At 39.1% G+C, this 72,089-nt stretch overlaps 1 protein-coding gene across 1 annotated transcript; it reads right to left on the bottom strand.

Moving 5' to 3' along the window:
- Positions 1-38,174: 38,174 nt before the first annotated feature.
- LOC137260427 (uncharacterized) lies at positions 38,175-71,299 on the bottom strand. The gene is made up of 3 exons (XM_067798086.1): positions 71,214-71,299; positions 39,679-40,473; positions 38,175-39,152 (listed from the first exon to the last, which is right to left on the bottom strand). The coding sequence occupies exons 2-3, from the start codon at positions 40,158-40,160 to the stop codon at positions 38,279-38,281; spliced, it is 1,356 nt and encodes a 451-aa protein (XP_067654187.1). The 5' UTR covers positions 40,161-40,473; positions 71,214-71,299; the 3' UTR covers positions 38,175-38,278.
- Between the last annotated feature and the right edge of the window lie 790 nt (positions 71,300-72,089).

Here is a 72,089-nt window from a genome sequence, read left to right as displayed (position 1 = left end):
ACACACAGAAGTATACATATTGTGTATTTTCGGTTTGCTGCTATTGAATCAGATATTCGTATTCTGATGCAAAAATACCACAACCCAACAATTCAGATCATACATTCATGCGTCATTAATTATCTGATACAAGTGAAAGGACTGTTTAATACACACTTTTCCACATATTTAGCAATTACAGTTATTTACACAGAATGATATTCTTCTGGATAGTTTTACTATGTGTAAAACATCTTGGGCATCACAATGTGAGAAATCTTCTGTTTTGTCATGGGTATGGTCTGGTATGAATAAGCCAGGGTGTTGGGGATGTGTTTGTGTTTTTGAAAGAATTTCGTGATCGATCCATAAATATGTTTTATCAGGAGTACCCATTTCACTTCAGAAAGTAGCTCTCGTTATGAATTATATAGAACATTTAAAACTCTAATACAAACTGAATTGTATTTATCTAAACTAACTTTTAACTGTAATAGAAACATATTTGCCAAATACAGGACAGGCTTGTCAAAGTTTCCGTTGTTGAATACATTCTGTCGTGGGTAAAACCTTACTCTTAGAAAGTGTACCTACCCAGCAGCTTTAAGTGTACCTACAAAGTATAGCATGTTTCGTTTTCATTGTGTGGGATCCATTTTAGTAAGTCTCATTTGCCCGTTCCAGCTTTTCTTCGACCGAGGTATTATTGGGTATTTTCCTATTTGTCAAACCAGAAATAAAACAGGGATAGGTCACTCGCTTTTTTTCTTTACTTTTTGTACTAATTTACATGCGCCTCGTCATGCTCCAACGCACAAACTGACTTGGTTCGTTTCAGTTTACTGTATCAGTCGAAATCTTACTATAAACGAATTAATTATCATAAGAATTAAGAGCAAGATGTATCTGTGACTGAATGAAAGAAATAATAAAAGAAAGAAGTACATATGTGAATGAATGAAAGAATAAAACATGCACCACGACCATCCCTTCCAAAACATGCTAAGAATGCAAAACTATCGTTAGATCACATGTATTAACATCAGCTTGTTTGAGTCTCCCTGGTCAGACATAACAATTGTCAGACAGCTTAAAACAACAAACTCTCTCCTTGACTGCACAGTTGCCTGTTCATGTAGTATACCCACATCACCTAATTTTCCTGCGTAACCTTCATCTACACCACCATCCTTAATATAATAAGCGGAGAACACACAAGGTCGTATATCTGTAACCACTGAACCGTGGCGTCTCACTGATGCAGGCTAAGTTCCCAGGTCGGGGTGTCCTTCTCTACCTCCATTAATCTTTAAAACATCTAACAAGCTCAAAGCATGCAACCTTTAACTAAAATGTGTTTTTAGGTATTATTCAGTTGATAAATTATCATTTTCTGATGTAGATGATACAAAAAAAACTCAAACTTTCCAGAAACTGCTGGTGGATCATCCATTCTAGTCAAACAAAACGTTATTCAAAGCCCTGTTCACTTATTACTAATATGCAGGCTGTTGCAGTGAGAATGACTTTACATGTAGCGTTTACGCTATGCTCTCTTTATATTTCGCCGTCTTCGACGTTCAAGCTCTATATGACCAACTCCCGAAGCCCTGTATTATAATGGGAGATTTAAATGGCCACAACCCACTCTGGGGTAGTGTAAATACAAAAACTAGAGGTAAATTGTTGGAGGACTTTTGTTCTGACAATGACTTTTGTATTTATAATGATGGTTCCAACACATATTTACACCCTGGTACAGGGACGTATTCTGCTCTCGACTTGTCATTGACAAATTCCGAACTATTAAATGAATTCGAATGGTCAGTCCACGATGACCTGTGTGGAAGTGACCATTTTCCTACTATATTAAAAGCTGTAACCCCATCTGATGTTCCTCCATCATCAAGGCGGAATTTTAAAAAGGCTAACTGGGCTTTATATGAAACACTGTGTGCTGAAAAACTTAAACCCGAATGTTTTATTGACGTTTCAGATGCTATTAAATCTTTTTCTGATGAACTGAATTCCATAGCTGATGAGTGTATACCAAAGTCCTCTGCAGTTCCACACATAAGAAAACCATGGTTCAACGATGAGTGCAAACAAGCTAGGAAGGCAAGGAAAAAAGCAGAACATTATTTCCGTCGCCATCCTATGGTGCATAATTTCAATACATTTAAGATTTTAAATGCTAAAGCACGGCGTACTTTTAAACAGAACAAACGCCAATCTTGGCAAAATTATGTATCCAAAATAAATTCTCGGACACCCATGTCCAATGTATGGAACATGGTCCAGAAAATAAAAGGTAAAGGTACTATATCTACTGTCCATCATCTTAAACATGGAGATCAATTGCTTACTGATAAATCAGATATTGCAAATAAACTGGGTGAAACCCTTGCTGAACACTCTTCCTCTTCAAATTATGTACCTAAATTTCAGCAATATCAAAAACAACAAGAAAAGAAAACTATTAATTTCAATTCTGATAATGGGGAAGATTATAATGAAACGTTTTCTATTCATGAACTCTATACTGCTCTTGATCAAGCTCATGACACTGCTACAGGAGCTGATAACATACATTATCAACTCTTGAAGCACTTACCAGAATCCTGCCTAGAAACGCTTCTCAATATTTTTGATGATATTTGGACATCGGGTAACTTTCCTCCGTCATGGCGTGACGCCATAGTAGTTCCAGTACCTAAACCTGGACGTGATCATACGGATCCGTCCAATTATCGACCGATTTCACTAACTAGCTGTGTTTGCAAGACGATGGAACGCATGATAAATAATCGACTTGTTTGGTACTTGGAAACAAATAATCTTATCACAGATATACAGTGTGGTTTCCGTAAAAACAGAAGTACTGTCGATCACTTAGTGCGACTGGAGTCATTTGTTAAAAACGCACTAATTAATAAACAACATGCTGTGTCTATCTTTTTTGATCTTGAAAAAGCATATGACACAACCTGGAAACATGGTATTTTGAGGGATTTACATGACTTTGGTTTGCGAGGTCGTTTGCCTTAATTTATTGCCAACTTTCTAAATGACAGACAATTCCAGGTCTGTGTGGGTTCTACCCTGTCTGATCATTACAATCAGGATCAGGGTGTTCCACAAGGCAGTATTTTATCTGTTACTCTTTTTAGCATCAAGATCAACAGTTTATCAAAAGTTTTAAACGATTCAATTGATGGATCGCTTTTCGTGGATGATTTTAATATTTCTTGCCGAGGTAAAAATATGCATACTATTGAACGGCAACTGCAGTTGTGTTTAAACAAAATAAATAAATGGTGTCTTGAAAACGGCTTCAAATTTTGGAAGTCCAAAACTAATTGTATACATTTTTGCAGAACATATAAGCCACATAAGGACCCTGAACTATCTCTAGATGGCACTCCCATCAAAGTTGTAAAGGAGGCCAAGTTCTTGGGATTAATAGTTGACTCGCATTTAACGTTTCTATCCCTCAAAACTAAATGCCTGAAGGCACTTGACTTGTTGAAAGTCGTTTCAAATTCTAAATGGGGAGGGGACCAAGCTACCCTCCTGCAACTTTATCGATCACTGATCCGGTCAAAACTTGATTATGGCTCCATTGTATACAGTGGAGCCTGTAAAAGCAACCTGAAACTTTTAGATTCTGTTCACCATCGAGGTCTAAGACTTTGTCTTGACTCCTTTCGAACTTCACCTGTTGACAGCATGTACGTTGAGGCCGATGAGCCATCTCTTGAGCAGCAACGTATCAAATTAGCTTTACAGTATGTAACAAAATTATATTCCAGTGAGTCAAACCCTGCATATAACTGTGTTTTCAGTCCTCTGTGTGAGGACTTATACAATATGAAATCTTCGCTTGTACCGCCTCTTGGTTTAAGAATTAAACCATTTCTTGCTGCTGCCGGCATTGAGCTGGAAAATATAGCTCCTTCCCGTCTTCTTTCTTCTCCTCCTTGGCAATTGGTTAGGCCCCAAGTGGACCTAACATTGACCACATTTAAAAAATCAGAAACTAATGAATTACAATATAAACAAGAATATAATCAATTGAAACATAAATATAGCAGTTATAAATCCTTATTTACAGATGGGTCCAAGGACGGTGGCGCAGTAGCTTGTGCCACTGTCATTGGATCCAGAACAATATCTTCTAGATTACCAGACAACAGTTCTATTTTTACCGCTGAGGCTAACGCCATATTAACAGCTCTTAAATATATTGAAAGACGCCATAAACACAAACAATATATGATCTATTCCGACTCTCTTTCTTGCCTTCAGGCGATTAAAAATATTTCTTGTAAACATCCACTTTTAATAGAAATTATTGAATTATATAATGATCTTGCAACTGGCCAGTACGACATCGTCTTCTGTTGGTTACCCAGCCATGTGGGCATTTCCGGTAACGCAATGGCCGATCTTGCTGCTAAGGCAGCACTCAACAAATCTGTGACACCACTTCTTATTCCTTATTCTGACTACAAAGCTGGCATTAGAGCTTACACTCGTGATCTGATGCAGAAGAAGTGGGACACCCAAGTAGGTATAAATAAATTACATGAAATAAAACCCTACATTGGTTATACATACTTGGGTTGTCAGCCCAGATTTGAAGAAGTCATTTTGCGACGATGTCGCATTGGCCATACAAGATACACTCTCGCATACCTTTTAAAAGGTGAGGATCCTCCGTTTTGTATCCCTTGTGATGAGAGAGTCACGGTCAAGCATATCCTGCTTGACTGTGTTGAATTCTCCATCATAAGGGATAAGTATTTTTCTGTAAAAACTTTTAAGGATCTTTTTAACACAGTCAGCGCTCATTTAATTATTGTTTTTTTAAAGGAAATTGATTTCGTGGTTGAATTTTGAGTTATATGTTCTATATATAAATGTTTTTAATGATTGGTAGTTTAGGTTAGTAACTAGAATTGTTAGTGGCTGTACCCTCAAAGGGGGTTGAAGTATTGTAAAATTATTGTCCTCCTGAGAGGGTACGTAAGTCCACAAACATTCCATGTAAATTTAAATCTACCAGGCTTTTAATCGTAGTATTCTTGTTGTTTTAATTTTGGCTAGCATATTGTACACTCGCCAGCAGCTGGGGGATGGTGTAAATCCAACTAGGGTCCATGCAGGTAGCAAAGGTACTGTAAGCCCCCATGGTCCCTAGTTTGGTGATCTACCTTCAGTTGTTGGCGATCTATAGCCTGATTTTATAGTGTATTGTCCTAATGGTGATGTTGTTTTTAACTTTCCATGCTAGTTTTAATTCCATTTGTGATATTCTAGTTCTTTTACTGTCCTTCTTTGACAGGTTTTATAGTAGACATATAATTAATTTTGATATTAGATGTTCTTGTCACGATATGGCTGAGATATTGCCGATGTGACGTTAAATTTTAACTCACTCACTAAATGCCTGAATTCTCTTGACTTGTTGAAAGTTGTTTCCAACTCAAAGTGGGGAGGGGATCCAGCAACCCTCTTACACCTGTAGCCTGCAAAAACAACCTTAAACTTCTTGATTCTGTCCACCATCAAGGCTTAAGACTTTGTCTTGGGTCTTTCAGAACTTCACCTATTGATAGTCTCTACGTTGAGGCCGATGAACCATCTCACGTCGTATAAAATTGTCTTTACAATACATTACTAAATTATATTCTAATGAATCTAACCCTGCCTATAACTGTGTGTTCAAATCCCCTTTATGAGGATTTGTATAACAAAAAGTCTTCTCTTGTTCCACCTCTTGGGCACAGAATTAAACCATTTATTTCTTCTGCCTGTACTGAACTGGAAAGTATATCGCCTTTCCGTCTTCTTTCTTCTCCTCCTTGGCAATTGGTTAGGCAACAAGTTGACCTAACATTAACATCATTTGTAAAATCAGAAACAAATGACTTACAATATAAACAAGAATATCATCAATTAAAACATAAATACAGCAATTACAAACCCTTATTTACAGATGGGTCCAAGGACGGTGGCGCAGTGGCTTGTGCTACTGTCATTGGATCCAGAACAATATCTTCTAGATTACCAGATAATAGTTCAATTTTTACAGCTGAAGCTAACGCCATATTAACAGCTCTTAAATATATTCAAAGACACCCTAAACGTAAACAGTATATAATATATTCCGACTCTCTTTCTTGCCTTCAGGCTATTAAAAATATTTCTTGCAAACATCCACTTTTAATTGAAATTATTGAATTGTAAAATGATCTTGCCAATACGACATCGTCTTTTGTTGGTTACCCAGCCATGTGGGCATTTCCGGTAACACATTGGCTAACCTTGCTGCTAAAGCAGCACTCAACAAATCTGTGACACCACTTCTTATTCCTTATAGTGATTACAAAGCCACCATTAGGTCTTATATCCGTGATCTGATGCAAAAGAAGTGGGACACCCAAGTGGGTATCAATAAATTACATGAGATAAAACCTTACATTGGTTATACCCACTTGGGTTTTCAGTCCAGAATTGAAGAGGTTATTTTACGACGATGTCCTATTAGCCACACTAGATATACTCATGCGTACCTGCTAAAAGGTGAGGACCCTCAATTTTGTATCCCTTGTGATGAGAGAGTCACGGTCAATCATATTCTGCTTGACTGTGTTGAATTCTCCATCACAAGGGATAAGTATTTTACACTTAAAACAATCAAGGATCTTTTTACCAGCGTTAATTCACATTTAATTATAGGTTTTCTAAAAGAAATTGATTTTTTTGGTTGAATTTTGAATAATATGTTTCTGTAAATAGATGTATTTTAATGACTGGTTCTTGGAATTAGTAACTTGAATTGATGGTGGCTGTACCCTGAAAGGGGGTTGAAGTATTGTAAAATTATTTATTATTATACCAAGTTAATCTGTTATTCAGCATATGTTCCATGGTTTTACGGACACAGCTAGTTAGAGATATCGGTCTGTAGTTTGACGGGTCTGTATGATCCCGGTTAGGCTTTGTTTTTGGGATTACATTGGCAGTTTACGCCATGAAGGAGGAAACTTCATAGACGTTCATATTTTATCAAATATATCTAAAAGTGTCACCAGACATAATTCAGGTAAGTGTTTCAGAAGCTGGTAATGAATATTATCATCACCAGTTGCAGTATCACGAGCTTGCTCAAGAGCAGTATATAGCTCATGTAATGAAAACACTTCATTGTAATCCTCACCGTTATTTGATTCGATATGTTTTGTCTTTTCCTGTTGTTTCTGATATCCTTCGATATTTTATTTGACAGTTTCGTTGATTTTATTTGCAATTTTAGACTTATCAGTAACTAAATTATCACCATCTTTGAGATGATGTACGGCAGATTTGGAACCTTTGCCTTTAATTATTTGACCCATGTTCTATACCTTGGACATTGGACATTGGCGTGCGTGAATTAAGTTTGGAGACATAATTTCTCCAAGATTGTTGTTTGTTTTGTTTGCCTTTGCATTAAGTATTTAAATTTATTTAAGTTATGGACAGTTGGATGACGGCGGAAATAATGTTCTGCCTTTCTCTTTGCTTTTCTGGCCTGTCTACAATCTGCACTGAACTATGATTTTTCGTACATGAGCAGTCGTAGAGGACTTTAGTATACACTCATCAGCTATTTTATTTAAGAGGTCAGCAAAAGTTTGATTGGAATCAGTTATAACACTGAAACATTCAGGTTGCAATTTGGATTCATACACAGATTGATACAAAGATCATTTAGCCTTCCATCTTGTAAACGATGGAGAGTCAGATAGAGTAATTTCTGAGAGGATAGTTGGGAAGTGGTCACTTCAACAAAGGTCATTATGAACAGACCAATCAAATTCATCGAGGAGGTTAGAATCTGCAAGAGACGAATCAAGAGAAGGATAAGTGCCAGTGCCAGTTGCAGGGTGCAGATAGGTGCTTGAATCATCATTAAATATGCACAGATCATTATTTGAAATGAAATGTATTTTGCCATTAGTATTAGTGTTAGTACTGCCCCACAGTGGGGTCACCGTTTAGGTCACCCATAATAACACATGGCTTCGGGAGTTGGTCATAGAGTGATTGAAAATCAGTCTGTTGTAGTTTTGAAGAAGGCGGAATATACAGAGAGCATAGTGTAAATGCTACTCCCAGAGTCAGTCACACAGCAACAGCTGGCTGTAAGTGTAGCAGGGCTGTGAATAATATCCCGTCGTTTAAGGATTGTAGGTCCTGCAGTGGCCCTATCACTTGGAGGGGAAAATAATGATACGCTTCAAACTGACGTAAACTAAAATTATCTGTCTGTTTCAGATATGACTCTTGTAGACAGATCGCTGATGATGCTAAATCCTGGATTAAGAACTGTATTTCATTACAATTTGTTCGTAGTCCTCTACCTATCTTTTAGGTGGATTAATAGGGGATCTAGCCCGTACCTTTTTGGAGGGCGATGAGCTATGTGCCCCAGAATGGACGTTTTCGGACACGTCCATGTCCTCAAGTGATCTGTTAAATAATTTGATCTTATCATCTGAGTCATTTGGTGCTCTGACACTTCATTTTTGCAAAGAATCTGGTTTCAGCTTGGCTTTGCTTTGACAACTGGTTGAACGTTTCTGTTAGTCTGAGTCATTTGAGATGCCTGAGAAGGGTTTGGGGCGTGCCAGGAAGTGGTTTGTGTAGATATTACAGGCGGTAACATCGTAGGAGACTAGGTTTTAAGCCAAGTCAGGTTCGCTTGACAGCTTACAGATGACGTAGTTACTGTAGGGATTGTATCAAATGTTGTCTTTGCAATGGAAGCATACGTTTCCTTGATCTCAGAACCAAAGACAAGCTTTTCTGCAACAGAGAAACTAATGTTTTGAGTAAATTTCATCTTGTTGATCTCCATATGCTGTTTCCAGATCGGACAATCTTTGGAAAAAGATGAGTGAGTCCCCGAGCAGTTGGTACATTTCTTAAAAGTACTCTCGCAATGTTCTGTGTATGTGTCTTCTCACCATAGTGAGCACATACAACAGACAATGTACAAGTACTAATATCATGACCAACTTTCTTGCATTTAAAACACCTCAGAGGATTTGGTATGTAGGTGTCAACAGTCATGTTACAATATGCTGCCTTTATTGATCTGGGAGCATTGGGAGAAGAAACTAAGAACAGGTAGGTGTTCGTCTGAATGGGTCCTGGTTTTTGCGTGTTGTAAAACGCTTGACGTAAACGACTCCTTGATCTTTCATTTCCGAAACAATATAAAGTTTGGACATGTCAGCGAACACGTTCTCTAACGACTCCTTTCCTCTGATATGTGAGGAGAGATTGATGCCCACAAACGTTTCAGTAGGCATCAAGTTAGTTGCTTGTTGCCTTTTGCTGTACTGACTGAGCAATGACCCTGAATGCAAAATTTTAATGTTTTTCACATCACAAGTCATGTCTTGTATGCCTTTTTGCTCTGCGAAAGGATTCAACTTCAGTCGTGTGTTAGTCTCCATTACTAAAACACGTGGCCAGAAGTCAATTGATTTTGATTGTCTTTGATCATCATGATCAGGGTGAGGGTCGAGAGGGCGTTTTGCTTGTTTAGGGGAGTTTCATAAGCCATGGTTAGAGTTTAAAGATTCATCACCCGAGATCCCCACTCACCACGGAGCATCTTCAAGACAATGCAAAAAACAAGTGGGTCTCCAGCTTGCAGCACCAAGGATACCTAGATGCTATACTCCAGCAGAAAAAATAAAAGATTAATAGTTCAACTAGACACGGATGCAACCCATGGCAAACAGGTTGCTTAAGTCGGTCGCTCCTTGCGACCGGCAGTGGGGTGCTATGGAACCAGTTGACCCGGGGCACATGGGAAGCTGGCGAGCTCTTATCGTTACCCAGCACCTACCGATGCCAGTAGTAGTAGAAGTGGTAGTAGTAGGAGTAGCAGCAATGGTAGTATTAGTAGTGGTAGTAGCAGTGTTGAATATCTACCTTTGTGACAGTTTTCCAACGATGATTACACTTGTCAAATGCTCAGTTGGAGGAGGAAGGTGCACCTGTGAATAGATGTTAACATTGTGTCCAGTCCTTGACTGCTGCTGTCCTGTCCATGACCTGTCTTTGACCGCTGTTGTCCTGTCTGTAACCTGTTCTTGATTGCTGCTGTCATGTCTGTGTCCAACCCTTAACAGCTGTTGTCCTGTCTGTGACCTGTCTTTGACCGCTGCTGTCCTGTCTGTGACCTGTTCTTGACCGCTGCTGTCCTGTCTGTGTCCAGTCCTTGACTGCTGCTGTCCTGTCCATGACCTGTCTTTGACTGCTGCTGTCCTGTCTGTGACCTGTTCTTGGCTGCTGCTGCGATGTCTGTGTCCAGTCCTTAACTGCTGCTGTCCTGTCCATGACCTGTCTTTGACCTTTGCTGTCCTGTCCATGGTGTGTCTGTGACCTGTCTTTGACCGCTGCTGTCACTGACCAGGTCGTCTGCTGATGCTGACTTTGTTACGTTTATTACATCTATTAATGAAATAATTGTAAAAGAGTCAAGAACATTGTGCATCAATGATAACATTACTGGGATATTTGTTACGTAAGTCGAATACAGATACAGGGACGACATTTTCTCCAGTATATCACAAAACATCACTCTTTGAATACAAACAGAAAGATTCAGAGTGTTTGTACGCGTCTCCTTTACTGACATGGTCATTGTATCAATCACATAGTTCATATTTTGATGATTGCTACCCTAACCACAACGGCATGCGTCGAGCACCACATTGTTATGCAATTTGGTCATCCGTGGAGCTATTATCATCAACTGACCTCAGAAGATCAATGTATAACCTTTCTGGATAAATAGAGTGTAAATCTAATTATAGCACACTGAGTGAGTGAGTGAGTAAGTTTGGTTTTACGCCGCACTTAGCAATATTCCAGCAATGTGGCGGCGGTCTGTAAATAATCGAGTCTGGACCAGACAATCCAGTGATCGACAACATAAGCATCCATCGGCGCAATTAGGAACCGATGACATGTGTCAACCAAGTCAGCGAGCCTGACCACCCGATCCCGTTAGTCGCCTTTTACGACAAGCATTGTCTCCTTTTATGGCAAGCATGGGTTTGGTGAAGGCCTATTCTGCCCCGGAAATTGAGGAAAGATTAACGAAAATGTATACGAAAGAACATGTTCAGACTAGCGACCAAATGGCATACGTTTTTGTATGGAACATGTGTTCCTCTGTGACCTGTGAGGGTGTCTTCAGCTTTAGTGTTTACTGACCTTTGAGGGACTCTACCTTTCATCATCAATGACCCGCTAAGAGCTCAAGCTTCAGTAAGGAGCACTAGAATCTATCCTCGTTGACCTGTGTGGGTTTTAGATTTGTTCTGAGTGACCTGTGAGGGCCTCTAGCTTCAATCATCCGAGGGCTCAAGCTTTAGTACTCATCGACCTGCGAGATGCACCTGCATCAATCGCCATTGACCGGGGCTCTGTCTTTAGTACTTCCTGGCCTGTGGATTGGGTCCAATCGAAATTTACGTTTCAGGTGTACCAGTATCAGTCCTCATTGACTAGTGAGGTGCTCTGCTTTCAGTCCTTGTTTGCCTGTGAGGTGCTCTAGTTTGAATCCTCAATGGGTCACTAGTAATCATCTTCCTTTACCATTGAGGTGCACTGGCATCAGCACTCATTGACTAATGGCATGCTTTAGATGTAGTCCTTGTTTACATGTGACGGACTCTGGCCTCAGTCATAACTCACCTGTTAAGAGCTCTAGCCTCAGTGCTCGTTGACATGCAGGGGGTCTAACTTCAATACCCACTGGCCTGTATGGAGCCCAAGCTTCAGACCTGCGAGGTGCACTAGTATTGCTGACCTGACCTGCCATTATTGACCTGTGAGAACCACCAGCATCAGTTGTCATTGACCAGTTGGAGGCTCTCGCTTAAGTCGTCATTTACCTGTAACTGGCTCTAGCTTCGGTTCTTGTTGACATGTGATGCGCAATAGAATCTTCACTGACCTGTGAGAATAACTGATATCCATTGTCACTGACCCGTGAGAATCGCTAAAATCAAGCCTCATTGACCTGTGAGAGACGAATGCATTGTTATCCTGTGATCACTTACATTTGAGTGAGTGAGTTTAGTTTTACGCCGACCTAAGCAATAACGTACATGTGATTTTGAGTTCAGTTTATATCATTTAAGAAAAAGCATACAGTCCACCAAACATGTGAAGTGTATAACATTCGGAACATGGAATTCTGACAACTGGTAGGTATGACCACGTACATAAACTAAGCATATCACACCTTCCATCTTCCACCACCTCACGATATGACTGAGACATTGCCGAAGTGACGTTAAATATTAACTCACTCACTCCACCAAAAGATTCAATACGCATGATACCAAATGTAATACACATCAAACATCGTCACTAAATTCACACACACACACACACACATATATACACACGCGCACACACACACACACACACACACATACACACACACAGGTGAAACTCCATGCATCCCTCTTTGCTGCAGTGCAGCCACAGGGATTGCTGACCATCAGTCGGTGAAGGAAACTGTGAACACAGGAAGATGCTGGCCAGCTGTTGCAGCAGCATGCCTGGAGAAACTTCAGCTTGACTGATCACCAACACAGATGTACCTTCTCACACTAATGTCTTCTCAAAATTCATTGTAAACAAAGGAAAGCGACTCAAACAAAAACCAAAGATCTGAAAACTGGAGTTATTAACCCGCCTCTGACTGGGGTCTGCATGACTGTCAACTCAGACATACCACACACACGCTACATTGATACAAATACAGAATTCATTACACGTAAGATAACAAGAGCTAAACCGAAACCGAAACGGAACTATTCCCAGAGTCATGGAATGGTCTTACTTTGATATATGGCATTATTTTAATAAGCAGAATGACTTTTATGCTTAATATTTAAACATACCTAAGCGAAAACAGGAGCCACCTTTGATTTCTGGTTCGTTAAAGCAAACTGAAATTGACTTACATTCATGTTTAAGACAACCATTGTCCAAGGAAATATAGGAACATTTAAGATATCGAGTTTTTAGTTTACGGAAGATGTAATTTCAGAAATAGATATTTCATTGTTCTTGGACCACATAACGAAGAATGCCCATTACATATGCTATTTTCATTGACTAGAATCCTGAAAGGTGTTTAAGACTTCAGTGTTTATTGACCTGCAGGTGGGTCTCTAGCTCCAGTCGTCAATGACCTGTGATGTTCACTAGTAGGAATACTCATTGGCAAGTAAGTCACTGACCTGTAAGGAGTGAGTGAGTTAATATTTAACGTCACATCGGCAATATCTCAGCCATATCGTGACGAGAACATATAATACTGAAATGAAGTATATATATCTATTATAAAACCTGTCAACGAAGGAGAGTAAAACAACTAGAATTTCACAGATGAGAATATAAAACTAGTAACTATACCTAAAACAATTTATCTATAGAGGACAATACAAGATAAAAATGGGCTATAGATTGCTAACAACTGAAAGTAGATCACCATACTAGGGACCATGGGGACTTACAGTACCTTTGCTACCTGCATGGACCCTAGCTGGATTTACATCATCCCCTCAGCCATCAGCAATACGGGAAAACTAGCCATGCAAATAAAACGACACTTATGCTACGATTAAAAACGTGAAAGTTTGAATTTACTTTGAATGTTTGTGGACTTACGTAGCCTCTCAGGGGGACAATAGTTTTACAGTACTTCAACCCCCTTTGAGGATACAGCCACTAACAAGCACAGTTACCAATTTAAACTTCCAGTAATAAAATATTTATCTATTTACAATTCTGTCAATAAATCTAATTCTTTTAAAAATGCAATGATTAAATGAGAGCTTGTGTTATTAAAAAGATCCTTCTTGTGATGGAATACTCAACACAGTCAAGCAGGATATGCTTGACTGTGATTCTTCCATCACAAGGGATACAAAACGGAGGATCCTCACCTTTAAGCAAATATTTATGTGTATATCTTGTGTGGCCAATACGACATCGTCGCATGATGACCTCCTCAAATCTGGACTGACAACCCAAGTAGGTGTAGCCAATATACGGTTTTATTTCATGTAATTTATTGATACCTACTTGAGTGTCCCACTTCTTCTGCATCAGATCACGGATATACGTTCTAATGCAAGCTTTGTAATCTGAATATGGAAGAAGAAGTGGTGTCAGAGATTTGTTGAGTGCTGCCTTGGCAGCAAGATCAGCCATCACATTCCAAGAAATACCTACGTGACTGAGTAACCAACAAAAGACGATGTCGTATTGGCCAGTAGCAAGAGCATTATACAGTTCAATAATTTCTGTTAAAAGTGGATGTTTACAAGAAACTTTTTAGTAGCCTGAAGGCAAGAAAGAGAGTCGGAATATATTATATACTGTTTACTTTTCGGGTGTCTTTCAATATATTTGAGAGCTGTTAATATGGCGTTAGCTTCTGCTGTAAAAATAGAACTATTGTCTGGTAATCTAGAAGATATTGTTCTGGATCCAATGACAGTAGCGTAAGCAACTGCACCACCATCCTTGGACCCATCTGTAAATAAGGATTTGTAATTGTTATATATATGTTTCAATTGATTATATTCTTGTTTATACTGTAATTCATTCGTTTCTGATTTTTTGAATGTAGTTAATGTTAGGTCAACATGTGGTCTAACCAACTGTCAAGGGGGAGAGGAAAGAAGACGGGAAGGAGCTACATTGTCCAGCTCAATACCAGCAGCAGCAAGAAACGGCTTTATTCTGAGCCCAAGAGGTGGAACAATAGCAGACTTTTGGCTATACAAATCCTCATAAAGAGGATTGAAGACACAGTTATATGCAGGGTTGGATTCGTTAGAGTACAGTTTTGTGATATATTGTAAAGATAATTTAATACGGCGTTGTGCAAGAGATGGTTCATCGGCCTCAACGTAAAGACTGTCAATAGGTGAAGTTCTGAAGGAGCCAAGACAAAGTCTTAGACCTTGGTGAGGGACAGGATCAAGAAGTTTAAGATTGCTTTTGCAGGTTCCACCATAGACGATGGAGCCATAATCAAGTTTAGAACGAACGCGTGATCGATATAGATGGAGAAGGGTACCTTGATCTCCTCCCCATTTTGAATTTGAAACCACTTTCAACAAGTGGGCGTCCCATCTAGAGACAGTTCAGGGTCTTTATGGGGTTTGTATTTACGACAAAAATGTATGCAGTTAATTTTTGATTTGGAAAATTTAAAGCCGTTTTCAAGACACCATTTATTTATTTTGTTTAAACACAACTGCAATTGCCGTTCAATGGTATGCATATTTTTACCACGACAAGAAATATTAAAATCATCCACAAATAACGATCCATCAATTGAATCGTTTAAAACTTTTGATAAACTGTTGATCTTGATGCTAAAAAGAGGGACAGATAAAATACTGCCTTGTGGAACACCCTGATCCTGAACACGTACCTGGAATTGTCTGTCGTTTAAAAAGTTGGCAATAAATTGAGGCAAACGACCTGGCAAACCAAAGTCATGTAAATCCCTCAAAATACCATGTTTCCAGGTTGTGTCATATGCTTTTTCAAGATCAAAAAAGATAGACACAGCGTGTTGTTTATTAATTAGTGCGTTTTTCACAAATGATTCCACTCGCACTAAGTGATCGACAGTACTTCTGTTTTTACGGAAACCACACTGTATATCTGTGATAAGATTATTTGTTTCCAAGTACCAAACAAGTCGATTATTTACCAGGCGTTCCATGGTCTTGCAAACACAGCTAGTTAGTGAAATAGGGCGATAATTTGACGGATCCGTATGATCACGTCCAGGTTTAGGTACTGGTACTACTATGGCGTCACGCCATGATGGAGGAACGTTACCCAATGTCCAAATATCATCAAAAATATTGAGATTATTAGCAATATCTGATTTATCAGTAAGCAATTGATCTCCATGTTTAAGATGATGGACAGTAGATTTAGTACCTTTACCTTTAAATTTTCTGGACCATGTTCCATACCTTGGACATGGGTGTACGAGAATTTATTTTGGACACATAATTTTGCCAAGATTGGCGTTTGTTTTGTTTAAAAGTACGCCGTGCTTTAGCATTTAAAATTTTAAATTTATTTAAATTATGCACCATAGGATGGCGACGGAAATAATGTTCTGCTTTCTTCCTTGCCTTCCTAGCTTGTTTGCACTCATCGTTGAACCATGGTTTTCTTATGTGTGGAACTACAGAGGAATTTGGTATACACTCATCAGCTATGGAATTCAGTTCATCAGAAAAAGATTTAATAGCATCGGGAACGTCAATAAAACGTTCGGGTTTAAGTTTTTCAGCACACAGTGTTTCATATAAAGCCCAGTTAGCCCTTTTAAAATTTCGCCTTGATGATGGAGAAACATCAGATGGAGTTACAGCTTTTAATATAGTAGGAAAATGGTCACTTCCACAGAGGTCATCGTGGACTGACCATTCGAATTCATTTAATAGTTCGGAATTTGTCAATGACAAGTCGAGCGCAGAATACATCCCTGTACCAGGGTGTAAATATGTGTTGGAACTATCATTATAAATACATAAGTCATTGCTGGTAAACAACTTACCTTTAGTGTTTGTAGTTACACTACCCCAGAGTGGGTTGTGGCCATTTAAATCTCCCATTATAATACAGGGCTTCGGGAGCTGATCATATAGAGCTTGGAGATCGGTTTTAGCAAACGTCGAAGACGGCGAAATATACAGAGAGCATAGCGTAAACGCTACATGTAAAGTAACTCTCACTGCAACAGCCTGCATATTAGTATTAAGTGAACAGGGCTTTGAATAACGTTTTGTTTGACTAGAATGGATGATCCGCCAGTGGCCCTATCACCCGAAGGTGAAAAACAATGATATGCATTAAAATGACGAAGGTCAAATGTATCTGTTTGCTTTAAATATGTCTCTTGGAGACATAACGCTGAAGGTGTGAAATCTTGGACTAATAGCTGTAATTCATGTAAATTAGTCCTCAATCATTTGCAGTTCCACTGTACAATATTATTGGAATAAACTATCTTTTGGGGGGATTTATTGGGGATCTACCCGCACTCTTTTGGAGGGCGACAAGCTATGTGCCCTAGAATGGACGTTTTCAGAAACGTCCATATCTTCAAGAGACCCATATTTATTGTACAATTGAATTTTATTGTGTGACCCCTTAGGAGCTCTGCTACTGTGTTGTTTTAAAGCATCAGGCTTTGGCTTCGGTTTACTTTTCACCGTTTGTTGAGTATCAGATGTTGATTGAGACCTTGAATGTGACTGATATGATGATGATTTGTGATCAGAAGACGACTTTGAGTTACTAGGGAGTGGTTCCTCAGTCTGTGATGATATAGCAGGGTACAAAAGCTGTGGAGAATCGCAATTTACGCAAGTCAAGGTAGTTTGGCAGCCTGTGGATGATTTTGTTATTTTAGAGCGTGACTCCAATGTTGTTTTTGCTACTGCAGCATAACTTTCTGGAAGATCAGATCTTTTTACTATATTTTTGGCCTCAGAAAAAGAGATATTTTGAGTGAATTTGATTCTATTTATTTCCATTTGTTCTTTCCAAACAGGACATTGTTTAGAAAATGAGGAATGGTCGCCTGAGCAGTTGGTGCATTTTTTAAAATCACTGGTACAATCTTCCGTTGTGTGTCTCTTCTCACCACAGTGGGCACACACAACGGACAATGTACAAGTATTTACACCATGGCCGTACTTCTGACATTTAAAACACCTGAGCGGGTTCGGAATGTACACGTCAACCTTGATGTTGCAGTAACCAGCCTTCAATGATTTTGGAGCTGTGGGAGTTGAAAAGGTGAACAGTTTTGGTTGGAACACTTTCATTGTTTTTACGGACTGAAAAGCGTTTGACGTCGAGCACACCTTGATCTTTCATTTCAGTCATGATGTCAAATTCTGTCATGTCAGAAAGCAACCGATCACGGTCTCTGATGATTCCTTTGCTCGTGTTTAACGTCTTATGAGCAGATACAGTAACCGGAATTCCAACAAACGATTCTATGCTCATCAAATTGACTGACTGCTGCCGTTTCCCACACTCAACCTGCAGTGCACCTGAACGTAGCCGTTAAATGTTCTTAACTCCCCCGGCAATACCTTGAATACCTTTGGCAACTGCGAACGGGTTCAATTTTAGATTGATCTGGACGGTCGAAGGTCATTATCATCAACATCATTTTCAAGAGGACGTTTGGTTTTTTTGTGGGGATTTCATAAGCCATATTTAGGGTTGAGATTTCATCATCCGAGCTCCCCACCCACCACGGAGTATCACAAGGACAATGCTAAAACAAGCGGATCTCCAGTTTGCAGCACCAAGGATACCCGGATGTTATACTCCAGCAGAAAAATGAAAAGATTAATAGTTCCACCAGATTGGCCCATGAACCACCGCCTTCTGGCATAAGACTCTAGGCAAAAGTGCATAACATCATAGTTTAAACTGTAAACATCTTATGAGAACAATTTTGTCAAGACCAAAGGTTAACATTTTCAAATCAAATTTGTGTGATGATAAATAAATAAAAGTCCACACACAGGGCTTGGCGTGACCAGCCGATTGATAGAATCGGGCCGCCCGTCTAGGTGAAGTAAGGGCCAAAGTGGTGTGTTGAGCAATAGGGGCAAAATGGCTCAGCCTGCTACTGCCCTCAACCACCAGGCTATCGTCCTCCACCGACACGGGACGCAACCCACGGCAAACAGGTTGCCCAATTTGGTCGCCTCTTACGACCAGCAATGGGGTGCTGTGGACACATTCTGTCCCGGGTCCACACGGGAGAAGAGCACTTAGCATTACCCAGCACCCACCACGAGGAGGTGGCTCCATACTCATGAATTCTCCAGTATTGCTGGCACCAAATTTTGAGAATGCATTTAAGTTGCAAACTGATGCAAGTGATGTTGGTGCAGGTGCTGTCATTATTCAAGAGGATGATTCAGGACCAAGTTCTTGGGTCTAATGTTTGATTCCCATTTAACATTCATGCCACATATTAAATCTCTCAAAGCTAAATGCCTGAAGGCACTCGATTTGTTGAAAGTTGTTTCCAACTCAAGCGACCCTCTTACACCTATATCGATCACTGATCCGTAAAAATCGTGATTATGGTTCCATCGTATATGGTGGAGATTGCAACAGCAACATTACACATCTTGATTCTGTCCACCACCAAGGTTTAAGACTTTGACTTGGGTCTTTAAGAACTTCACCTATTGACAGTCTCAAGGTTGAGGCCGATGAACCATCTTTTACACAATGCTGTTTAAAATTGTCTTTACAATACATTACTAAATCATATTCTAATGAATCCATGTCTGCCTTTAACCGTGTTTTCAATCCCCTTTATGAAGATTTATACAACAATAAATCGTGTCTTTTTCCGCCTCTAGGGGACAGAATTAATCCATTTCTTTCTTCGGACGGCATTGAGCTGGAAAATATAGCTCCTTCTCGTCTCCTTTCTCCTCCTCCTTTGCAACTGGTAAGGCCACAAGTTGACCTAACATTAACTACATTTAAAAATCAGAAACTAATGACTTATAAACAAGAATACAATCAATTAAAAAGTATGTAATTTATTCAGACCCTCTTTCGTCAGGCTATTAAAACCTATTATGTAAACAACCACTTTTAATAGAAATTATTGAATTGTATAATGGTCTGGCTACTGGCCAATACGTTGGTTACCCAGCCGTGTTGGTGTTTCTGTTTACACAATGGTCGATCGTGCTACCACGGCAGCACTCAACGAATCTGTGACACCACTTCTTATTCCATACTCTGATTACAAAGCTATCATTAGAACATATATCCATGATCTGATGCAGAAGAAGTGGGACACTGAAGCAGGTATCAATAAATTACCTGCAATAAAACCCTACATCTGTTTTACCTATTTTTGTTGTCAGTCCCGATTTGATGAGATCATCGGGCGACGATGTCGCATTGGCCACACAAGATACACGCACGAATATATACTAAAAGGTGAGGATCCTCCGTTTTTTATCCCCAGTGATGAAAGAATCATGGTCAAGCATATCTTACATGACTGTGTCGAGTATTCCACTACAAAAAGCAACAAATTTAAACAACGCACAATGAGGGATCTTTTTAACAATATCAGCTCTCATTTAATTATTGCATTTTTGAAATAATTAGGTCTGTTAACTGAATCGTAAATAGTTAAATACTTTATAACTGGAAGTTTAAATTAGTAACTTAATTTGTTACTGGTTGTACCCTCAAAGGGGGTTAAAGTACTGTAAAAGTATTGTCCTCCTGATAGGTTACGTAAGTCCAAAAGTATTTGATGTAAATTTAAGTTTTCCAGGTTTTCAATCGTAGTATTTTTGTAATTTTAATGTATGGCTAATTCTCTACTTAAAAGCCAATGGGTGAGGGGATGGTGTAACTCCAGCTAGGGTCTATGCAGGTAATGAACGTATTGTAAGTCCCCATGGTCCCTAGTATGATGATCTACGTTCAGCTGTTTGTCATCTATGGCACATTTTATACTGTACACTCCTCTATAGTTAAACAGTTACTGTTTTAGATCTAATCACTAGTTTTACATTCTTCTCTGTGGCATTCTAGTTAGTTTTACTGTCCTTGGACGTTTTCTTTTTACAATGTGCCGTTAATTAATATGTATGCACCTGGGAAGTAATTAAGCAGCCCCCGATTTTTGGGATGATGAATAAAACTTACTGTAACTATCTCACTATTCCGAAGATGGTGGAACCTTAGCGATTGTGAAACATACAATCTACTGGCAAATGAAAAAAAACGAAAATGATTCCAATTCGTATTATTTTAATTGTGTAACCAATGTGATTTGGTCACTATTGATGTTTGGTGAAAATAGTCACTGAACAAGTGTGGTCGTAGCATTGTCAATGGCTGACTATTGCAAGAAATTATGCACAAGGAATGTCACATGTTAACGTCTGATGTGTCTGGCATCAGTATCGGGTGTGTCCCCCACGTGCTTGGATGACAGCTTGAATCCTCCTCACCATGCTACTATTAAACCTTCTGATAAGATCAAGTGGCAATTGCCGCCATTCTACATGCAAAGCAGCTTCCAGCTGTGCAAGCTTCTGAAGAGGGAGTTCCCTCAATCTCACACGGCGTCCAAGAAAGCCCCATACATGTTTAACGCTTGTTAACAGTTGTATGAAATATATCAAGGGGTGCTTAATTAAATTTCAAGTGTACATTTTTGTAATTCAGCGTTGTCGTCACGATATGGTTGAAGTATTGCCGATGTGAGGATAAATTTTAACTCACTCACTCACTCTCTAGAAAGTATTTTTAATACGACGTCCCCTCACCATCCACGGTTATGTCGATATCCCCTAGCTGTTGGATGGTTCATTGGAATACACTCTACTCTCTTTAACTTATTTGGCAACCTGGCCAGAGTAAAATCTGGACATTGTCTATGGAGCGGCTCTAACATGGGCATTTTTGGAAATATTAATTTTTCGTGTTGATTTTAGAAAAACTGTGGCACCCGTGGCGAGCCACCACCTCGTGGTGGGTGCTGGGTCACGCTAAGAGCTCGCCGACACCCCCGTAGTGGACCCGGGGGGATATTTGGTCCACCAACCCGTTTGCCGTGGGTTGCGGCCTGTGTCGGCGGAGGAAGGGATCCTGGTGGTTGAGGGCAATAGGGCCTGCAATCGTGTTCCTGTTGCTCAATACACCACTTGGGCCCTGACTTCGCCTAGACGGGTGGTCGAATAGGCCCGGTTCGACCAATCGGCTGGTCACGCCAAGCCCTGTGCTACATTTCTTTACTGTTGTGAGAAAATTACGAAATTATAACATGTCTAAAGACTTGGCGAATGTTTTGAACTTAATGTTGTTTGTTTTTGCCTAGAGTCCTATGCCAGAAGGCGGTGGTTCATGGGCCAATCTGGTGGAACTATTAATCTTTTCATTTTTCTGCTGGAGTATATCATCCGGGTATCCTTGGTGCTGCAAACTGGAGATCCGCTTGTTTTTAGCATTGTCCTTGTGATACTCCGTGGTGGGTGGGGAGCTCGGATGATGAAATCTCAACCTTAAATATGGCTTATGAAATCCCCACAAAAAAACCAAACGTCCTCTTGAAAATGATGTTGATGATAATGACCTTCGACCGTCCAGATCAATTGAGTTTTGGCCACGCTTTCTTGTGATCGAATCTGCTGATAAAACGCCTCTAAAATTGAACCCGTTCGCAGTTGCCAAAGGTATTCAAGGTATTGCCGGGGAAGTTAAGAACATTAAACGGCTACGTTCAGGTGCACTGCAGGTTGAGTGTGGGAAACGGCAGCAGTCAGTCAATTTGATGAGCATAGAATCGTTTGTTGGAATTCCGGTTACTGTATCTGCTCATAAGACGTTAAACACGAGCAAAGGAATCATCAGAGACCGTGATCGGTTGTTTTCTGACATGACAGAATTTGACATCATGACTGAAATGAAAGATCAAGGTGTGCTCGATGTCAAACGCTTTTCAGTCCGCAAAAACAATGAAAGTGTTCCAACCAATACTTATCTGTTCTCCTTTTCATCTCCGACAGCTCCAAAATCACTGAAGGCTGGTTACTGCAACATCAAGGTTGACGTGTACATTCCGAACCCGCTCAGATGTCAGAAGTACGGCCATGGTGTAAATACTTGTACATTGTCCGTTGTGTGTGCCCACTGTGGTGAGAAGACACACACAACAGAAGATGGCACCCGTGGCGAGCCACCTCCTCGTGGTGGGTGCTGGGTAACGCTAAGAGCTCGCCGACACCCCCGTAGTGGACCCGGGGGGATATTTGGTCCACCAACCCGTTTGCCGTGGGTTGCGGCCCTGTGTCGGTGGAGGAGGGGATCCTGGTGGTTGAGGGCATGGGAGCAGGACAAGTGTTCCTAATGCTCAATACACCACTTCGGCCCTGACTTCACCTAGACGGGTGGTAGAATTGGCCCGATTCTATCAATCGGCTGGTCACGCCATGCCCTGTGCATGGACAACATTTTTTTATGCAGTTATTGTACATGTTTGTACATTTTTGACACTGAATGTTTGTGTTTGAAATTCTATCGTATATGTCTGCCTAGAGTCCTATGCCAGAAGGCGGTGGCTCATGGGCCAATCTGGAGATGATGACCTCCAAATAATGCATGTCTTTAATTTCTTGGCTTGGGCCGAACCAGTCGGTCATGAAATTTGTAGGCAAATGCAGCTGTTTGTGTCGTTTTCTCTGGAGTATAACATCCCTGTATCCCTAGTGTTGGCATCTTGGATATCCGGTGCTATTTGACACTGTTCTTGTTGACACTCCGTGGTGGGTGGGGAGCAGGGGTGCTGAATATTGTTCCTTTCATCATGGCACTTACACCTTCTGGTTCTTCTAGAAACGAAAAAAGAGACGCTTGGAGGATTTAGATCTCTCTACTGGAAATGTATGTTCTAACAGTGATTCATGGGCTAGATTTGTTGTTATTGAGTCTTCAGACTTCCTTCCAATTAAACTTAATCCCTTTGCAATCTCGAAGGCCATCTCAGGAATTTGTGGAGAAGTTAAAAATGTTACTCGTCTTCGCAGTGGCTCACTCCTTGTCGAGTGTGCACGGAGACAGCAATCTCTAAATCTTTTATCAATCAAGACATTTGCAAATATAGAGGTTGTTGTATCTGTGCATAGAACCCTTAATTCTTGTCGTGGCATTATCCGTGACAGAGCACGCTGTCTCGCTGATATGTCAGAGGAGGAAATTGCTTCAGAGTTGGCAGATCAAGGTATATCTTCAGTGAAACGTTTTACGATCAAGAAAGAAGGACTGATCGTGAAAACAAACACCTATTTACTGACTTTTGACCGTTCATCTCTTCCAAAGTCTATCAAAGCTGGTTATTTTAACATCGGAGTGGATGTGTATGTCCCCAGTCCTCTCCGTTGTTATAACTGTCAACATTTCGGGCATGGATCGCAATCATGTCGAAACCAATCAGTATGCCACCGCTGTGGTGATCGACATGAGGGTTCCGACTGTGAGCGAGAATATAAGTGTGCAAACTGTAATGGTCCCCATTCTGCTTCATCAAGGTCCTGCCCCATGTATCAGCGGGAATCTCAGATAATGAAAATCAAATGCCTAAACAATATTTCATACCTCGAGGCCAAGAAATTGTTGACTCCATCAACTCAAACTCCGTCAAACCTGAACTACTCGGCTGCAGTCTCTCGCTCTGTAGCAACTTCCTCCGTTTCATGTCAGACTGACGTGACATGGGTAACATCCAATAAACCCATTCCTTCAACTTCAGCCCTTCAGAGTACTCCGCAAGTCACACATTCTACGTCTGCTTCTCAAACAGAAAATCACCATGAGCAACAATCTGAAACGTCTGTTTCTAAACCAGTCAATGACAGTTCAAAACAGAAGAAAGGAAAGAGATTAAACAGAGACAAACAATCTACTGTCCCTTCCTCTCATAACGTTTTAACACAGAATACATTTGCACCTCTAGATATGGAGGTTACTCTGTCCTCACAGGACACACGGAGGAATAATCCCTCCTCACATTCACGTGGCCTGACTCCAATTAAGCCACCATGAATCACTTGACAAATCTAATTCAGTGGAATTGCAGAGGACTGAGGAGTAACTTAAGTGAAATACAATTACTCATACACGATCTTAAACCGTCAGCATTGTGTCTACAAGAGACATATCTAAAAAACACCGATAACTTTAACTTAAGGCGGTATAGTGATTATCACTCTTTTGCCCCTCCAGGTGATAAGGCTACTGGGGGTGCTTCTATTTTGGTACATCAGAGTGTCATCCATAGCCCTGTTACTCTAACTACGGATCTTCAAGCTGTTGCTGTTCGTCTGACCTTGCACATTGCATTGACATTGTGCAGCTTGTATTTACCTCCTTCTTCTAATATTCAACGATCGGATCTTCAAAATCTGTATGATCAACTTCCGAAGCCTTGTGTCATCATGGGCGATCTTAACGGACACAACCCGCTTTGGGGTAGTCCTCACACAAATACTAAAGGAAAACTACTTGAAGAATTCATTTCAGATAACAATTTGTGCATTTTCAATGACGACTCTACCACTTACCTACATCCAGCTACGGGATCATATTCTTCCCTGGATTTATCACTAACCGATTCCAACTTATATAATGAATTTGAATGGCATGTCCATGATGATCTATGTGGGAGTGATCACTTCCCTACCATTCTCAAAACAATCGACCCTGGTGATGATCCACCTTTATCTAGAAGGAATTTTGCCAAGGCTGATTGGTCATTATATACAACATTATGTACTGATCTTTTAAAACATGATGTTTTTGCGAACAGCGATGATCCAATACAATTATTTTCTGATTTGTTGAATGATATTGCTGACCGAACTATACCCCAGGCCTCTGCAGTTCCACATATTCGTAAGCAATGGTTCAATAACGAATGTAAACAGGCCAGAAAGTGTAGGAAAAAAGCAGAAAAGTATTTTCGCCGACACCCTACCGTACATAATCTAGACAGAGTTAAAATTTCCAATGCCAAAGCTAGACGCACTTTTAAGCAAACTAAGCGGCAGTCTTGGCGAAATTATGTTGCTAAAATCAATTCACGCACGCCTGTCTCAAAGGTATGGAACATGATTCAAAGAATAAAGGGCAAAGGTTCTAAATCAACAGTTCACCATCTAAAGGATGGTGAAATTGTCTTAACTAATAAAACTGACATTGCAAATAAACTTGGTGAAACTCTTGCAAAACATTCATCCTCATCCAATTACCTCCCTGAGTTTCAAAAATACCAGAGGCAACAGGAGAAGAAGAGATTAAATTTTACCTCGGACAATGGTGAAGATTACAACGAATTATTTTCGTTACATGAGCTCCAAACTGCCCTTGAGCAAGCTCATGATACAGCAACAGGAGCTGATGATATGCACTATCAGCTCCTGAAGCATTTGCCCGAATCGTGTTTGGAAACACTGCTAATATATTTGATATGATATGGACTACAGGGAGTTTCCCACCTTCGTGGCGTAATGCCATTGTAGTCCCTATACCAAAATCTGGCCGGGATCATACTGATCCGTCTAACTACAGACCAATCTCTTTAACGAGTTGTGTCTGTAAAACCATGGAACGTATGGTGAATAATAGATTAGTTTGGTATCTTGAAACCAATAACCTAATAACAAATATTCAATGTGGTTTCAGGAAAAATCGCAGTACCATTGATCATTTGGTACGTTTGGAATCCTTCGTTAAAAATGCTATAGTCAATAAACAACATGCTATATCAATTTTCTTTGATCTTGAGAAAGCTTATGATACGACCTGGAAGCATGGCATTTTAAAGGATTTACATGAGTTTGGTTTGAGAGGCCGTTTGCCTCTTTTTTTATCAGAGTTTTTAAAAGACAGGCAATTTCAAGTCCGTGTGGGATCAACCCTGTCTGACCATTATAATCAGGATCAGGGTGTTCCACAACCAGTATTTTGTCTGTAACACTCTTTAGTATCAAGATAAACAGTTTATCCAAGGTTTTAAATGATTCAATCGATGGATCACTTTTCGTGGATGATTTTAATATTTCTTGTCGTGGAAAAAATATGCATACTATTGAACGGCAACTGCAGTTGTGTTTAAACAAAATTAACAAATGGTGTCTAGAAAACGGCTTTAAATTTTCTAAAACGAAAACCAATTGTATACATTTCTGTAGGAAATACAAACCGCATAAAGATCCAGAATTGTTTCTAAATAGTACTCCCATCAAAGTTGTTAAGGAGGCAAGGTTCTTGGGTCTGATTTTCGACTCACATTTAACGTTTCTCCCCCATATCAAGTCCCTAAAAAATAAATGCCTGAAGGCGCTGGATTTATTAAAGGTCGTTTCTAATTCAAAGTGGGGAAGTGCTCAAGCTACCCTCCTTCACTTATATAGATCATTGATACGGTCTAAACTTGATTATGGCTCCATCGTTTATGGTGGAGCCTGTAAAAGCAACCTAAAACTTTTAGATTCTGTCCACCACCAAGGTCTAAGACTTTGTCTTGGATCTTTCAGAACTTCACCTGTTGACAGCCTTTATGTCGAGGCTGATGAGCCATCTCTTGAGCAGCGACGTATAAAATTATCTTTACAGTATATCAGAAAACTATGTTCCCATGAGTCAAACTCTGCGTATGACTGTGTCTTCAATCCTCTCTGTGAGGATTTATACAATAAGAAATCTTCCCTTGTTCCGCCTCTTGGTTTAAGAATAAAATCATTTATTTCTGCTGCCGGCATTGAGCTGGATCATATAGCTCCTTCCCGTCTTCTTTCTTCTCCTCCTTGGCAATTGGTTAGGCCACAGGTCGACCTAACATTAACTACATTTAAAAAATCAGAAAGAAATGAATTACAGTATAAACAAGAATATAATAAATTGAAACATAGATATAGCAATTATAAATCCGTATTTACAGATGGGTCCAAGGATGGTGGCGCAGTGGCCTGTGCCACTGTCATTGGATCCAGAACAATATCTTCTAGATTACCAGATAATAGTTCTATTTTTACAGCAGAAGCTAACGCCATATTGACAGCTCTTAAATATATTCAAAGACACCCTAAACATAAACAGTATATAATCTATTCCGACTCTCTTTCTTGTCTTCAGGCTATTAAAAATATTTCTTGTCAACATCCACTTTTAATTGATATTATTGAATTGTATAATAATCTTGCTACTGGCCAATACAACATCGTCTTTTGTTGGTTACCCAGCCACGTAGGCATTTCTGGTAACACAATGGCAGACCTTGCTGCTGAAGCAGCACTCAACAAATCTGTGACACCACTTCTTATTCCATACACTGACTATAAAACTATCATTAGGTCTTACATCCGTGATCTGATGCAGAAGAGGTGGGACACTCAAGTAGGTATCAACAAATTACGTGAAATAAAACCCTACATTGGTTACACCTACTTGAGTTGTCAGTCCAGATTTGAGGAGGTCATCATGCGACGATGTCGTATTGGCCACACACGATATACTCATGAATATTTGCTTAAAGGTGAAGATCCTCCGTTTTGTATCCCTTGTGATGAAAGAATCACAGTCAAGCATGTCTTGCTTGACTGTGTTGAATATTCCATCACAAGGGATAACTTTTTTAAATCAAGAACTATGAAGGATCTTTTTAGTAATGTTAGTTATCGTTTAATCATTGCGTTTTAAAGGAATTAGACCTGTTACATGACTTGTAAATAGATAAATGTTTTATGATTGGAAGTTAAATTAGCAACTAAGATTATTAGTGGCTGTATCCTCGAAGGGGGTTGAAGTACCGTAAAATTATTGTCCTCCTGAGAGGGTACGTAAGTCCAGAAAAACAGTTGAAGTCAGATTTAATCTTCCACTTTTTAGTCGTAGAATATGTGTAATTTTAAATTGTGGCTAATCTTGCATACAGTCGCCAGCAGCTGAGGGGATGGTGTAAATCCAGCTAGGGACCATGCAGGTAGCTGAGGTACTGTAAGTCCCCATGGTCCCTAGTATGGTGATTTACCTTCGGTTGTTGGCGATCTATGGCCTGTTTTTATAATGTACTGTCCAAATAGTGATAATATTAGCTTTTAAGTTTCTACGCTAGTTTTAAATACTAACTGTGATAGTCTAGTGGTTTTACTGTCCTTCGTCGACAGGTTCTTCATAATATGCCTATATATTCCTTTTTATGTCACGTCTATTCTCGTCACAATATGGCTGCAATATTGCCGACGTGACGTTAAATGATAACTCACTCACTCACTCACAACAGAAGATTGTACCAGTGATTTTAAAAAATGCACCAACTGCTCAGGCGACTATTCCTCATTTTCTAAACAATGTCCTGTTTGGAAAGAACAAATGGAAATAAATAGAATCACTCAAAATATCTCTTTTTCCGAGGCCAAAAATATAGTAAAAAGATCTGATCTTCCAGAAAGCTATGCTGCAGTAGCAAAAACAACATTGGAGTCACGCTCTAAAATAACAAAATCATCCACAGGCTGCCAAACTACCTTGACTTGCGTAAATTGCGATTCTCCACAGCTTTTGTACCCTGCTATATCATCACAGTCGTCTTCTGATCACAAATCATCATCATATCAGTCACATTCAAGGTCTCAATCAACATCTGATAGTCAGCAAACGGTGAAAAGTAAACCAAAGCCAAAGCCTGATGCTTTAAAACAACACAGTAGCAGAGCTCCTAAGGGGTCACAAAATAAAATTCAATTGTACAATAAATATGGGTCTCTTGAAGATAGCTTGTCGCCCTCCAAAAGAGTGCGGGGTAGATCCCCAATAAATCCCCCCAAAAGATAGTTTATTCCAATAATATTGTACAGTGGAACTGCAGAGGATTGAGGACTAATTTACATGAATTACAGCTATTAGTCCAAGATTTTATACCTTCAGCGATATGTCTCCAAGAGACATATTTAAAACAAACAGATACATTTAATATTCGTCAGTTTAATGCATATCATTTAATGCATACCTCCGTGTGATCGGGCCACTGGCGGATCATCCATTCTAGTCAAACAAAACGTTATTCAAAGCCCTGTATCACTTAATACTAATATGCAGGCTGTTGCAGTGAGAATTACTTTACATGTAGCATTTACGCTATGCTCTCTTTATATTTCACCATCTTCGACGTTTGCCAAAACCGATCTTCAAGCTCCATATGATCAGCTCCCGAAGCCCTGTATTATAATGGGAGATTTAAATGGGCACAAGCCACTCTGGCGTAGTGTAACTACAAACACTAAAGGGAAATTCTTGGAGGACTTTTGTTCTGACAATGATTTATGTATTTATAATGATGGTTCCAACACATATTTACACCCTGGTACAGGGACGTATTCTGCTCTTGACTTGTCACTGACAAATTCAGAACTACTTAATGAATTCGAATGGTCAGTCCACGATGACCTCTGTGGAAGTGACCATTTTCCTACTATGTTAAAAGCTGTAACTCCATCCGATGTTCCTCCATCATCAAGACGAAATTTTAAAAAGGCTAACTGGGCTTTATATGAAACACTGTGTGCTGAAAAACGTAAACCTGAACGTTTCATTGACGTTCCCGATGCTATTAAATCTTTTTCTGATGAATTGAATTCCATAGCTGATGAGTGTATACCAAATTCCTCTGTAGTTCCACACATAAGAAAACCATGGTTCAACGATGAGTGCAAACAAGCTAGGAAGGCAAGGAAGAAAGCTGAACATTATTTCCGTCGGCATCCTATGGTGCATAATTTAAATAAATTTAAAATTTTAAATGCTAAAGCACGGCGTACTTTTAAACAAAACAAACGCCAATCTTGGCAAAATTATGTGTCCAAAATAAATTCTCGGACACCTATGTCCAAGGTATGGAACATGGTCCAGAAAATCAAAGGTAAAGGTACTAAATCTACTGTCCATCATCTTAAACATGGAGATCAATTGCTTACTGATAAATCAGATATTGCTGATAAACTAGGTGAAACCCTTGCTAAACACTCTTCCTCTTCAAATTATGTACCAAAATTCCAGCAATATGAAAAACAAGAAGAAAAGAAAACTATTAATTTCAATTCTGATAATGGGGAAGATTATAATGAAACGTTTTCTATTTATGAACTCCATACTGCTCTTGATCAAGCTCATGACACTGCTGCAGGAGCTGATAACATACATTATCAACTCCTGAAGCACTTACCGGAATCCTGCCTAGAAACTCTTCTCAATATTTTTGACGATATTTGGACATCGGGTAACTTTCCTCCGTCATGGCTTGACGCCATAGTAGTACCAATACCTAAACCTGGACGTGATCATACGGATCCGTCCAATTATCGACCTATTTCACTAACTAGCTGTGTTTGCAAGACCATGGAACGCATGATAAATAATCGACTTGTTTGGTACTTGGAAACAAATAATCTTAACACATATATACAGTGTGGTTTCCGTAAAAACAGAAGTACTGTCGATCACTTAGTGCGACTGGAATCATTTGTTAAAAACGCACTAATTAATAAACAACACGCTGTGTCTATCTTTTTTGATCTTGAAAAAGCATATGACACAACCTGGAAACATGGTATTTTGAGGGATTTACATGACTTTGGTTTGCGAGGTCGTTTGCCTTAATTTATTGCCAACTTTTTAAATGACAGACAATTCCAGGTCTGTGTGGGTTCTACCCTGTCTGATCATTACAATCAGGATCAGGGTGTTCCACAAGGCAGTATTTTATCTGTTACTCTTTTTAGCATCAAGATCAACAGTTTATCAAAAGTTTTAAACGATTCAATTGATGGATCGCTTTTCGTGGATGATTTTAATATTTCTTGCCGAGGTAAAAATATGCATACTATTGAACGGCAACTGCAGTTGTGTTTAAACAAAATAAATAAATGGTGTCTTGAAAACGGCTTCAAATTTTCGAAGTCCAAAACTAATTGTATACATTTTTGCAGAACATATAAGCCACATAAGGACCCTGAACTATCTCTAGATGGCACTCCCATCAACGTTGTAAAGGAGGCCAAGTTCTTGGGATTAATTTTTGACTCACATTTAACGTTTCTACCACATATCAAATCCCTCAAAACTAAATGCCTGTAGGCACTTGACTTGTTGAAAGTCGTTTCAAATTCTAAATGGGGAGGGGACCAAACTACCCTCCTGCAACTTTATCGATCACTGATCCGGTCAAAACTTGATTATGGCTCCATTGTATACAGTGGAGCCTGTAAAAGCAACCTGAAACTTTTAGATTCTGTTCACCATCAAGGTCTAAGACTTTGTCTTGGCTCCTTTCGGACTTCACCTGTTGACAGCCTGTACGTTGAGGCCGATGAGCCATCTCTTGAGCAGCGACGTATAAAATTAGCTTTACAATATGTAACAAAATTATATTCCAGTGAGTCAAACCCTGCATATAACTGTGTTTTCAGTCCTCTGTATGAGGACTTATACAATATGAAATCTTCGCTTGTACCGCCTCTTGGTTTAAGAATTAAACCATTTCTTGCTGCTGCCGGCATTGAGCTGGAAAATATAGCTCCTTCCCGTCTTCTTTCTTCTCCTCCTTGGCAGTTGGTTAGGCCCCAAGTGGACCTAACACTCACCACATTTAAAAAATCAGAAACTAATGAATTACAGTATAAACAAGAATATAATGAATTGAAACATAAATATAGCAGTTATAAATCCTTATTTACAGATGGGTCCAAGGACGGTGGCGCAGTAGCTTGTGCCACTGTCATTGGATCCAGAACAATATCTTCTAGATTACCACACAACAGTTCTATTTTTACAGCAGATTAACAGCTCTTAAATATATTCAAAGACGCCATAAACATAAAGAATATATAATCTATTCCGACTCTCTTTCTTGCCTTCAGGCTATTAAAAATCTTTCTTGTAAACATCCACTTTTAATTGAAATTATTGAATTATATAATGATCTTGCTACTGGCCAATACGACATCGTCTTCTGTTGGTTACCCAGCCACGTTGGCATTTCCGGTAACGCAATGGCCGATCTTGCTGCTAAGGCAGCACTCAACAAATCTGTGACACCACTTCTTATTCCATACTCAGATTATAAAGCTACAATAAGATCTTATATCCGTGATCTGATGCAGAAGAAGTGGGACACCCAAGTAGGTATAAATAAATTACATGAAATAAAACCTTATATCGGTTATACTTACTAGGGTTGTCATTATGCGACGATGTCGCATTGGCCATACGAGGTATACTCACGAGTATCTATCAAAAGGTGAAGATCCTCCGTTTTGTATCCCTTGTGATGAAAGAATCACAGTCAAGCATGTCCTGCTTGACTGTGTTGAATATTCCATCACAAGGGATAAATATTTTAATTCACGAACTTTCAAGGATCTATTTAATTCTGTTAGCTTTCATTTAATTATTGCATTTTTAAAAGAATTAGATTTGCTAAATGAATTGTAAATAGATAAATATTTTATGCTTGGGAGTTTGAATTAGTAACTTAGAGTGTTAGTGGCTGTATCCTCGAGGGGGGTTAAAGCACTGTAAAATTATTGTCCTCCTGAGAGGGTACGTAAGACCCAAAATATTTGAAGTCAAATTTGATCTTCCATTTTGTCTTAGCCGTAGAATATGTGTCATTTTAATTTGTGGCTAATCTTGCATACAATCACCAGCAGCTGAGGGGATGATGTAAATCCAGCTAGGGACCATGCAGGTAGCTGAGGTACTGTAAGTCCCCATGGCCCCTAGTATGGTGATCTACCTTCAGTTGTTGGTGATCTATATAGCCTGTTTTTATATTGTATTGTCTGAATAGGAATATTAGTTTTAACTTTTCACGCTAGTTTTATTTCTTATTGTGATATTCTAGTTGTTTTACTGTCCTTCGTCGACAGGTTTTATCATATACATAGATTCTTTTTTTAGGAATGCTCTCGTCACGATATGGCTGCAATACTGCCGATGTGACGTTAAATGTTAACTCACTCACTCACTTAGAAAAACTGTTGTGAGGGGGTGTCTGGTAATATGGTAGTAAAGTTAAATGATCATGGGAAGCTGACCAAGTTTCAGTAAGCTTGATTATGTCTAGAAGGGTGTATCCTGCTATTGTACGAAGTTGTCGTACATCATTGTCGCACACTACAGTAAACTTCAACTTGTCGATAGTCCCTACAGCACATTGATATTCTGCTCGTGGGAAGGTAGCACATGGTTAGAGTCACAATATGTCTTTACCGTTCCTTCATTCTTTGTGAGTAAGGCGATGACACAGAGGCGGCTAGGATTTTACAGTCACTGGCTATGAGTTTTGCGCATGTCCTTCTTTCTCATTCCTGTAGAAGTTAATACTCCTTGTGTTTGGCAGTAGTAGTTTGGCAGTCCACCACCCATCTAGAGTCCTCCGACCTGCTCAACAACATCTCTTCTTCTCTGCTCCAACCCCACTCTGAAACGATTTGGTCAGAGATCCTTTCCTTACAATGCCACCACTCTCTGGGACAAAATCCCATCTTATAGAAGTCCCAACACTCCAAATGTCTAAAGACAGTCTCAAAACATTTCTCTTCACCCTTCACCCAGTTCTATAGCTTTTAATCATTCTGGCTGCAATCTTTAACCTGGTGATGTCTGTATCTCTCGTTCAGCATTATGAGCATACACATTTTGTTTCTGGATTTGACGCATTATAACTTATTGTTATGCTGTTTTACAGATTAAGATTGAAATACAACAGAGAGGGTTCGGTGATCCTAGCACAGTCAGGATGGTAAAGCTCAACATCAACCACTTTCCTTCGTCGACAGGTTTTATAATATACATAATATAAATTCAATGTATATTCCATTTAAGTATTAAATGTTCTCTTCGCCATATGGCTAAATATTGCCTCTGTGCCGTTAGATATTACCTCACTCACTTTAGAGTTGAAGGGATGACTAGGAAATGCAAGGAGTTGTTGTTTATTTTTTTCAGCAAAGCTGCTGCTGATGACTCCGTGAAAAAAGTTGTCAAAGAAACAAGAAGCCTGTAAATTGACCATGGGGCGAGTGGGTGAGTAAATACATAACGTCATATCGGCAACATTTCAGAAAACCTTTGACATAATGACCAAGGATGATCCGCAGGAACATTTCAGGGAACTATTAACTTAACTTAGTGACTTTTACACACAATAGTTTTTAAGGATGTCAGCGTCTTTATTATGTGAAAACCCGTTCCATTGTACGCACTGACACCGCACACTGCATTCACTTAAAAAAACGTTGAATTGTTCTTGTCTTGTTTCATTCATTTCTAAATCCAACTCAAAGACTTCATGGTGTATCCATATTTTATTCAATGCAGAACCGGGAACAACAGAACCCTCCCCTACCCCCCACACCCCCCACCACACACACACACACACACACATACACAATGACTTATATACATTTCCATATCAAATAATGAAAAATACATGACACACATTGCTACATGAAACACATTGTAACATGACACGCATTGTAACATGACACACATTGTTACATGACACGCATTGTACCATGAAACACATTGTAACATGAAACATATTGTTACATAAAACACATTGTTACATAAAACACATTGTAACATGAAACACATTGTTACATGACACACATTGTTATAATAAAATAATAACATCTCATGTAAAATGTTGATCTTCCTCATCACAAGGGTGTCACTGTAACACATTGTAACATGAAACACGTTATTACATGATAAAACACATTGTAACATGACGCACATTGTACATGACACACGTTGTTACATGAAACACATTGTAATCTGCAACATAAAACATACCGTAACATGAAACACATTGTAACGTGAAACACATTGTAACATGAAACACATTGTTACATAAAACACATTGTAACATGAAACACATTGCTACATAAAACACATTGTAACATGAAACACATTGCTACATAAAACACATTGTAACATGAAACACATTGCTACATAAAACACATTGTAACATGAAACACATTGTTACATAAAACACATTGTAACATAAAACACATAGTAACATGAAGCACATTGTGACATGACACGCATTGTAGCATGACACGCATTGTTACACGAAACACATTGTAACATGACACGCATTGTTACACGAAACACGTTGTAATATGAAACACATTGTTTTGTAGACCAGGCCTCATGATCTGAAGAACCTAGATCACACAGAATAACAGCAAAAAACAACAAAATAACTAAATCCGTAAGAATATCTATATAAATAATAACATCTCACGTAAGATGGATCTTCCTCATCACAAGGGCTGAAGCCAGATACTTATTTCCAGTCTGTTCAGTTAACACAATATGTGAACATCTGAATGGCTCAGGAAAGCAAATAGTATGTGTCTTCAAATTTGAATAATATTTTCTTTGTCAAGGGAGAACTGCTATCCAACGTTTAAGACTATACTTACATTTTGCTTATATGTTTTTAGAAACAAAATTCGGAAGTTTGCTTCTAAAAAGATCTGTGTGGATTGTTATCGAAATTCATGAACATGTGTGCTTCTTTTTAGTCACAATCCATCTTTCCTGATATCCACTGACAAACATTAAAAAGATGCCTAACTCCAAGATTTAGAAGATATACTGGGAACCTTGTAAGAATCATCATAACTTCATAATCCACACTCTTTCCATTGACCCACGTGCACATGTGGTGATCTACCTTGTGCTGCTGGCAATCTACGTCACGTTTTTATATTGTATTGTCCCGTATCGTTAAACTGTTTTAGATTTAATTTCTGGTCTTAAATGGATATCTGTGATATAATGTGTTTACTGCTCTTCGTCAACAGGCTTTTACTTTCTAATTTTCTTGATCTTCAATGTAATTATTACCTCTTCTCGTCACGATATGGCTGCAGTATTACCGATGTGACAATAAATATTAACTCACTCACTCACCCATAATCCATGTGACCTCTACCGGGTGAATATATACAAACAATACTGTGACGGATTGAATGCTGAATTACATGGGCAATTTGATGAAACCAATCATTAATATCATGCAATCGCCATGGCCAACATCAAGACGAAGATGGGATATCCAACCTAGGTAACAGAGACATCTCCACCCGGGGATACCCCTACATGTACTAACTAACCAACTCAGTTAATACCAGGAATGTATTATGATTTTTATTTGATTTAAATGCTAATTCATATTTATGTTGAGAAAATAATACAGTGAATCGTATTATATGTTGTGTCGTTCTTTCTGTAAACGTCATAATTGAAACACATTCCGTATGTTGTTTTCAATGAGCTTATAATATGGATAAATAAGAATGTTGAAAATTGTTTCTATGAAACGTATATGAAAGCCCGTGTACCTGAAACTGCAACTGGTGACTGAAACTATGTGGAAAGTATGTTGGATTGCTGGTAACTGAAACGCAGTAGAAATATGCCTACCGGATACCCTACGGAAACCCTTAGAAAGTGGGTACTTGTAAGTTTCTGTTACTGGAGAAACGCAGCGTAAAATGACTTGATTTTAGGTGGAAAATTAAGTTTCAGTTCACCAAGTTTACCTTTGCTGATACATCAAATGTTTCGTGTCAAACTATTCCACCCCGGGACCTTCACGGGTGTCAAGGTTTTATAAATTACTTCAGTCCAACATATACAATGGCGCCAAAGCCTTCTTTGGAACGTATCAATGATCTATATAAGCGAGTGAGGATTGTCTGATCTCTTTGACATTTTGAATGTTAACAGTTCAAGTATTTTGGTCTTCAAATATTTGGAGTCAAATGATTATCAAAAGTCAGCTATACATGCGGCTCTAGCAGCAATTGAGATTTTTTAAACGCGGCATTCCCGGGCGGACGCCAACACGTTCAAACACAGATTTCCCCATCTCTCGTATTGGAAGCAAGTTAGTGTCATTGCATAACTGCGTTTGAACGTGTTGTTGTTAGAGCCTTCATTCGCCACACCCAATTCCCCAAACTGATTCCTTATATAGGTACAGGTTGTTGAGCTTAACCTGCGCTAGGCTACATGTGCACGAACGAACCGGGAGGGCAAATGGCACAAACGGCTGGTCGAGTTTTCATTAAAAAGGGGACACTGAATGTGCGAAACATCCATACATGAATTTGTTAGAGAACCTATCCCGGAAAACATCTGTTCTGAAGAAAAACCCAGCCATTTCATGTTTTAATTGAATTATTTTTACAGTCATAAGCTATCTATGTTTGTTTACTAACTTTACACGGTAAAGTCAGTTACTTTCAGAATACGATTTTCCGCTGCTGCTCGCTGACTAAAAACCCGAACAGGAACCATTAACCCAACTGCAGCTAACCTCTTAGAGAAAGTTAGGATCATTGCTGACGATTTCTAGACACTGAGTTGTCTTAGCTGTTTGTCACCAATAACAGACGCAACCACTTGTGACACGGTCACGCAATGTATTGGTAGTATTCAATAGATAAGGTCAAGCTGGACAACCTGTACACGGTGTGAGGTCCACTTCTGGCAAAAATGTGACGTAAACCAAACTCACTCACTCACTATTTTCTATACAATGCCATGTTGTGTTTATCTGATTTTTCAGCTCTGACGAAAACCTCATAATCGACTTATCTTCCTGTATATATTTGTCATCACCTTGAAATCGATAATGGTGTAACATGCCGTCAGATACATCGAGCACTTTATGGACAAATCCTTGTTTGTGACATGGACCATGAACTTCTAATATGTTAATTGTGTCAGGAATGACAATATATTTGGACCTGACATAATATGGAAAAATCCTGCCATGAAAGAATTCAGAAAGCATTTTGATATAACCATGTTTCACTGTTGACTTAACATGTCCTTTTGACTCTGTAAAGAATGAATTTTTGAATGCAAAAGAACCTATTTTGCTATCTGTGCTTTTTACTCTTTCAAAGAGAGTCAGCCAGTTTGGATCCTTGTGAGGTAACATTACCTCGTCCATATCTTGGAGCACAATGTATTTTGAAGTGTAGCGATTGCGATAGAAACAGTCATGCATGTTCACTATCTGACCAAAATAGTCGATATCTTTTCTCAAAACTTCTGGCATTCGAGCTGATATGATCTCTAGCTGCCCACACCGAATGAAATAGTCCACTGCAGGTCTCATGCTGGCAGAGATAGAGTGATTGTACCAGAATGCTTTATCAGCTCCAAGAATTCTGTTTATTGTCATAGATTGCACAAACTCATCACTTCTGGAATAGCCAGAGTGTCCTGCGGGGTAACATACCGTGACGTTGTGATATTCTTTGGCTGGATATTGTACAGGAATTTTCCTAGCTGTGGCTGTTGGTGTTGATGGCGGAAGGCGGAGGAATGCCGGAGACATGTGAGGGTGTGTCAAGGGACAATGGACTGCCAGTTCTTGGTACCTGAAGGAAATAAACAAAACTCTCTTGGCTAGATGAATTCAGTTCTAGTCAACCATTGAGTTTGGACAAATATATATTTGACTAAAATGTCACCTAGAAATGCACTAAGATCATCTTGAAATGAATTCAATTGAAAGAAATCTGATATCAATTGTGGCATTAAAATACATAGACTTAGCAAACAAGGAAGGGCTAGATTTTGTGGACGACACAAGAACACAAGATGTAGAGTTATCTCCCTTCAATCGATTTAATTCGCAAAACATGCTAATGCATCATGTGTCATTTAATGTTACTCAAGATAAAACCGGAGTACCGAATGAGTTGTTATATTTCAGCGGGGTGTATTGCAATGCACCTCGCTTGTACACGGGGTACATTGAAAATAAAAGAAGAGCGCTCAGCCACTCAGACAACCACATGTATGTGTTATTTATTAAGTAATATTCACCTATAAGTTCTAAGTAAACATAACTATGAAATGTGTTCTGTTGCCATCGTTTACAATTGCTAGCAAAACACTTACTTCCTGCCGTTGGGCACATGCAGTGACTGCACACTTCCTGAAATAGTTCTGGTGTCCCGTTGGTCGTCAGTGACAAACACACACACAGGCCGAAACAAACGTAATCTCAGTGCCGCACCTACAATATCCACCACATTCCTTTTGACATCAAAATGAGCTGAGAGGACATAAAGTTGCGGGTCTGCGTCGCTGCTTAGTGAGGATGCGTATCTGTGATAGTCTTCTCCTTGGGCTGGTGCCATGCGTTGTTCCTTTACCGGTACACAACATTGAGAACCTTTACCCCTCGACGAAACGCTTGCGTGAGGATAGTGATCGACTAGGATATCATTCAATTCGATCACAAAGACGATGCTCTCTTGTAATGCAGGTACAACAATAAGTGAGTTGTTCTCATTTGTAAAACGGTATGTTATACAAAGAATTGAGAAGCTGAATAGAACTATCGACAGGTATGAACGGAAACCAAACCCGGTTGTCATGACTGGATGATATAGCTTGTTTTACTGTTACCACTCCAGGCAGCCCAGAGTCTCACACAAGTCACGTACGTTCACAGTCAATACCGCTTTGTATTCCCTGGCATGAATACAGAATATCTCTATGCTCGTGTACTTCTGATATTTATCACATAGAGTATTACAATCACCAATTTCCAAATTGACTCTAAGGGAGGGTGATAAACTAATAGTATATTATGTGCCCAGACAGTCAGGTAGATCTATTCTGTTCACTGTTGAACAATATCTCTTTCTGTTGTGATGGTAGCACGGCCAGTTAGTCACGTCACGACACCTGCGAGAAAATAAAATCAATAGATAAGGTTTCAGGAATACATATTTTCTTCAAGAGAATTCTGATATATTTTTTTCTATTACCGAAATAATGTTTGTCACAAAAATAATTGTATATCTATTTCCTTCTGAAATTTAACGCAGCAGTCATTTTCTTTATTTTGAAAATATGCATTTGTCTTAATTTGGCAACCCAAGCAAAATTCATGAACGTGATTGAAAGCAGCAATAAGTATATTCTCGCCGTAACTAGTTTTGAGTATTCTGAATTCAGCTCATGCCGTTCAACCCTTGCATAGAATAATAGTGTGAAACCTATAAATCGGTGATGTAAGAAAAAAAAGGCGCTAAATAAAACTGTTTGTTATTGGTCGGTTGCCGTTAAGTGAACCAATCACGTTGCATGTTGCAGTTTCAGATTGTTGATGTCATGGGGAACATCTTGGCTGTAAAACGCAGATATCAGTGTGCCCGTCTTACATTTGTCGAGAAAAAACTATGGAGAAGTGTTTATTCGAGGGGATGTCAATACGTTTTGAGCCTTGAGCATTTTTCATTCCCTGGTGTTACAGCCTATGGTACAACATTGAACATTGGGGTGTAGGTGATGTGATATATAAGTTTTGGTATCCTACTCTCAGAAGTTATTGAACAGCTCACACTGACAGAAAGAGACCCCCCTCACGGCAGTGAAAATGAATAAAATTGAGTATAGAGCTGTAATTAAGTTTTTAGTTCTTGACGGAAACTCGACGAAGAACATTGAAGAAAGGCTTGTAGCAGTTTATGGCAAGTCTTCCCCTTCATCTGCTACCATCAAACGATGGGTCATTGAATTTAAGCATGGTAGAGAGAGTCTTGAAGATGACCCCCGTCCAGAAGAGTCTCAAAGATGAAGAAGTAAAACCCGTTTTCTGTGACATTAGTAAAGCTTTTGACACAGTACGGTACTAGGGTACTAGTACATTCTTTAAATAAGAGGCTTCTCAAATATGGGGTAATTCAGCTGGAATAGAGTACAAAGAATAGTTATAGTTGGTCGATCTAAAACACATACCGGCAGGGGTCCTCCAGGGATCAGTCTTAGGCCCGCTACTATTCTTACGACAAAATCAGTTATATTGCAGATGGCATCAGCAGCAATGTTCGTCTACTTATGATCTTGACCTTTCTCTCAAGGCCACACCAGGACTTTGACGTTTACGTCATATTAGCACGATATCCCAAGAACCGTTCACTGAATTTTCTTCATAGTCAACTGCAAGCTGCATCAAGGGAAGGTGTTGGGCTCAGAGGATTTGGGCCACTGAGAACAGGGCCGATTTTGCTGCCAAGACAGCGCTCAACGAATCTGTGACACCACTTTTCATCTCATCCTCTAATTATAAAGCTACAATTAGATGTAACACGTCACAGTTTAATTCTGGACTCACTAAAGTCCAGAAACTCTCCGCACTGTGGCCACTCTCTCACAAGGGATTTGGCAAAAATAAACATGCAGCTGTTATGAATGTGTGCTAAGGATGACAAAATGTTTGGGTTTTTTTTTTGTTTTTTGTTTTTTTGAAAACTCAAAATTTAAACTCGCTCGCCCATTGGCATGTCCATGGGCAAGCAGAGGCCCATGGGCGAGAATGTATAATTTCGTCCAGAATAAATGTTTCGGAGGTTATAAATGAATGAGAATATTTTCATAAGTATCATGACACAAATTGCAGCACGTTGTGACATGACTCCTCTAACTGACAGCAATTATAAAAAATCTCGTTCATGGGTGAAAAACACACTGGCCCATGCGCGAGAACATTTACTTTCACTGACAATGCATGTTTTCCCATGTTTTGCAGTTTTTAAATAAATGAAAATATGAAAATATATTTATTAGTCTCGTAACATGAAATACAGCTTATTTTGACTTACTTCTGCTAATTTAGAGAGATTTCAAAGCAAAATCTCGCCCATGGGCGAAAAACATTTGTCCCATGGGTGAGAATAATTACTTTTACTCAAAATACATCTTTTTCCATGTTTTTGAGGGTGTAAATGGATGAAAGTATGTTCATAAGTATCCTTACACAGATTTCAACTCATTTTGACTTAATGCCATTAATTTAGAGCAATTTAAAAAAAACAAACTCTCACCCATGGGTGAAAACCATTTTGGCCAATCCATTTACACCCTCAAAAACTTGGAAAAACATGTATTTTGAGTAAAAGTAAATATTCTCGTGGAACAAATACAACATATGTCATATTTGGGGCAAATGTTATTCGCCCATGTGCGAGATTATTTTGACATCTCTCTAAATTAGCAGAATTAAGTCAAAATAAGTTATAGATTTCTACAAGGTGCTATTTATACTAAAAGAGAATTGCTTAAAATGAAGAAAGTTGATAGTAGTACATGCTGTTTCTGCAAGGATATAAATGAGACTGTTTGTCATGTGTATTGGGAATGCCAAGTGACCCAAACATTTTGGAGAAAATTGCAAATTTGGCTCAACAATTCATTCCCTCATCCATTTCACTTTACAAAACATATGGTTTGGTTTGGTACTCTAAACCGAAATACATTACTAAACCACATCACCCTTGCAGCCAAAAGACACATTTACATATGTAGTATTAAGAATATACATCCTGATATGACTTCATTTACAAAAACCCTAAAAGAAATATTCTTTGTTGAGAAACATATATGCCAAAAAACTAATAAAATAGATCATTTCAGTCATAAATGGGGCCCTCTTTTCCCAGTACTTGGATAAATTTTAATCTTCCTATATACCTACCAATCACCTATATCAACCTGTATATGTCTATTACCAAAATGGTGATATGATTTCTGTATATCATCCATCCATATGTACCTGTGTTTTGTACTATGTGTAATCACATGAACCAATAAAAAAAAAAAAAAAAAAAAAAAAAAAAAAAAAGTCAAAATAAGTTGAATTTCATGTTACGACACTAATACATATATATTTTCATTTATTTAAAAACTGCAAATAATGGGGTAAACATGTATTTTCAGTGAAAGTAAATATTTTTAAAAATTGCTGTCAGTTAGCGGAGTCAAGTCACAACGAGCTGAAATTTGTGCCATGATACTTATTAACAATTTTTCATTCATTTGCAACCTCCAAAACATTTATTCTGGACGAAATTAAACACTCTTGCCCATTTTGGGCGAGCGAGTTTAAATTTTGAGTTTTCAAAAATAAATTTTAAAAATTAATTTTTTCATCCTTAGCACATATTCATAACAGCTGCATGTTTATTTTTGCCAAATCCCTTGTGAGAGAGTGGCCACAGTGCGGAGAGTTTCTGGACTTTAGTGGGTCTTATATCCGTAGGTATCAGTACATCACATGCAATAAAATCCTATATTGGTTACACCTACTTGGGTTGTCAGTCTAACTTTGAGGAGGTCATTATGCGACCATGTCCTATTGGCCATACGAGATATACTCACAAACATTTATTGAAAGGCGATAATCCTCCATTTTGATGAAAGAATCACGGTCAAGCATCTCTTACTTGACTGTGTTGAATATTCCATCACAAAAGATAACTATTTTAAGTCACAAACTATTAGGGTTCTTTTTAAAAGAATATGTTTCTTACCTGATTTGTAAATAGATAAATACATTATGATTAGAAGTTTAAACTAACAACTCAGATTGTTAGTGGCTGTACTCTCAAGGGGGTGAAAGTAAAACTATTGTTTTCCTGAGAGGGTACATTTAACTTGCCTGGTTTTTAAACGTAGCATTCATTATTTTACTTTTGGCTGACTTATTTCGCATTTGCCACCAGCTGAAGGGATGGTTTAAAAGCAATTAGGGTCTATGCAGGTAGCAAAGTTCTTGTACTTCCCTATGGTTCATAGTATGGTATAATATTCTTCATAGTATGGTTTAATATTCTTCATAGTATGGTATAATATTCTTCATAGTATGGTATAATATTCTTCATAGTATGGTTTAATATTCTTCATAGTATGGTATAATATTCTTCATAGTATGGTTTAATATTCTTCATAGTATGGTTTAATATTCTTCATAGTATGGTTTAATATTCTTCATAGTATGGTATAATATTCTTCATAGTATGGTTTAATATTCTTCATAGTATGGTTTAATATTCTTCATAGTATGGTATAATATTCTTCATAGTATGGTTTAATATTCTTCATAGTATGGTATAATATTCTTCATAGTATGGTTTAATATTCTTCATAGTATGGTATAATATTCTTCATAGTATGGTTTAATATTCTTCATAGTATGGTATAATATTCTTCATAGTATGGTTTAATATTCTTCATAGTATGGTATAATATTCTTCATAGTATGGTTTAATATTCTTCATAGTATGGTTTAATATTCTTTTAAAAAAGTAGGGGATAATGAACTTTCAATTTCGATGGGAAGTGTAAACGTTTAGAAACGTTTCAAGGACAGACATCTTATTAACGCACCACCATTTCACTCTATTACCACCCCTAAACAAAACACATGATATGCACGGGCACAAACAGAGTAGCCCCATACACGCCCATGGGGTCCCAACCTGTATTTTGACTTTTTTCAAGAATGTCGAGAAATCACTTAGAACATTAATTTGTACACTCATCTTGCATCACACATTTATTATTGTTTGTTTCTAGTCGGTTGTTTTAAAATAAAAACCGTATACATCCAAATTACATGCCATACACCAATGTTCTCTGAAAAGCGACTACGGCACCCGTGAACAGCCACCTCCGCGTGCTGGGTAAGAGCTGTTCAAACCCCCGTGTGGACCCGGGTCTACTTGGTCCATAGCACCGCATTGCTGGTCGCAAGGAGCGACCGAATCGGGCAACCTGTTTGCCGTGGGTGGAGGACGGTAGTCTGGTGGTTGAGGGCAGTAGCAGCCTGAACCACGTTCCTGTTGCTCAACACACCACTTTGGCCCTTACTTCACCTAGACGGCTGGTAGAATGGGCCCGATTCTATCAATCGGCTGATCACGCCAAGCCCTGTGTATGGACTTGTACGTCACTGCACAAATTTAATTTGAAAATGTTTTTCTTTTGGACTTGGTACATTTGTTCACATCAAATGTCAATGATTTGCAATATGATATTTTGCTCTTTGTCCAGAGTCTTATGCCAGAAGGCAATGGCTCATGGGCCAATCTGGTGGATTAGCTATTTATATCTCTTCTGCTGGAGTATATCATCCGAGTATCCTTGGTGCTGCAAGTTGGAGGTCCACTTGTTTTAGCATTGTCCTTGTGATACTCCGTGGTGGGTGGGGAGTTCGGATGATGAACCTTAAAACACTAACTATGGCTAACGAAACCCATATCACCAAGAATAAAAACGTCCTCTTGACACGGATCCTGATGTTAATGAACAAAGACCGTCCACATCTATTGACTATTGGCCACGTTTTATAGTACTTGAGACTGTTGACAAGACTCCTTTGAAGACTCGTTTGCGTACAGGTTCACTTCTTATTGAATGTAGCAAGAGACAACAGGCAAATAACCTCCTGTCAACTAAATCTTTTGTCGGCATTCCCGTATCAGTCTTTGCCCACCGAACGCTTAACACCAGCAAAGGAATAGTGGAGACCGAGACCTTTTTGCTGATATGCTGGAAATTGATATTGCCTCAGAGATGAAGGAACAAAGTATGTTGTATGTAAAACGTTTCACTACCCATAAACACAATGAGATCCAACAAACAAACACCTATTTGTTTTCTTTCTCTACTCCGACTGCTCCTAAATCGATAAAGGCTGGTTACTGTCATATCAAAGTTGAAACATATATTTCGCATCCATTGAGATGTTTCAAGTGCAAAAAGTATGGACATGGCGTCAATACTTGCACATTGTCTGTTGTGTGTGCTCACTGTGGTGAGAAGACACACACAACAGAACATTGTGACAGTAGTTAAAAGAAAAGTACTAACTGTTCAGGAGACCATTCCTCTTTTTCAAAAGAGTGTCCAAAATGGAAGCAATAGAAGGAGATAAACAAACTGACATTTACCCAAAATATTAGTTTTTCTAAAGCAAAATTAGCTTGTCAAGAGATCTGAATTAACAGAAACATTTGCTTAAAAAACTAAGACATCATCTGAGGCAACGAACAAAGCAACCAATTCAACTTCAGGCTGTCAAACAGATTTGACGTGGGTGAACACTGATTCCCCACAGACTTTTGCACCTGCAATATCTACCCAAACTGCTGACCCACTTCCTGGCACGTCTCAAAGTCAACCAGAACCAGATCGTGATCATAATGTGTCATCTCAGTCAACCACAAGGTCTCAGTTGTTGTGTAACGTGAAACAAACTGCTAAAGGCAATGATAAACATAAAAACAAAGTGGCAGAGCCCTAAAAGGGTCCGAAAATAACTTTACAACAAATATGGATCATTTGAGGAAATGGACGTGTCCGAAAATGTCCATTTTAGGGCACACAGCTTGTCGCAAACCAAAAAGGCACGGGGTACATCCCCAATAATTCCCACAATATCCTACAGTAGAATTGCAGAGGGCTAAGGCATAATTATAATGAGTTACAGTTATTGGTCCAGGATTGTACGCCGTCAGCAATCTGTCTGCAGGAGACCTATTTAAAGCAGACAGATCTGTTTTTAGCTACGCCATTTCAGTGCTTATAATAGTTTCTCACCTACGGGTGACAGAGCCACTGGAGGATCTTCAATCCTAGGCAAACAGAATGTTATCCATAGCCCAATTACACTCTCTACTAATATTCAAGCGGTTGCCGTTCGACTCACTTAACATGTTACGCTTACATTATGTCATAATTTCAAAAAGGCTGGGCTTTATATTGACGTTCCCGATGTTATTCAATGCTTTCTGATGAACTGAATTCCATAGCTGATGAGTGTATACCAAATTCCTCTGCAGTTCCACACATAAGAAAACCATGGTTCAACGATGAATGCAAACAAGCTAGAAAGGCAAGGAAAAAGGCAGAACATTATTTTCGCCGTCATCCAACTGTCCATAACTTGAATAAATTCAAAATACTGAATGCAAAGGCGCGTCGTACCTTTAAACAAAACAAACGACAATCTTGGAGAAATTATGTCTCCAAACTTAATTCACGCACGCCGATGTCCAAGGTCTGGAACATGGTTCAAAGAATTAAAGGCAAAAGTTCCAAATCTGCCGTACACCATCTCAAAGATGGTGATAATTTAATTACTAATAAGTCTAAAATTGCAAATAAAATCGGCGAAACTCTTGCCAAAAATTCTTCATCAACAAATTATGTTCCTGAGTTTCAGAGATATCAGAAACAACAGGAAAAGACAAAACTTAATTTTGAATCAAATAACGGTGAAGATTACAATGAAGTGTTTTCATTACATGAGCTACAAACTGCTCTTGAGCAAGCTCATGACACTGCTACCGGTGATGATAATATCCATTACCAGCTTCTGAAACACTTACCTGAACCATGCTTGATGACACTTTTAGATATATTTGATACAATATGGACGTCTGGGGAATTTCCTCCATCATGGCGTAATGCTATTGTAATCCCAATACCAAAGCCTGGCAGGGATCATACAGATCCGTCTAACTACAGACCAATATCTCTTACTAGCTGTGTCTGTAAAACCATGGAACGTATGGTGAATAATAGATTAACTTGGTATCTTGAAACCGATAACCTAATAACCAATATTCAGTGTGGTTTCAGGAAAAATCGTAGTACCATTGACCATTTGGTACGTTTAGAATCCTTCGTTAAAAATGCTATAGTAAATAAACAACATGCTGTATCAATTTTCTTTGATCTTGAGAAAGCTAATGATACAACCTGGAAGCATGGCATTTTGAAAGATTTGCATGATTTTGGTCATGAGGGGCCGTTTCCCTCTCTTTATATCAGAATTTTTAAAAGACAGACAATTTCAAGTTCGAGTGGGTTCAACCCTGTCTGATCATTACAATCAGGATCAAGGTGTCCCGCAAGGCAGTATTTTGTCTGTCACACTTTTTAGCATCAAGATCAATAGTTTATCCAAGGTTTTAAATGATTCCATTGATGGATCATTATTTGTGGATGATTTTAATATTTCTTGTCGTGGTAAAAATATGCATACAATTGAACGGCAACTGCAGCTATGTTTAAACAAAATAAATAAATGGTGTCTTGAAAACGGCTTTAAATTTTCTAAATCCAAGACGAATTGTATACATTTTTGTAGACAATATAAGCCTCATAAGGACCCAGAATTATCTTTAAATGGCACCCCTATCAAAGTTGTAAAGGAGGCCAAGTTGTTGTGTTTAATTTTCGACTCTCATTTAACATTCCTACCACACATTAAATCCCTTAAAGCTAAATGCCTGAAGGCACTAGATTTGCTAAAAGTTGTTTCAAATTCAAAGTGGGGAGGGGATCAAGCTACCCTCCTTCACTTATACAGATCATTAGTACGATCTAAACTTGATTATGGCTCCATCGTATATGGTGGAGCATGTAAAAGCAACCTGAAACTTCTATCCAAACTTCTAACTTCTTCTATCTATTCCTGATTCTATCCACCACCAAGGTCTCAGACTTTGTCTTGGGTCCTTCAGAACCTCACCTGTTGACAGTCTCTATGTTGAGACTGATGAACCTTCTCTTACAAAACGCCGTATAAAATTGTCTTTACAATATATCACAAAACTATGCTCTAACAAATCTAACCCTGCATATAACTGTGTCTTCAATCCTCTTTATGAGGATTTGTATAGCAAAAAGACTTCACTTGTTCCACCTCTCGGGCTCAGAATAAAGCCGTTTATTGCTGCTGCTGGTATTGAGCTGGACAACGTAGCTCCTTTCCGTCTTCTTTCCTCTCCCCCTTGGCAGTTGGTCAGGCCACAGGTTGACCTAACTTTAACATCATTTAAAAAATCAGAAACGAATGAATTACAATATAAACAAGAATATAATCAATTGAAACATACATATAACAATTACAAACCCTTATTTACAGATGGGTCCAAGGACGGTGGCGCAGTTGCTTGTGCCACTGTCATTGGATCCAGAACAATATCTTCTAGATTGCCGGATAACAGCGCTATTTTTACTGCAGAAGCAAACGCCATATTAACAGCTCTTAAATATATTCAAAGACACACTAAACGTAAACAGTATATAATATATTCCGACTCTCTTTCTTGCCTTCAGGCTATTAAAAATATTTCTTGTAAACATCCACTTTTAATTGAAATTATTGAATTGTATAATAATCTTGCTACTGGCCAATACGACATCGTCTTTTGTTGGTTATCCAGCCACGTAGGCATTTCTGGGAACACACTTGCTGGCCTTGCTGCTAAAGCAGCACTCAACAAATCTGTGACACCACTTCTTATTCCATACACTGATTATAAAGCTACAATTAGGTCTTACATCCGTGATGTGATGCAGAAGAAGTGGGACATATCATATCAAATTACATGAAATAAAACCTTACATTGGTTACACCTACTTGGGTAGTCAGTCCAGATTTGAAGAGGTCATCATGCGACGATGTCGTATTGGCCACACACCACATACACATGACTATTTGCTTAAAGGTGAAGATCCTACATTTTGCATCCCTTGTGATGAAAGAATCACAGTCAAGCATGTCTTGCTTGACTGTGTAGAATATTCCATCACAAGGGATAAATATTTTACATCACGAACTTTGAAGGATCTTTCATTATTCATAGTTCTCATTTAGTTATTGCTTTTTTAAAGGAGTTAGATTTGTTGTCTGAGCTGTAAATAGATAAATATTTTACGAAGTTTCAATTAGTAACTGAGATTGTTAGTGGCAGTATCCTCAAGGGGGGTTAAAGTACAGTAAAATTATTGTCTTCCCGAGAGGGTACGTAAGTCCCAATACTTTCGAAGTAAATTAAAGCTCTCCACTGTTTTACTCGTAGCATATGTGTAGTTTTAATATATGGCTAGATATGACGAAGGCTAACGGCTGAAGGGATGATGCAAATCCAGCTAGGGTCCATGCAGGTAGAAAACGCACTGTAAGACAAAATGGTCCCTATTTTGGTGATCTACCTTCAGTTGTTGGCAATCTATAGCCCGTTTTTATATTGTAGTGTCCTCAGTAATTAAACTGTTTTAGATATCATTACTGGTTTTAACTGAATGTCTGTTTTAACTGAATGTCTGTGCTGTTTTTTTGTCAACAGGTTTAGATTGTTTCAAGTATTATTGATGTATATCATGTTTTCTTGTATTGTTCTCGTCACGATCTCGTCACGATATGGTTGCGATATTGTCGATGTGACGATAAATATTAAATCACTCACTCACTCACTCACTCAAAAGCGACAACATACAAAATAGCTATTGTTGTAAGGAAGTGGAAATGGTGATGACACATATCAACACTGATTGACTCCGATAAATCTCCTAAATATTTATAATCGTAATAATCGTAATATAATCGTAAAGTTAATTACAAAATCAACATCCCCTACTTTTTTCGAACAGTATATATTGTTTTGTCCAAATAGTGATATCACTTTTAACTTACCACGCTAGTTGTCATTCTGCTTGTAACGGGTTTGTATAAAGATATACTTTACATATATTCCATTTCCAAGTGAAATATGGCTGAAATATTGCCAATGTGACGTTAAATACTCACTTACTCACTTCACTTCTTCATAAAATTTCATTACATTTTATGTGTGATTTCTTAACTTGCGACGGGGGATTATATCATCATAGTCACGATGCTTGTTGGATACTTATAAAACTCATGTGACGTCACTCCATTGTTTTGCATTGTTTTGCACTATACGAAGTCCAGCAAGTAAGAACCAGGCGCGACCATTATGCTTCATTGCCTAGTGTAAAGTTATTTTTTTTTATGGTGAGTGCTTTTACTGCAGATAGAACGGCAAGAAGGAACAGTTGTTTTCATGTTACCAAATACATCTACGGCAGATAGACCTTGAGACAATTAACATTTTACATCAAGACATCGAATGATATTTATCAAAACTGTCTTCACAGAAAAGAAATACAACTGAAGTGTTTGGTTGGAGCTTTGTTTTATTTATTTTAATTGTTGTATTTCTCCAAATAATTAACAAAGAAAAATTGAAACAAAACGAAAAAGAACGCTTGTCGCCTTCTCTCCTGCCTTCGCCACCAGCTTTCCTGCTGCCACCTCCGTTGTCATATCTTTCCTGCCGTCACCACCGTTGTCACCATTTGTTCCGCCATCGCCATTAATGTAGCCATCTTTTCTGTCGTCACCACCGTTGTCGCCATCTTGTCTTAAGTCGCCACCGTTGTTACCATTTTTTCTGCCGTCGTTACCGTTGTCACCATCTTTCCTACCGTCGTTACCGCTATCATCATCTTTCCTGCCGTTGCCACCATTTTCTCTACCATCGCCGTTAATGTAGCTATCTTTTCTGTCGTCACCACCGTTGTCGCCATCTTGTCTTACGTCGCCACTGTTGTCACCATGTTTTCTGCCGTCGCCACCGTTGTTGTCATTTTTCCTGCCGTCGCCATTTCTCCCATCGCAGCCCTTATAATAGAGTACTCTGTACTTGTTCTTTTGTAAGATCTCACAGCCGAACATCGGTGACCTGTTAAAAGAGACAAGTTTACATTACTTGTATGTTTAGAAAAAGACCACATAACTTTCACAGTGAAAGATACTCTAGTACAGATGATGCTTGCAGGTGTATCGCACAGCCATATTAAGTGAAGAGCTAGTAAAATACTCAACAGAAAGCAAACTGCCGACTGTTTTGTAAAATACCGGCACTCCACCAATAATGCCTATATACGAAGTCAAAACATTATTTTTACTATATCCTTTGAAAATAGACAAGTGGATGTCCTAAGTCAAACATGTAACACTGACGGCACATGGGCTGCAGGTCGTGCAAAAGAGGAATGAACATGCAATGAACTAGTAACAGTAACTGTGCGCAGTGTAAACAGGTTCTGAATAGTAACAGTAAAAACTTCCACTTATCTTCCAAACGTTACCTATCAGACAAAGCTCAAATACATGTAAAACAGCATTACCTGCCTGTTCGTATGTGAGCTGTTCGTCATCTTTTTCAGTAAACAGTCTCGTCGCAGCCGATACTCTCCACAAATGGCTGTTGTTTCCCTGCTATTCCCTCTTTCTCCCACATCCATTTAACCGTGGTATTGAGGGTGTTGATACCAACTGGAGACGTCATGAACCAGCAGTCAGACTTGACAATCTTGACGGGAGCAATATACTGAATATGGAATGCTTACTGTTCGTTTAAAAAAAACGTTTTGTAAGCTGTAGGCCGGCATGTAAAGAGGATATCGTCAACATTCTAAATTCTCTCTTTTTTTGTTTGTTTATTAAACATTTTACAGACGGATACAATGAATTATTAACATCGTCAAGCAGATACCCAGAGTATTACATCAATCAGCTCTTGAATCAAAATTCAGTTTGTAGATTCAATATTACATTAAGCATCTACCACAATGAGGCATACTTCTCCCATATATAGGTGCACCTAACAGCGGTCCTTGTTCTGCTGCCAGTGAAAAGCTTTAACATTTTCGGCTCAACTTTCTTGTCTTTTACACCTCCGAGTTCGCCTTTGATACATCTCACGGTACAGCATGTACCTCTGTCCGGTGCAGTCAGCCGTGAATGACCCGGTTATTTGGGGCTTGTTGTACAGACGTGGGCTTCTATGTTCTTGTCCGCCTCTTGGCGCAACTGTGGTTCATTCAAATACAACATAGTGTGAAGTAACCTCTCCGGGTTTGAGTCGCCAAAAATACGTTTTTCCCATAGCGATTTCTTCCATTCGATGGTGATGGGCTGGCACTGTTCCCGCGTTCCTGGTCCATACCCTATAGCAGAAAGTTCCTTCATAGCAGCATCAAGAACCCCGACAGTCTTAAAGGACTCCTCAAATATATTATTTATTTGCCCGTTCGCATTAAACATCATGTATTCCACAGACCAAGGCACAGAGAGAATGCGATTTGTACGTATTTGTACTTGTACCATCTTCCTCTCTAGCTTCAAATACAAAGTTCTGCAGAGCGCCGTTTAACGTATCGAGATCCATATGTTGCTAAGCATTCCTTCCACAGGAGGTCATCAGCGAGAGAAAGAAGTAGTCTATTATTTTGCTATTTTCGAAAGTTCGATACTGCCCACTCGTTTTTATGTTTAGTGTTTATTGGAGCTGCATTTTGTTTACTTTTTCTTGACCTGTTTCTATGTCAAGTTTGTGGGAAACGTTCTTGAGCTTCATTCACACTTACATCAACTTCTTCCTGAGAAAATCAACTCTGTGTCAAAACCACATCCTCATCGCTGTCCATCATATTCACTAGTCAGTAAACGTGTGAGCGGCGAGCACCTGCAATACGCGCTTCATAATCTGTGGGAGCACGTGACAATGGACCAGTCAACTGTGCAAGGTGTTTGAAATATTCATATATATGGAAGGGATAACATGTTTAATATTATTTTGGCGTACATACCCGTTTTATACGACAGTTAAGGCTCTCAGCATCGGTATTTATGGCTGTAGAAAGAACAAGGGGTGTGCAGGGTGGGCCAGATAGACCGACGCTGAAGCCGTACGTTAACCTTTACTTGCAATGGAAATATCTGTTCACTTGTATCACAGTTTTGGTTGCAATAAAGTAGGTTATTGCTGGTAGAGAGTTATCCGCTTGAACAACACCGGCTGACACAGCAGGTCATGTACATGGGTTCATTTATATTCATCACAGAGGGCGTGGAGATTTGATGACACACACAAGTCTTCCATACAGAATTTAGACATAAGTCAGTGAAATCATCCCGTCTATTTAAAACGATATTTTACCTAAAAATATTGGTTAAGTACGACCGTGATTAGATTCACTGTATACGGGTGGGTATTCATGAATAATCTGTAAGTGAGTGAGTATAGATTTACGCCGCACTCAGCAGTAGTCCATAAATAATCGAGCCTGGACCAGATTTAGAAAATCCACTGGTCAACTGCATGAGCATTGATCTGCGCAATTGGGAACCGATGACATGAGTCAACTAAGTCAGCGAGCCTGACCACCCGATCCCGACAAGTGTAGTCGTCTTGTGTGGCAAGCACGGGCTGCTGAGAACTACTCCGGATTTTCACAGGAGTGATCTGGCTCTTACCTACATAATCTATCCTATGTACACTCCGACACCAAGAACATGTCAACACAACCCTGGTCTTCCATGATGGCATTCAATACTGCACACACTCGGCACGCAATCTGACACGAATAGGAAGGCAAAATGTATGTATTGTCAAACATCAGATTTTCATCTGGAGCACAGACACAGACCTTTCCAGTCAGACTATTGGTGTGTTCTCGGGATTGGCATATGGACTACGGGCAATCCGCCAGGTCTTGCATATAGGAAAGAGACAGATTTTATATTTTTACCACGGAAATCTGGAGACAAGGGTCATTCTCCTGTGAAACATTATGCCCTACTTTTTCAAATAACCCGTGCTCACTGGACCGCGCGTCCTACTGTCTCTCTTTCAAAACAAGGCTTGAATAGAGGGTACATGGCCCCGTCATGCCTGACTGACAGGCAGATTGTTCAGTGGAAAACACATTGTCATGTTTTATGTTATTAGATTAGATTTAGATAAACAGAATGATATAGACAACATATCATTGAGGTTTGAGAGATATAGATAAGCCGAATGGTGTTAGCCGTTGCGACCGGTACTGGATTAACTCATTCACTTCTCTCCTCCCTCCTTCTGTCACGCATCATCACTCCCAGCCTGACTCCCAGTCAAAACTCAGTAGGTACATTCAAACGACAGCTCTGTAGGTCACTGGTGACTGACACCCCATCATTCTTTCGCCGCTCGCCCGAGCACGCCTATGGTCACCATCAGAGGGACACAAAATCAAATTATATCACAATAGTCTGGCCAGCCTCCTCGTCGCTATTGGAAGTCACTTCTATCCTCCCACCTACTAATCTACACTAGCCCTACTTATTTCCACATTTTGCCCCCAACGAAAATCATATTAGGACACTAAAAACGTTATCAATAATCATGTCCAAACTATGGTCACACAACGTCAATGTCTATGGTCCAACGTACACAAAGTTCTCAAAAACGTCCACTGTTCAATCCTAAGCCAACAGTATTTGGTGACATCAGTATTTGGTGTATCCTCCCCTCGCACGGAAAACTGCTGCAACCCTCCTCCTCATACAGGAAATCAAATGCCGAATGCACATCATTGGAATCCTCTGCCATTCCTCGTGAAGAGCCTGCGCTAATTTTGAACAGGTGGATTCCCTACTTGAACTTGACGCCCCAGATGGTCCCATAAATTCTCACTTGGATTGAGATCAAAGCTTCTCGCAGGCCAAGGTAATCTGTCAACTGCGCTGTTTTGCAAGTATGCGATAACAGTTCTAGAACGATGGGGCCTAGCATTATTGTCCATAAATACTGGCCGACTGGCGAGGAGTTGGATATTAAAATGCAGGACAACAGCAGCTTCCAGTTCTTCATGTTGTTGTCTCTGACCATTGAGTGTCCCTTGAAAGGGGATGAAATTCAGCTTACAGTCATAGGAGATACACCCCCACACCATTACAGAGCCACCACCAAAGGTTCAACTGCATGGATCATCCACTACTGATAAGCCTCATTACTCTTTCTCCAAACTCGCCAACGGTCATCACTAACACGAAGAAGAAAACGGCTTTCATCGAACCTATGGATCCTGCGCCATGTTCCCAGATTGTGGTTTTGCTGTTGATTACACCACGCCAAACGTTGTGTCTTGTGTCTATCAGTGAATAAGGGACGTCGGATTGGACGACGCGCACGGAGTCCAGCTGACCTAAGCCTTCGTCGGATGGTGCTGGTTGAGACCAACCTGTTATCAACTGACATATGTATCGGAGTCCCGGTGGTAGTTTGTGCTCATAGAACACTGAATACTAGCAAAGGTATTATTCGAGACCGTGACCATCTTCTAGCAGACATGACTGAACTCGATATTGTGTCTGAGATGAAAGAACAAGGCGTATCTTTCGTCCAACGTTTCACAACACGGAAAAATAATGAGACTGTCCAAACCAATTCATATCAGTTTTCATTTTCACCTCCAACGCCTCAAAAGTCAATCAAAGGAGGTTACTTATATATTCCAAATCCTCTGCGATGCTTGAAGTGTCAAAAGTACGGACATGATGTTAATACGTGCACATTGTCTTTTACATGTGCTCACTGTGCTGAGAATGCACATGTAACAGAAGATTGTGACACTAATAACAAAAAATGTGCAAACTCTTCGGGGAATCATGCATCCTTTTTGGAAGAATGCCCTATTTGGAAAGGGCAAATGGAAATGAACAAAATCAAATTTTCCAGGAACGTCAGTTTTGCTGAAGCAAAAACGTTTGTACAATCTACTGAGCACACTGAAACGTGCCTCACAAAAAGATCTCAAACGTTATCAAAAGGAACAACTACACTAGTACTAACTTCCTAAAGGTCATGTCAGACTGACCTGACATATATATTCCCCAGGCTATCTCAGAACTGTCTACTCAGACAGATAAAACAAAGTCTACGCAAACCATATCTCCTTCGCCTACAACTCCTTCACTGTCTGAGAGAAACGATAAACAAACTGTAAAATCGAAATTCAAGACAAGGCCAGATACTTCGAAATCACATCGAGCACCAAAGGGGTCAGATAATAAAATCAAATTGTTTAACAAGTTTGGATCACTTGAGGAAATGGATGTATCTGATCACATCCATTCCTGGCCACATAGCTTGTCGCCCTCAAAGAAAGCGCGGGGTAGATCCCCGATCAGCCCACCCAAATGATAAGGTATTCCAGAAATATAGTACAGTGAAACTGTAGAGGATTAAAGACAAATTGTATTAGGATACAATTACTTCAAGACCTAGCACCATCAGTATTTTGTCTGCAGGAAACTCATTTGAAACCGACAGATAAGTTTAATCGACGTCAGTTCGATGCATATCATTCTTTCTCACCTCCGGGTGACAGGGCCATTGGCGAATTGTCAATCCTTGTAAAGCAGAATGTTATTCATAGCCAGCTAACACTCAGAACTAATCTTCAAGTCGTGGCAGTGAGACTGACTCTTCATATTGCCTTTACAATATGTTCGCTAAATATTCCGCCTTCTTTCATACTTCACCTCTCTGATCTTCAAGCTCTCTGTGATCAACGTCCGAAACCCTGCATTGTAATGGGTGATTTTAATGGCTATAATCCACTCTGGGGTGGTACAAATACTAACACTAGAGGTAAAACACTGGAAGATTTTGTCTATAACAATGATTTGTTTCGAGCATTTATCTGCATCCTGCAACCAGTACCTTCGAGTACCCTTCTCTGGATTTATATCTTGCAGATTCCACTGCACTTAATGAATTTGAATAATCAGTCCACGATGACCTTTGTGGAAGTGATCACTTTCCAACGATACTATCAGAAATATTTCAGACTGATTCTCTTTCTTACACAATATGGAATTTTGGTCCGGATTGGTCCGTATTTCCAACTTTATGCACATCTAAACTACGACCCAAATGTTTCTGGGTCATGGCTGATCCTATTCAGGTGTTTTTTTACGTTTTAACTGAAATTGCTGATGAGTGGATGGGAAGGTCCTCCACAACTCCACATGTGCAAATGCCATGGTTTAATGTCGACTGCTAGAAAAGCGAGGAAAAGGGGAGAGAAATATTTCCGTCAACTATCCACTACCCAACTATCCACAACTTATGAACAACATAAATTCAAAATATTAAATGCGAAGGCACGTCGTACCATCAAGCAAAACAAACGGCAATCTTGGAGGAACTATATTTCCAAAATAAATTCACGCACACCTATATGCACGGTGTGGAACATGATTCGGAGAATAAAAGGCAAAGGTGCAAAATCGGCCGTTCACCATCTTAGAGATGGTGATAATTTAATGACACGTCTAAAATTGCAAATAAAATTGGCAAGACTCTTGCCAAAAATTCATTATCGGCAAGTTATGTCCCTGAGTTTCAGAGGTATCAGGAAAACACAAAGCTTAATTTCGATGCAAATAATGGTGAAGGTTACAATAAAGTGTTTTCATTACATGAGCTATATACAACTTTTGAGCAAGCTCATGACACTGCAGCGGGTGATGACAATATACATTATCAGCTACTGAAACACTTGCCTGAGCCATGTCTGATGGCACTTTGAGATATATTTGACCAAATATGGACATCTCTGAGATCTCTGTTAAGGATCTTTTTACCTCTGTTAGTCCTCATTTAATTATTGTTTTTTATATGCTTTTTCTTGTGTTTTTTCTTTTAAAGAAATTGCCTTCCTGGTTGCATTTTGATTAATATGTTCTGTACATAAGTGTATTTTAATGATTGGGAGTATAAATTAGCAACTCGTAAGGTTAGTGTCTGTATCCTCAAAGGGAGTTAAAGTATCGTAAAATTATTGTCATCCTGAGAGGGTACGTAAGTCACAAAACTTTCAGTTTAATTTTTGCTTCCCCAATTTAAGCGCAGTATACATGTTGTTTTAGAACTTAAACTTCCCTACAATCTCCAGCGGCTGAGGGGATGGTGAAAATCCAACTAGGGTCCATGCAGGTAGCAAAGGTGCTGTAAGTCCTGATATGTGGTCTGCCTTCAGTTGTTGGCGGTCTATAGTCCGTTTTCATATTGTATCGTCCTTCTAGATTTAATTACTAGTTTTCCATTCTTATCTGTGATATACTAGATAGTTTTACTGTCCTTCGTTGACAGGATTTTACAATGTACCATTAATTAATATGTATACACCTGGAAAGTAATTAAGCAGCCCTCCTATTTTCAGGACGACGAGAAACAAAACCTACTGTAACTGTCTCACTATTCCAAAGATATTGGAACCTTAGCGATTGGGAAACATACAATCTGCTGGCAAATGAAAAACAATTGTTTTTACTGCCCTTCGTAGACACATTTTTTACCATTCACTGTTATGTATAATATTAATGGTTCTCGTCACAATATGGCTGAAATATTGCCGATGTGACGTTAAATATCAACTCACTCATGACTCACTAGATATAACTGGTTGACTTCTTTTTTTATCTCTTTTAGTTGCAAACGACAATTATTTTGGTGGTGCTTGATTGATGCTCATGTGTATATTCAGAAGTCAAGATTGAACACTGGGGAGACTTCTACACAATCCTCAAGCTAAATAATTAGAGCTCATGAAACATGTGGAACAAACTTAACGCCATCAAGGGTATTTAAAGAAAAACAAAACTTATTTTCATCAGACTAAAGAAAATCCAGCAAAACCTCACACTCACACTCTTTAATCGAATCTGCTGCATACTCAGCAACTGCCAGGATGGTGCCAGTCCTCAAACCTTGGATACCAAATAACGACCTTGATCCATATCGTCCAATCTCTCCCACTTCCTCATGAATCCATCATTAACAACAGACTTACACACCAAATCCTAACTAAAACATTCATGAAAGAGGACAGCATGGCTTCACTACACGTGAATAAACTTACATTAAAGTAGCGCAAGCACAAAAACAGTCCACCATGCCCATGTTTACTGATCTTAGTAAAGTCTTTGCTATGGTTTGGTACAACGGCCACATCCAACATCTGCAAAACAAAATGCCATGCACCAGGGAGTTCTAAATTTCGTTCACTTTTTTCCCAAATTATAGACAAAAATGCATCACATCCCACAGCAGTATTTCGTCATATCCGTCAGACAATGGAACTCTCCAGGGGAACATACTGTCTCCAACTTTATTTAATTTTATAGCTTCTCTCCATTTAGGTATAGTCACAAGAATCTACTTCAGAAACGTCGCTGTATACATAGTCATCCATAAAGTTGTATGTTTCATAATCCCTCCATACATTGTAGTTTGTCTAACAGCCCCCGAACCTGTATTTGCCTTGACCTCCCTCAATTTAGTCTGTCTCACAGTCCCTGAACGTTGTTTTACTTAATGCGGGAGATTTTAGCAGGACAATTTAGAAATAATTAAAAGAACACACATACGATTAAGAAAAATAGTGTAGCTTTAAACCGACCTTCCATACTTTGTGACTTACGTACCCTCTCAGGAGGACACAATCTTACAACTCTTCAAACCCTTTTAAGGGTACAGTCACTAACAATCTCTGTCACTAATCTAAACGACCACAGATAAAATATTGATCTATACACTGTATATCAAAATTTATGCAGTAAATTTTTTAAAACCGTGATTCTTTCTTCACAGGGGTTACTAAACGGGGGAAGCCATTGAAGCCTTCAATGAACAAAGTTTAGATTTCCACAGATTCTTGCCCGCTCACTGAAGCTCACTTTCAATCTAAATACGTTCATTTGTTTCAATATTACATATAGTCGGGGAGTGAGTGTTATGCTTCTGCCATGAAATCTTTCCAGCGGACTTTTGTCATACTACTTTTCAAACTACCAGTTTGAAAAACGAAATACAAGAGTTTTGTAACGAACTTGTAGTAAACTCATTTTTTATCGTGAAAGTCTCCTAGTAGAAACCGACTTGGTGATTACTCGCACACGCTGGCTCAGATATTGGCCTACAGCAAAACTTAGCACATCCATCTCACCCTGTCCACCCTTACTCAGTAAGAAAAGTTTAGCAACAGCCAGTGGATCAGTCCACTTAGCACATCCACCTCACCCTGTCCACCCTTACTCAGTAAGAAAAGTTTAGCAACAGCCAGTGGATCAGTCCACTTAGCACATCCACTTCACCCTGTCCACCCTTACTCAGTAAGAAAAGTTTAGCAACAGCCAGTGGATCAGTCCACTTAGCACATCCACTTCACCCTGTCCACCCTTACTCAGTAAGAAAAGTTTAGCAACAGCCAGTGGATCAGTCCACTTAGCACATCCACTTCACCCTGTCCACCCTTACTCAGTAAGAAAAGTTTAGCAACAGCCGGTGGATCAGTCCACTTAGCACATCCACTTCACCCTGTCCACCCTTACTCAGTAAGAAAAGTTTAGCAACAGCCGGTGGATCAGTCCACTTAGCACATCCACTTCACCCTGTCCACCCTTACTCAGTAAGAAAAGTTTAGCAACAGCCGGTGGATCAGTCCACTTAGCTCATCCACTTCACCCTGTCCACCCTTACTCAGTAAGAAAAGTTTAGCAACAGCCGGTGGATCAGTCCACTTAGCAGAAATAAATAAGGATGAGAACCTCTCCGTCCTTTTAAATTTTACTTTGACCATTTCCGATTACAAAACTGAAACAAATAGTTGTGACATCATTAGAAAATAGCAATCTAGTACATGCATATACTCTATAATATGAGGTTGTGGTTCACTGAAATTCACACATACACACACACACACACACACACACACACACACACACACACACATATATATATATATATATATAAACAAGATATAAACAAGAAGCATGGGGCCCAGCAGGACGAGTTGGGATGAGTACGGACGGGCTGTGGAGAGTTTGAGCAAGACCTGGCGCACTTGTGACTGATGTCACAAGATACCGATCCTCACGTGGCGTCGCTTTCCGAGGACTGCCACTGCGTGGGCGGTCTTTCAGTTTATGTTTATGCCTGGCGTGACTGGATTTGTGAAAATGTAACTCTACTGGACCTGTAAATGTCTGACAATCTCTTGTAATCTCGTTCCACCTCCCAGCATCCCTATGGGTGTTTATGGCATTCCCCTGTGACGCCCCATCATGTGACAAACAAATTTGAAATATGGAGGGGTTTTTTTTCTGTTTTTTTTTTTTTTTTTTTTTTTTTTTTTTGGGGGGTGGGGGGTGGGGGGGTGGGGGGTCTTGTTTTTTATCTTTATTTAGATATATATATATGTACGACGTGTACGATTGTTTTCAAACCAATCTTAAAGACTAAATTACAGTGGGACGCGTATTTCATTAAATCACCTGCAGTATAGCCCACACGGTGCATATGCGTTTTGTTCAGTCCAGTTCGGTGTGTTTGTTCAGTCTGACATGGCAGTTCATACCAGACATTACTGACTTCATAATAACATTTATGGAGTTTACAACTACCAAGATTTAGATGTCGTTAGCCTTTCGTTACTGAGTATATCTTAGCTATTCATTGTAACTGAGTATATCTTAGCCATTCACTATGACTGAGTATATCTTAGCTATTCACCATGACCGAGTATATCTAGCTATTCATTGTGACTGAGTGTATCTAAGCTACTCACTGTGACTGAGTGTATCCTAGCTATTCACTGTAACTGAGTATATCTTAGCTATTCACTGTAACTGAGTATATCTTAGCTATTCACCGTAACTGAGTATATATCCTGGCTATTCACTGTAACTGAGTATATCTTAGCTATTCACTGTAACTGAGTATATATCCTAGCTATTCACTGTAACTGAGTATATCTTAGCTATTCACCGTAACTGAGTGTATCTTAGCTATTCACTGTAACTGAGTATATCTTAGCTATCCACTGTAACTGAGTATATCCTAGCTATCCACTGTAACTGAGTATATCCTAGCTATTCACTCTATCTGATACGGAAACCTTTTATAATGGGAGAGTGGGTAGGCACGGAGCCATGACCTGGCGTGCATTTAGAAGTTTAGAATACGTTCCGTCCGAGACTATTTTGTGATCCCTTTGAGCAAGACAAATCATACCGGCTATACCTTGGCCTTTGGCTGTAGGAACACTCTGACTGCAACTTTACCGATAGAGAAAATGCTATGTCAGCTAGTCGTACTTTGGGCGTTATAATTTGTAAATTTTAAAACCGTTGGCGGGATTGCCTATGGTGTTTTTAATAATTTGTTCGACAGTTTAGTCATGACTCAGCTATTTGAAACACCCGGCAAGTCAGGTGTATAAATGTCGTGAGATCCCCCACCTGCAGATGGTAACAGTAAAACTCCAAGTAGTGCAGTCAAGGGTGAAATGGGTTGGTGTTCTGCCTTTAACATAAATTTGAAATTGATATGGTTTGGTACAACGGTCACATCCAACACCTGCAAAACAAAATGCCGTGCAGTCAAGGGTGAAATGGGTTGGTGTTCTGCCTTTAACATAAATGAAATTGGAAATTGTGAGATATTGGCATAACCTGCATTTTTACAGTGATTCTACAATACTCGATCAATACCAGTAGCAGATGATCTTCTAAATTCAGCAAAGCATGATATTATAACGTACTGCCATTACTTAGGTCTTTACGGTCCCTAAACTCTGATGTAAACAACATGTCTCTGTCAGATTCCAAGTCTATGCACAGATGCCTCGTAACGTCAGACAATAGGAGAAGCTCTCAGAGTTGTGGAATGACGGTGACAAGTAATACGACACTATTACACCAGCTGTGAGTATGTTTTAGTCTATTCTTACACAAACGTTACCCTTGATTTTCTGCCCAACACAGTTTGTGGATCAGACAATCCTGTGATCAACAACATGAGCATCGATCTGCGCAACTTGGAACCGATGACATGTAGCGAGCCTGACCACCCGGCTAGTCGCTTCTTACGACAAGCATAGTCTCCCTGTATGGCAAGAATGGGTTGCTGAAGGTCTATTCTACCCCGGGTCGCTTAGGAATACACCCAGGTAGTCTCAGTAGCCGTTGATCCAAAGCACGCAGGTATCTGGGGAATGCTGAAATATCTCGGCGTTAACCGCGGATACAGCCTGCAGTCATGATTGAAAGTTTAAGGGAAATGTATTGTTTGTATTACATGCGTAGCAGGGGTGATTGTGGTTGAAATGTATTTATTCATAACAAAACGAATAGATTGGTAAATAAGCTACAGGCTATTTCAACATTCTTGTACCAGGAAGAGTATCTGAACAAAGCAACTATAATCTTAGGGATAGTAGTTCTATTCAAACTTTTAACTGTAGAACACAAATATATTCACAATCATTTTACCAAGTGCGATGTCGTGGAATCCATTGCTTGATGAATGTGTTAATGTTGTTTCCCTCAGTCAATTTATAACAATGATAAACCGAACAGAAACTCATGACTACTTTGATTTGAATGCTGAAACGAGATTTTGTCAAATCATCCACTGTCGCCTCAAGCTCGGCTGCAGTGATCTAAACGTGGACAGATATAAGCGGCACAAATCGGAAACATCCAAGTGTTTATGCGGTCATGATAACGAAGACGTTCTCCACTATCTCCTTAATTGTCAGAACTACACGAATCTACGGTCAACTATGTATTTTTATACTCAAGGATATGATGTTTATACGGCATTGGTGCCTTGAATAACGTAATAAATAGTGATATTCTCAACTCATTACACCACTTCATTTAAAAAAGTAACCGTTTTATGATCATGATATATGCATATATATTGAATGTAAGAGAAGGTAGATGTAACACGATTTTCTGCAGCAACTTACTTAGTTACTAGGCATAACAAACACCTAGCAACAGTTGTATATTATTTGGTCCTACTATTGATCTTTGTCGTCGAACTACTTCAACTATATGTCCACCTATAGGAACACTTCAATGTACTTGGGCGGCGTTAATATAAGCTTCATGGCTTGTTCGCTTATCCAGATTTCAGCACATTTTGAAATAAAAATACGTTTTAACCATAAGCTACAAGCTACATGCCGCTCCAAATCAACTTACAAAATTAGAAAAAAAATGATCGTACCAGATAATCGCATGATAAAACACAAGGTTAATATACAATCAAATGATAATTAGTAATCCACAAGCAATTTCATTACAACCGACGTATTATCATTACAATAAGGTAATACCAAATGAAATCATTCATAAGGCCTCTATGTCATACTTTACCAAATATTTTAGTAACGTCACAGAACACTCCCCTACTTCTTTAGCTTTATAAGCAATACAATTGAACAACTCTATTAACTGACAAGTTGAAGAATCACAGCAATAAATCCGGATTGCACAGTAATAATGATGTGTTGTTTTTTCTCTGAAATAATTAAACAAATATTTTGGAACTCACTTTTTGAAACTTTAGATACACTCCTGTTAAGTGAGTGAGTTAATATTTAACGTCACATCGGCAATATCTCAGCCATATCGTGACGAGAACATTCAACAATGAAAAAGAGCATATATAAATTATAAAAAGCTGTCAACGAAGGACAGTAAAACAACTAGAATATCACAATTTCAATTAAAACTAGCATGGAAAGTTAAAACTAATAGCACTATTTATACAATACAATATAAAAACAGACTATAGATCGCCAACAACAGAAGGTAGATCACCACACTAGGAACCATGGGGACTTACAGTACCTTTGCTGGCTACATGGACCCTAGTTGGATTTACACCATCCTTTCAGCTGCTGGCGATTGTACAAAAAGTTAGTCAAAATTAAAATAACATGAATACTACGATTAAAATCCTGGCAGACTTAAATTTACTGTGAATGTTTGTGGACTTACGTACCCTCTCAGGAGGACAATAATTTTACAATACTTCAACCCCTTTTGAGGGTACAGCCACCAACAATTCATGTTACTAATCCAAACTACCAATCATTAAAATACATCTATTTACACGACATGATATTCAAAATTCCATCAAAAAATCAATTTCTTTTAAAAAGCCAATAATTAAATGAGAATTAACGCTGGTAAAAAGATCCTTCATTGTTTTAACTGTAAAATACTTATCCCTTGTGATGGAGAATTCAACACAGTCAAGCAGAATATGCTTGACCTTGACTCTCTCATCACAATCTAGTATGGCCAATACGACATCGTCGTAAAATAACCTCTTCAAATCTGGACTGACAGCCCAAGTAGATGTAACCAATATACGGTTTTATTTCATGTAATTTATTGATACCGACTTGGGTGTCCCACTTCTTCTGCATCAGATCACGGATGTAAGTTCTAATGCTATCGTTATAATCGGAGTATGGAATAAGAAGTGGTGTCACAGATTTGTTGAGTGCTGCCTTGACAGCAAGATCGACCATTGCGTTACCGGAAATGCCTACGTGGCTGGTTAACCAACAAAAGACTATGTCCTATTGGCCAGTGACAAGATCATTATACAATTCAATAATCTCAATTAAAACTGGATGTTTACAAGATAGGTTTTTAATAGCCTGAAGGCAAGAAAGAGAGTGGGAATAGGATATATATTGTTTACGTTTAGGGTGTCTTCAGCTGTAAAAATAGAACTATTATCTGGTAATCTAGAAGATATTGTTCTGGATCCAATGACAGTGGCACAAGCCACTAGCATTGGAGCCATCTGCAAATAAGGATTTATAATTGTTATATTTGTGTTTCAATTGATTATATTCTTGTTTATACTGTAATTCATTAGTTTCTGATATTTTTTTAAATGTCGTTAATGTTAGGTCAACTTGTGACCTAACCAACTGCCGAAGAGGAGAAGAAAGAAGACGGGAAGGAGCTATGTTTTCCAGCTCAATGCTGGCAGCAGAAATAAGTGGTTTTATTCTTAAACCAAGATGCGGAACAAGAGAAGATTTCTTATTGTATAAATCCTCATACGGAGGATTGAAAACACAGTTATATGCAGGGTTTGACTCACTGGAATATAATTTTGTTACATACTGTAAAGCTAATTTTATACGTCGCTGCTCAAGAGATGGTTCATCAGCCTCGACATACAGGCTGTCAATAGGTGAAGTTCTAACGGAGCCAAGACAAAGTCTTAGACCTTGATGATGAACTGAATCTAATAGTTTTAAGTTGCTTTTGCAGGCTCCACCAAAGACGATGGAGCCATAATCAAGTTTAGAACGCACGAGAGATCGATATGGATGGAGAAGGGTAGCTTGATCCCCTCCCCATTAAGAATTTGAAACCTCTTTCAACCAGTCAAGTGCTTTCTGGCATTTAGTTTTAAGTGACGTAATATGCGGTAAAAACGTTAAGTGTGAATCAAAGATTAGACCCAAGAACTTAGCTTCCTTAACAACTTTAATTGGTGTGCCATCTAGAGATAGTTCAGGGTCCTTATGTGGTTTGTATTTACGACAAAAATGTATGCAGTTAGTTTTCGATTTAGAAAATTTAAAGTCGTTTTCAAGACACCATTTATTAATCGTGTTTAAACACAACAGCAGTTGTCGTTCAATGGTAAGCATATTTTTACCACGACAAGAAATATTAAAATCATCCACAAATAACGATTCATCAATTAAATCGTTTCAAACTTTTGATAAACTGTTTATCTTTATACTAAATAGTGTGACTGACAAAATACTGTACAAAATAACACCCTGATCCTGATTGTAATGATATGAGTTGGTCATATAGAGCTTGAGGATCAGTTTTGGCAAACGTCGAAGACGGTGAAATATAAAGAGAGCGTAGCGTAAACACTACATGTAAAGTAATTCTCACTGCAACAGTCTCCATATTAGAATTAAGTGAAACAGGGCTTTGAATAACGTTTTGTGTGACTAGAATGGATGATCCACCAGTGGCCCTATCACCCGGAGGTGAAAAACAATGATATGCATTAAATTGACGAAGGTCAAATGTATCTGTTTGTTTTAAATATGCCTCTTGGAGACTGAAGGTGTAAAATCTTGGACTAATAGCTGTAATTCATGTAAATTAGTCCTCAATCCTTTGCAGTTCCACTGTACAATATTATTGGAATAAACTGTCTTTTGGGGGGGATTTATTGGGGATCTACCTCGCACTCTTTTGGAGGGCGACAAGCTATGTGCCCTAGAATGGATCAGAAACGTCCATGTCTTCAAGAGACCCGTATTTATTGAACAACTGAATTTTGTTCTGTGATACTTTAAGAGCTGTGCCACTTTGTTGTTTTGAAGCATCAGGCTTTGGCTTCGGTTTACTTTTCACCGTTTGTTGACTATCAGCTGTCGATGGAGACTTTGAATGCGACTTAAAACTAAACTCACTCACTCACAGATCACGTCTTATACAAGTGAGTGAGTGAGTGAGTTTAGTTTTACGCCGCACTCAGCAATATTACAGCTATATGGCGGCGTTCTGTAAATAATCGAGTCTGGACCAGACAATCCAGTGATCAACAACATGAGCATCGATCTGCGCAATTGGGAACCGATGACACGCGTCAACCAAGTCAGCGAGCCTGACCACCCGATCCCGTTAGTCGCCTCTTACGACAAGCTGAGTCGCCTTTTATGGCAAGCATGGGTTGCTGAAGGCCTATTCTACCCCGGGATCTTATACAAGTACGTAAGGTTCATTCTCTTTTTGCCGGCACTTCATTGGCTATAAGCGGATTGGGATTAAAGGTCAACAGAGGCAGCACCCTCCATGCTTATCTAAGCCTGGGGGTCGTCTCACACACCTGAGTTCGCTCACATGCCATGTACTCTGAACACAGTTCATAATAATTAGTGAACTCAGTTATCATCAGTAATCACCAGTAATCACCAGTAATCAGATATGACCCGACGAAACCAGTTATAAGAGAAAATTTTGATTTTCAATGTTTACAAAGTTCCAATAATATTCACTCTGATCGGTGCGATAAAATGTTCCGATGAGATACGTTCTAGTTTTGCATTTGATTTGGACCCATATCGCCTCAAGATCCTTTACATCTAACGTACCCATGGATTTTACGCACAGATTTTCTTTTACATACACCGCTACACCGCCTCCGCGACTTCCTCTATCTTTACGAAACAGTAAATGATATCCTGGGATAGCTATATCACCATTTGGAATATTTTCTGTTAGCCATGTTTCGGTGAGACAGATAACATCATTAGAGTTGAACTCAGCGTGAATAATATCAATCTTTCCTTTGAGAGACCGCACGTTTAAATGGATAATTCTCAGATTACGTGGACCGGGATTTGGGAGAACATCTCCACAACAGAGCAGCAGTAATATTATAATAATAGATATCGAGGGTGTATATAAACACCGTACTTTTGACATATAAATAAAGATTAATAGTTTGTGCAATGATGAAGAGTGAAGCTTGACAGCAAATCTGCCCACTGCCTGTACTGGTTTATATCAACCGTCATCAATAATCACATAATATATACATGTGACAGAGGCAGTGAGTGTCAACGAAAGGACATGCATATATAGAGCAGTCATTTGGTAAATCCAAAAATTCACAATTATGGAATCATAATGTTCATTTCTTGTTTCAGCTTTAACTCACAGGATAAATTGAGACAACAAACTAAAAAACAAAACAAACAATAACCTAGTCATGTGTGGTAAAAGAAAAATACCAAGAAAACTTTGGGTACTACCTCTTAATGCCACTTAAAGCTTATAATACCAATGCAGTCTGTTTCTATTGTGATGACTGACTCGTACGAAACATTCTCACTCATCTAATACAATATTATGTCAGTGTATGGTAATATCATGTAAAATTTCCTCGTACAAATGTGAACAAAGTATGTGTTCTGGAGAGGCATTAATACAGGTCATACAGGCTAAGAGAGTTCGATTACAAGTTCCTAAACCTTAACGCCGATGCGTATATCAGATATTTAATGGACGGTCCGTGTTGGTCTTGTGGATATCAGAGTGAAAACACTATTTTGTTCACTTGAGATAACTATAGTAAGATACGACCTAATATGTATTTTCACATGGACGCCGTAATGAACGGACACACAGAACTTTCGCACAGTAAAACAAAAAATAGTTGAATCCGTCCACGATTTTATCATTAAGACACAACGCTTTGAATTTTTACAGAAAAAAATTACAATAACCTAACTTAATAATAACTTTCGAGAATGGAACCACTCAGGCCTACAACAAATAACAGCTTGGAGGGCTGGCATGGGAGGTTATAGAAGGTCCACCCCAACGTTTTCCAGATGATAGAATTCTTGTTGGAGGAGTCACAGATTAATAAACTAAAGATGCTGAAATATAGTGCCGGCCAGATACTGCCCCCACTATCCGTCACTTGTTGAACAAGGAAAATTAATTTTTGTCAAAAGTTTATCTGTGTTTTCCCCCAGTCTGTTAATATATTCCTCATGAAATGTGATTATAAACCACTCACTGTGCCCCATCAAATTATACCATGTTACCATGATACCATGCTCAGCTAATTAGTGTACTCACTGTGTCTGTCTTTTAGGAGATCTGTCTTTTGGGAATGAACGACGATTTAATCAAGAAATAACAGTAAAGCAAACAATAAAGCTATCGGTAGAGAATGTTTACAACCGACCAGAGTTTTCAAGACGTCTGTCACAAGTAAACCAGTCAATATTAGTCGGGACAGATCTTGTTTTGTGCTAGCTCTCCTAGCTGCAGAGTTGTGTAGTGCACTGCGATACCAAACTCAAGGTGTTGGTGTGTTTGATGTTGAGCATTGTTTTATGAACACAACATGAGCTGTAGCCCAGGGGGAAATAATGACAGTTATGTTATTTAGTGTCTGAAAACCAGTTACTCAAACACCACGCAGCGAATTTCCCCTGAAAAGTGTCTTCATTCTTTTCAAAAACGCCACTGGACCGGCAAGTAACAAAGAAGAAATATGTCGCTGGTTCTTCTTGCTATTCATTGAAAGAAACGAATGCAATAACAACTGAAAACTTACCTGAACCCCCAAACAAGTGTAGTAATTCCCTTCCCGGAAGTGTGGCTGTCCACTGATATCAGTTGTGTGTCACTGTGACATATAGGAATAGACACTGAAAACTATGTTCTTTAATACAGTAACCTGCTGACGTCCCTGAGTGGCTGGCGATACCTGACCTCGCCTGACTCTACGAGGGCCCCCTCTGCTTGTAACGTTAAAGTGAAATCAGTGTATGTAAGGCCTTATTTAAGTCGAAAATTTGAAACGGGGTATGGGTGAATGCGTGCATGCGTTCGTGCTCGGAGTAGTCCTAAGGGGTATGAGCGTAATAATGCTGTGTCACATCACGTTTGTTTATTTTATTTTGGATTTTTAAGGTTATTTTACTATCCAAAAGATCCAACATATGTACTCACAGCATCATGGAAACATTATCTGCTCATGTAACGACATAGCGGGATGGTCTAAAAATCGGACCGGGCGCAGGCGGGACAAATATGTTATTGGTTAATAAATGCAATAACACACACCATGCGCATCACTGAACAGTCACACCCTGAAACAGAATCTCCGACTAACTTTTGTATGGCAAAAATCTCACAGTGAAAACGAACCTCTTCTCACCCTGTGCTGCACAATGCAGTGTCTTTGCCGTGGGTGGGTTCCATTCTTCAAATCATGTACATGTCACATCATGCTGTAATTCTTTGACTTGACTTTACTTGACTTGATTAGCTCACGAAGTGCAAGACTGAACACCGGGCTTCACTTGAGCTACATGTTTCCTTCAAGTGCTATACTTTGATACTCTAATGAGGTGTCTCGGTTGACAAAAATACTAAACTATCAACCTGGACATAAATCAGGTCACGTGATAGGTTTAAACTATTGTTG

The sequence above is a fragment of the Haliotis asinina genome, chromosome 13 (assembly GCF_037392515.1).
Source record: "Haliotis asinina isolate JCU_RB_2024 chromosome 13, JCU_Hal_asi_v2, whole genome shotgun sequence".
Classification (NCBI taxonomy): domain Eukaryota; kingdom Metazoa; phylum Mollusca; class Gastropoda; order Lepetellida; family Haliotidae; genus Haliotis; species Haliotis asinina.
This window is presented reverse-complemented; position numbering and strand designations above follow the sequence as displayed.

Excerpts from the sequence above, each read along its gene's own strand:
- LOC137260427 (XM_067798086.1), bottom strand. The coding sequence starts at position 40,160 with ATGACAACCGGGTTTGGTTTCCGTTCATACCTGTCGATAGTTCTATTC. Across the intron at positions 39,153-39,678 it reads CATGTGCCCAACGGCAGGAA|GTACCAAGAACTGGCAGTCC; the intron begins GTAAGTGTTTTG and ends TATTTCCTTCAG.